This window comes from Bacillus rossius, chromosome 12 (genome assembly GCF_032445375.1).
Source record: "Bacillus rossius redtenbacheri isolate Brsri chromosome 12, Brsri_v3, whole genome shotgun sequence".
In the NCBI taxonomy this organism is placed as follows: domain Eukaryota; kingdom Metazoa; phylum Arthropoda; class Insecta; order Phasmatodea; family Bacillidae; genus Bacillus; species Bacillus rossius.
This window is the reverse complement of record NC_086339.1, coordinates 29,723,633-29,795,721: the sequence shown is the minus strand read 5'-3', so window position 1 is coordinate 29,795,721 and position 72,089 is coordinate 29,723,633. Positions and strand designations below refer to the sequence as shown.

The 72,089-nt window shown below is 36.5% G+C and overlaps 1 protein-coding gene across 1 annotated transcript; it reads left to right on the top strand.

The window, feature by feature from the left end:
* The first annotated feature begins 13,663 nt into the window (after window positions 1-13,663).
* Window positions 13,664-40,873, top strand: LOC134537786 (uncharacterized). Its single transcript, XM_063378587.1, has 6 exons — window positions 13,664-13,919; window positions 16,671-16,892; window positions 23,213-23,366; window positions 26,048-26,148; window positions 28,974-29,103; window positions 30,742-40,873. Exons 1-6 carry the CDS (start codon window positions 13,905-13,907, stop codon window positions 30,849-30,851), a joined length of 732 nt encoding a protein of 243 aa, XP_063234657.1. The 5' UTR covers window positions 13,664-13,904; the 3' UTR covers window positions 30,852-40,873.
* The last annotated feature ends 31,216 nt before the right edge of the window (window positions 40,874-72,089 follow it).

Genomic DNA, 72,089 nt, shown 5'->3' with positions numbered 1-72,089 from the left:
ATCAGAGTGAATGATTAATTTTAAACTTTCAGGGTTGTTAAATTCGATACTATGTTTATAACTTCGTATGTACATGTTGTGGCTATTTAATACGGTCTGCAGTTCGTTAATCAAATCTATTTTTAGCATAGGGGCCATGTTTTATCGCAATGATAGTTGGTCAGCTTCTGAAATAAAATATATTTGCAGAAATTGAGGGCTTTGTCCTGCTGGTGGTAAGAGGCTACCTATAAGATGATAGACTTGCCCTTCTACCTTAAAGGTGGGCATAAAATTTCCCTCTCTAATTTCTTTCGCCCCAAACGAAGTCATCTGAAAAAGGCTATTGTATCTACGTGCATTATTTAAAAAAATGCGCGGAATATGTGTGATTATTAGTCAAAAGGCTTTTTATTGGTTCTGGTGGCTCTTTAATATTAGAAAGAATAACTTTCCCAGACGCGCAGCATATACCGCTCGCTTAATCATTCCATTTTTTAGAAAAACATTTAGGACAAACCTTATTCATTGCTCCGATTTGGATGCTGTTCTGAGAGCATAATCAATATGTGGATCGTAACTGAATGCTGATATATTAGTATGAGCTAAAATTATATTACGCATTCTAGTTGTTAACGATTGTTGTCTTTCTCACTGTGCAATAAGTCGCTGCGAGTGTTCGGCACTCGATTGTCGTTCGTATAGTTGGAACGATCTGGCATTTTGTGCTGTAAGACGAAGCGAACGTTCGGTGCTAGATTCCCTCGCGCGTGCTTGTGACATTCTGTCACTATTTTGAGCAAGGCGTTGCGAACTTTCGGCGCTAGATTCCCTTGTACGTGCTTGTGACATTCTGTCACTATTTTGAACAAGGCGTAGCGAACGTTTGGCGCTAGATTCTGTGGCCCGCGATTGCGAAGCATACGCTCTCTGATTTGCGAGACGATCTGAATTTTCAGAAGATGATTCTCCAATACGTCTTATTTTTGCTAATCTCGTTTGGGAGCAACTTTTAGATAGTTAAGACTTTTTTTCCTAGGCATTACGTTGAATTTTTTTAATCAGATAAAATAAGAATATAACTTTTGATAAATACTTACTATTGAAAAAGTGAGAGAATACTATATAAAATAAACAATAAAGCGTGAATAAACTATTTATAATTAGTTCTGAGAAAAACTTTTTAACTTGGAAAAAAATTTGCAATTAAAATAGTCAAAAAGTGTTGAATGTCGGTTACGTCCGCTGCGTAGCGAGCCGACCGCGCGACTGAGCCGCGCGGCTACCTATTTCATAGATGTGCCCGCCCCTCTCCCGCACCCCTGCGGTGCCTGGCTAGCCGCGCCTTTTCTGTATCTGTGACTTTTTAAATTCGTAATATATTTTGAATGGAATACACGATTTGAATAATTCAAAAAGTAATCTACAGGTATTGAAACAATTTTGAATACAAAATAATTTATTTGGATAAGGAATAATAAATAGGTATCAATAACATGCACAGTGCGACAGCGTTTATTTTTTCTATTTCTATGATTTATTAATTTCGCAACATCTATTGATTGGAATAGCCGATTTTAACAATTAAAAAAGTAATTTACAGGAATTGAAACAGTCTTGAAAACAATATGATTTATTTGGATAAGGAATTTAACAGAAGTATGAATAACATGGTCTAATTTTGGTCGGCATTTATATCAACTTTTAAAATGTAATAAGTGGTTATTGTGTCATAACTATAATAGTTGGACATATAGTATCGCAAAGTTTTTTTGTGGTTATTGATATGTTCTTTAATATTGTATAGGACATACTTTTGTTCTATCATCAATAGTTTCCGCAGCGCATGCGATATAAGATGTTTTATGGCATTTTTTTTACACATTGGATTACGTTACTAAAGTTTTAGTAAAGATTCCTTCCTTATCTTTTCTAGCAATAAATATAGCCTATGTTACTCAGGGTGATTGTAGCTTTCTAATAGTGAAAAAATTTTAGAAATCGGCACAGTAGTTTTTGAGTTTATTCATTACAAACCTACACACACAAAAAAATACAAATCTTTCCTGTTTATAATATTAGTGTAGATATGTAATGATGATGTAGAGAAATGTAAATGTTTAGGCGTATTCCCTTAACTTTGCCATCAACAAAGTCGATAAATAAAATAAATAAATAGCAGCTCCTTGCAGTGCTCCACAAACATGAATCCTACAAACTTGTTTTTGTTGTATCATTTAAGTTAACAAATAAAAAAATTTCACAACACATTTTCTACATGTGATAGTATAGAAGTAATATATATATATATATACTATGAAAAATAAGCAAGATGAAACAACACAAATTTCGAAATAATGTTTTTACCGAATTTCTGGAATAAAATAAAAATTATATAAACTACAGAAACTTAAAAGACCATAGGTAAAAGTCTTTTAAATTTAGTTTCTGCATATTGATTAATCTTTTTAATTGTATATATTTAGGAGTCTACAGTAATCGATTTGATAGCTAGAGCATTCGGAGTGTCGCAATGTGTACTGCTCTGGGATCCATGGCAAGTCGTTTGGGTAGGAGCATTTTAATCACAGGTAACAAAGATATAAATAATCAGGTCAAATTCGCTAGTAAAAAGCTTTAATTAACTAATGTAAGTACATAGATGCAAAAGTTTAGTTTATTTTATAATATTACCTCAGAATAAAAATATTTACTTATAAGAAATACAAACCTTAATTGGCGCTCTGAAAACTATTGTATTTGTTTCTAATAGAACAAGTAGCCTGGATAAAATATAAATAGAATACTTTTTAAAGTGATATACATAGTTTTATTTCTGTCACTTGCGTCGTAGCTTGGCGTTGTTTAGACATTTCAATTTCTGTTATCTTTGTTTCCATGTTCCATGTATCACAATTGTGTGCATATTGAGTGTATTATTCATGGACAAAACACATTAAAATTACATTTTAAATCATACATGAAGTGTACTTTAAAGCGGAACCTTAAACATTTGCACAATGTATGTTTTTAAGTGAATATCTTACATGATATTCCAAGAATTTAAATTTTATACAATAGTGCATTTAATGACAATCAATCAAACATGCAACCTTTTATTTTCAGTGCTTAATTGTGTCGATGATTCTATAAAATTTACGGAGTGTTAAACAGCGCATTGAAAATAAACATTTGAGTTAGCTCAACAAATTATAACATCCAAAAAAATTCAAATATAAGAACCTTATATTTATATGTTGTGTGTTTATTAAGCAACTGATCTGAGCCACTTCACCGCCTTGCGTTCGAATATGTGCCGGAAATAGGCTATTCGTCACATGCCCTAATTGTCATCGACAATATAGAAAAATAATGCCAACACTGTAATGCATTTAAATACAAAGGTGAATCGGCCAGTCGTTGCTGCGCATCACCATTCGCCACCAGAACCATCGATAACTTTATTGGCTGGAGCCACATCTCAATGAAAATTGTTTTCGCGTAAAATTCGTTAATTCAATTCTTGCTTCCAAATGACATCATTTAGAGCAACATAAATCGTTCAGAATGAGGATGGTCGTAATTTTGAATCGACATTTAAGATTAAGGACTAAGTGTATCAAAAAATTGGTTATTTGTTCTCAATGCCTGATGGCCATCCAAAGGTTTCGCAAATCTACTTCAGGGCGATGAGGAGGAACAAATAAACACACGCTGTCAATACAACCACATCGAGCAGATGGACGAGCGAGAAATAGTGGCGAATTTGGAAATGTTGCGTGTTCAAGGGTTGGCAACCATCAGGTTTGTTCGTTCCTCAGAGATATACTAAAAATATTGTTCATCAAATCGCATTAAGATACAAAAAACTTTATTCCTGTTAATATTATGACTTTAACACAAATTTAAATTTTTTTGGTCATTAACAAAAAAAATAAATGCCATAAAATTTATTTGAGTTTTTCTATCTTGCTATTATTTAAGACAGATTTAAGTTTGTTCTCAACTAGGGGCGTAGCCAGGGGGGTGGGGTTAAGGGGTTATAACCCCCCCCCCCCTTAGCCCCAATTATTTTTTTCTTAACTGAAAGCAGGTTAGCTAAAAGCCTGGGTGTCTTACTGCTATCACCGGCCACTGCACTGGAGGGGAAGAGTAAGCTAGCCCTACCGATTCTCCTTCCCTTCCCCTACCCCTGGCACAGGCAGAAGCTATAAGGTTGTGACGCCGTGACGGGTCCCAAGTGTTCAAATATCTTACACCTACTGTATTTAACCAGCGCGGTAATTATAAGCAGGTGTTGACTGGGCTTCTAAAAGTGTAAGGATCGCTGTGTGTGTATAGAATTGAGACGACGACATGGTGTCATGTAACTCTTCAAGCTAAAGCTAATTGTTTCCAGGAATAGATCAGTTCTGCCGAAACCCAATCCTTTTGACGTGACGTCTAATAAATCGATGAACGCCGGCTGCACGCACGAAAGTGTCCCGTTACACTGTGTCCCGTTACGCTCATTGTACGCTTGCGCCGCATCTATCTCTCTTCCACTCGATTGGAACAACCATCGATTTGACTTTTTCGAGGCACATTTAACTTGAAACACTCTCATTCGTTTCTTACTTTTCCTATCATCGTCCTATCATTAACAGAATAACACAGATTGGAAGAAGTTAAATAGCAAATATGTATAAAAATAGTTAAAATAATCTCTTCGTTAAAGTAATAAACATATTTGAATTAATGAGTGCAAATAAAAGTACATTTATCAATTAAATTGTAGATTTAATTTCACTCCTTCTTTGTATCCATACAAAATAGTGATAATTCAATAAAAATGATTCAATTTTATTCATAAAAGTATGCAATCATTTCATCAATGTTTTGTTATGACGTTGTCACGTTAATTTATCGTCCGTAAACCGACATTACAGACAACCAATTTTTTTATTCACTTTTTTTTTGTACTGTTGAGCTTCGAGCATGATTTATGATTTTAAGTAGACGTAAACAAGACACTGGGATTGATAAAAAATAACTTTAATTAATTTCTTACTTCATCACTAAAAAAAATTTTTATAAAAAAATTAATAATATTTTTACTATTTCAATATTTTATGTTAAGTACCGAAAACTGCTAAAATAGCACTATTTTACACCTTAAAATCCACATTTTTTCCGGGGGTGGGTGGACCCCCGGACTCCCTCGTTTTAATAGGGGGGGGGGGACCATGCTTCTCAACCCCCCCCCCCCAAACACAAATCCTGGCTACGCCACTGTACTCAACACATTTATGTTTATAGTATACACGTAATTGATAGGTCAAGTTGCAATATCTGTACGCGTGGTGGTGTCAGGTATTACATTTGTGTTTACATTTTTTTCCACTAAAATACTACAAAACGATTTGTTTGTGTGTGTGTGCGCGTGTTTGTGTGTGTGTATATATATATATATACACACACACTACTATTGCTTTGAGGCGCAGGTTGGTTACGGGAACAGAAGGATGGTTCAGGAAGAAGAGTTGGACAGAGTAGAAAAGCTCTTCTAAGCAAAGGTGAGGAGCTTGGACTCTTTGGTCCGCATTTATTTTGGATGGCACTGATTTTTAGGGGGCGGTTTGCGCCGTTTCCCGCCATGCTGCCAGCCAGCACACATACTTAAACTAGAAATATCAGTAAGAATTGTAAATGTGTAGGAGATTATTCTTGGGCGCTTCGCCAGTTAGGGTCTCGGGGCCCCAAAAAGGGAAAAAAATCAGACTATAATTAGAGCCCCGCTGGGCCAAAGCACGACAGTATTTTTAGATGGCTGCGTCGGTGTTGGGCATTGTATGAGTCACTTAAAACTACGATTATACTTAATTAAACTTAATAGTATGAACTGCCAGCATACAACTGCAAGGACTGTGTTTTTGCGCTCCGCGTGCACGCGCGCGACTAGGCGGCTGGTGGGCAAGGAACGATTTCGGTCGCTTGTGTTTTTGTCACTCTACCATTCGGGTAATAAAACATGCGGGGAAGGTCGCAACAGTGTTGTTGGAAGGTTTGTCAGCAGGGGGCGGGGAAAGGACAAGCAAACCCGCTACTTCCGGGCAGCTGTCAAGGCAACTGACGGGCGGGTTAGATTTATTGCTCTAGGAGCAAAGAGGCTCTTGCCATAAAATCACTGTAAATTAAGAACGGCCAGTTAACAATTTTGAGCACCATAAACTTACTTCCCAAATCTTTCTCCCATTTACAAAAGAACAGCTTTTCTGCTGCTTTTGTCCTTGTAGCAGCCTGACGTGACGCCATGTCAAAAGCAGGCCAGTTTGTAAAGAAATGTTTAAACGAAAAGGTTTATTTTTACCAATAGGCCATATCTGAAAAATTGCCGATCATTACGATAACCGATAACGGGCCATCATTAGTTAGTATTTGGTGGAAATTCTATCAGAGAGGTCCTTACCAAAGTAAAGTCTTTGATGGCGATGTATTTTATTTTGTTTGTCGACTTTGTTGGTGGCGAATTTTCGGCGATGCGTCTTTTCTTACACATTAAACAACACTTAACCACATAGATGGCTACCAATAATAGCTCGTATCCATTAGGGTTCGAATCTTGTCAAACTGTTATTTTCTTTATTAATTAATGATTTATATTAATTCCAATACTACAATCAAGCTGATGTACATGTATATTTTAATACTTAATCAATTCATATTGATTACTCAATTAGTAATGTTAAAGTCTTGCTTCCATTACTAAACGAACAAATGAAAAAAAAAACTTATGCTGTAAACAGAGAAACCCTAGGCTATATGAATTGGTTCCGCTTATATGATAAACAAAGGCTATCGCTTGAATGAGTTAAAATTAATTTCTCTACAGCGTTGAGAAAAACATTAAGTTCTGATAAAAACAGTCTTCACCTGGAAGGAGCAGATATTGCAAATTAGCATAATTACATTTCTCCCTTTATGGAAATGCAGCCCGGATCACCTTATTGTGTGTCGACAATATAAATTACCTACACAGTTATCATAGTAATTTCACACGAGCCACGAGTAACTCTATGCTAGCAATCCCCGTGTATTCTTCCAAACATATTGCAGCGACGAGAATCAGGCTCTGGTCCAGACTTCAATGCATTCGGAAAACTTAGCTATTCGCCTTAAATATATATTGTATGTATTTGTTCCCGGAAATCATATCACAAGTGCCGTCCGAACATGAAACGAAGTATGCAAAAAATGTATTATTATTTTGTGGGCTGCTTACAACGTGAATCTGTGTATGAATGTGCGTGTGATAACTAACTCTTATTAGCTTATTTAGGCAACGAGTGATTTCATACCCTTTGTTACATTTCAGTAGGTGTATGCATAACTATGATTTATTTTTTGATACATGTAAATTTGCTTCTTTAGTTAGATTTGTACATTGTCATCCATTCCATTTAAGACCGTATCCAAATTCAAGTGGGCAGTGGTGTAATTGTGTCCTCGCGTACAAAATTTGCCCATATGGAGTACTTGAATGATAAGGAAGGGATTAATTTTAAGCCTCTACACTACTAGCCAGCTACAAAGGAAATAAATTTCTATATTTTCAAAACTTAATTTTTTATGTTAGCACATATATGTGTAAAGATGGTAAAATGGTACACTCAATTGCAAACACATGAATGTATAAGAAAATTCTAAGTTTCTACAATCATTTCAAAAATTACATTTTAGGCCATGCATAAAATAGTTTTCACTCAATAATATATATGATAAATTAATCATTAAGAACTTTATGCTTGTTGAAAAAAGAAGCTGCTAGTGATTAAACGTGTATTATATTGCCTTAAATCTACAGTCAGATATCGTCGTCTAGGAGCGTATGACTGCGACACATGAAATATCAATATAAATTGAGACCGTGTCAGTCATTCGGCGTACATTATTGTTGGTAAAAGTATATATAGAAGATCTCACGGCCTAGCTAAAAATTAAGGATGGTACAAATTGTAAAGATAGCCTTGGGATAGCGATAGAATAAAGAGTTATGTGTGGAAAATACTTCGTTTGATCCATACAAATTAAAATTTAAAATAAAAATTTCGCTGCAGAGGTCCTTGTTAAGATAGTGTTTATTTTTTGTACTTATATTTGAAAACCAAATATTTTCTGGTTAAATGCTGAGTATAACCTTCACTTTTGTATGCTTATTGAAAAACAATTTTTTTCTCGATTGAGAATGAAGAAAAAATTATTCAATTGAAGCACTTTTCGCATCAGCTACTTCAGTCATTTGGCGCACTTTTTTGTTGGTAAAAGTATATACAGAAGATCTCACGACCCAGCTTAAAATTGTGGATGGTACAAAATGGAAAAAAAGCCTTGCGCTAACGCTGTAATAATAAGTAATGTGTGGACAATCCTTAGTTTGATCCCTATGAAATAAAATATATAATAAAAATCTGACTGCTGTGGTTGATGTTTACTTAGTTTTTTTATAAAGTACTTATTTTTCAAACTTAAATAATCTCTAGTTTTTTGCTGAGTAGAACATTCACTTTTGTATGCTTAATGAAAATAAACTGTTTACTTGACTGACAATAAAGAAAAAAAAAATTAAATTCAAGCATATTTTGTGCAGGCTACTTCAGTCATTCGGCGCACTTTTTTGTTGGTAAAAGTATATACAGAAGATCTCACGGCCCAGCTTAAAATTGTGGATGGAACAAATTGTAAAGGATACCATTAACTAACATTGGAATCATGTGTTATGTTCGGACAATCCTTAGTTTGATCCCTATGAATTAAAATTTATAATAAAAATCTCGCTGCAATGGTCCATGTTCAATAAGTGTTTTTTTAAGTACTTATTTTTAAAACTAAAATTTTATCTTGTTTATTGTTGAGTAGAACTTTAAAATTTGTATACGTATTGTAAAACATTTCTTTCTCGGTTGAGAATGAAGAAAATAATTATTTTATTCAAACACAATTCGCGCAGGCTACTTCAGTCATTCGGCACACTTTTTTGTTGGTAAAAGTATATACAGAAGATCTCACGGCCCAGCTTAAAATTGTGGATGGTACAAATTGTAAAGGATACCTTTAGATTTCATTGGAATAATGTGTTATGTTCGGAAAATCCTTAGTTTGATCCCTATGAATTAAAATTATTAATAAAAATCTCGCTGCAATGGTCCATGTTCAATAAGTGTTTTTTTTAAGTACTTATTTTTAAAACTAAAATATTATCTTGTGTATTGTTGAGTAGAACTTTCAAATTTGTATACGTATTGTAAAACATTGCTTTTTCGGTTGAGAATGAAGTAAAAAAATTATTTTATTCAAACACTATTCGCGCAGGCTACTTCAGTCATTCGGCACACTTTTTTGTTGGTAAAATTATATACAGAATATCTCACGGCCCAGCTTAAAATTGTGGATGGTACAAATTGTAAAGGATACATTTAGCTAACATTGGAATATTGTGTTATGTTCGGACAATCCTTAGTTTGATCCCTATGAATTAAAATTTATCATAAACATTTGGAATGCAATGGTCGAGGTTTAGCTAGAGTTTTTTTAAGTACTTAATTTACAAACTTAAATATTTTCTGGTTTGTTGCTGAGTAGAACCTTCACTTTCGTATGCTTATTAAAAATATATTTTTTTAGATTGAGAATGAATGGAAAAAATATTTAATCCGAGCACATTTCGCGCAGTCTACTTCAGTCATTCGGCGCACTTTTTTGTTGGTAAAAGTATATACAGAAGATCTCACGGCCCAGCTTAAAATTGTGTTTGGTACAAATTGTAAATAATAGCTTTAGCTAACATTGGAATCATGTGTTATGTTCGGACAATCCTTAGTTTCATCCCTATGAATTAAAATTTATCATAAATATTTGGCTGTCGTGGTCCATGTTCAGCTAGTGTTTTTTTAAGAACTTATTTTTCAAAAAATAATATTTTCCGGTTTATTGCTGAGTAGAACTTTCAATTTCGTATACTTATTGTAAAACATTTCTTTCTCTATTGAGAATGAAGAAAAAAATTATTTTATTCAAACCCATTTCGCGCAGGTTACTTCAGTTTTTCGGCACACTTTTTTGTTGGTAAAAGTATATACAGAAGATCTCACGGCCCAGCTTAAAATTGTGGATGGTAAAAATTGTAAAGAATACCTTTAGCTAACATTGGAATTATGTGTTATGTTCGGACAATCCTTAGTTTCATCCCTATGAATTAAAATTTATCATAAATATTTGGCTGTCGTGGTCCATGTTCAGCTAGTGTTTTTTTAAGAACTTATTTTTCAAACATAAATATTTTCTGGTTTATTGCTGAGTAGAACCTATACTTTCGTATGCTTATTTGAAATATTTTTTTTTATATTGAGAATGAAGGAAAAAAATATTTAATTCGAGCACATTTCGCGCAGTCTACTTCAGTCATTCGGCGCACTTTTTTGTTGGTAAAAGTATATACAGAAGATCTCACGGCCCAGCTTAAAATTGTGGATTGTACAAATTGTAAAGGATACCTTTAGCTAACATTTGAATCATGTGTTATGTTCGGACAATCCTTAGTTTGATCCCTATGAATTAAAATTTATAATAAAAATCTCGCTGCAGTGGTCCATGTTCAAAAAGTGTTTTTTTTAAGTACTTATTTTTAAAACTGAAATATTATCTTGTTTATTGTTGAGTAGAACTTTCAAATTGGTAAACGTATTGTAAAACATTTCTTTCTCGGTTGAGAATGAAGAAAAAAAATATTTTTTTGGAACACATTTCGCGCAGGCTACTTGTCATTCGGCACACTTTTTTGTTGGTAAAAGTATATACAGAATATCTCACGGCCCAGCTTAAAATTGTGGATGGTAAAAATTGTATAGGATACCTTTAGCTAACATTGGAATCATGTGTTATGTTCGGACAATCCTTAGTTTGTACCCTAAGAATTAAAATTTTAATAAAAAACTCGCTGCAATGGTCCATGTTCAATAAGTGTTTTTTTAAGTACTTATTTTTAAAACTAAAATATTATCTTGTTTATTGTTGAGTAGAACTTTTAAATTTTTATACGTATTGTAAAACATTTCTTTCTCGGTTGAGAATGAAGAAAAAAATTATTTTATTCAAACACAATTCGCGCAGGCTACTTCAGTCATTCGGCACACTTTTTTGTTGGTAAAAGTATATACAGAATATCTCACGGCCCAGCTTAAAATTGTGGATGGTACAAATTGTAAAGGATACATTTAGCTAACATTGGAATAATGTGTTATGTTCGGACAATCCTTAGTTTGATCCCTATGAATTAAAATTTATCATAAAAATTTGGAATGCAATGGTCGTTGTTTAGCTAGAGTTTTTTTAAGTACTTATTTTTCAAACTTAAATATTTTCTGGTTTATTGCTGAGTAGAACCTTCACTTTCGTATGCTTAATTGAAATATTTTTTTTTTTAGATTGAGAATGAAGGAAAAAAATCTTATATTCGAGCACATTTCGCGCAGTCTACTTCAGTCATTCGGCGCACTTTTTTGTTGGTAAAAGTATATACAGAAGATCTCACGGCCCAGCTTAAAATTGTGGATGCTACAAATTGTAAAGGATACCTTTAGCTTTCATTGGAATAATGTGTTATGTTCGGACAATCCTTAGTTTGATCCCTATGAATTAAAATTTTAATAAAAAACTCGCTGCAATGGTCCATGTTCAATAAGTGTTTTTTTTAAGTACTTATTTTTAAAACTAAAATATTATCTTGTTTATTGTTGAGTAGAACTTTTAAATTTTTATACGTATTGTAAAACATTTCTTTCTCGGTTGAGAATGAAGAAAAAAATTATTTTATTCAAACACAATTCGCGCAGGCTACTTCAGTCATTCGGCACACTTTTTTGTTGGTAAAAGTATATACAGAATATCTCACGGCCCAGCTTAAAATTGTGGATGGTACAAATTGTAAAGGATACATTTAGCTAACATTGGAATAATGTGTTATGTTCGGATAATCCTTAGTTTGATCCCTATGAATTAAAATTTATCATAAAAATTTGGAATGCAATGGTCGATGTTTAGCTAGAGTTTTTTTAAGTACTTATTTTTCAAACAGAAATATTTTCTGGTTTATTGCTGAGTAGAACCTTCACTTTCGTATGCTTAATTGAAATATTTTTTTTTTAGATTGAGAATGAAGGAAAAAAATCTTTAATTCGAGCACATTTCGCGCAGTCTACTTCAGTCATTCGGCGCACTTTTTTGTTGGTAAAAGTATATACAGAAGATCTCACGGCCCAGCTTAAAATTGTGGATGGTACAAATTGTAAAGGATACCTTTAGCTTTCATTGGAATAATGTGTTATGTTCGTACAATCCTTAGTTTGATCCCTATGAATTAAAATTTTAATAAAAAACTCGCTGCAATGGTCCATGTTCAATAAGTGTTTTTTTTAAGTACTTATTTTTAAAACTAAAATATTATCTTGTTTATTGTTGTGTAGAACTTTTAAATTTTTATACGTATTGTAAAACATTTCTTTCTCGGTTGAGAATGAAGAAAAAAATTATTTTATTCAAACACAATTCGCGCAGGCTACTTCAGTCATTCGGCACACTTTTTTGTTGGTAAAAGTATATACAGAATATCTCACGACCCAGCTTAAAACTGTGGATGGTACAAATTGTAAAGGATACATTTAGCTAACATTGGAATAATGTGTTATGTTCGGACAATCCTTAGTTTGATCCCTATGAATTAAAATTTATCATAAAAATTTGGAATGCAATGGTCGATGTTTAGCTATAGTTTTTTTAAGTACTTATTTTTCAAACTTAAATATTTTCTGGTTTATTGCTGAGTAGAACCTTCACTTTCGTATGCTTAATTGAAATATTTTTTTTTTTTTAGATTGAGAATGAAGGAAAAAAATCTTTAATTCGAGCACATTTCGCGCAGTCTACTTCAGTCATTCGGCGCACTTTTTTGTTGGTAAAAGTATATACAGAAGATCTCACGGCCCAGCTTAAAATTGTGGATGGTACAAATTGTAAAGGATACCTTTAGCTTTCATTGGAATAATGTGTTATGTTCGGACAATCCTTAGTTTGATCCCTAGGAATTAAAATTTTTAATAAAAATCTCGCTGCAATGGTCCATGTTCAATAAGTGTTTTTTTTAAGTACTTATTTTTAAAACTGAAATATTATCTTGTTTATTGTTGAGTAGAACTTTCAAATTGGTAAACGTATTGTAAAACATTTCTTTCTCGGTTGAGAATGAAGAAAAAAAAATATTTTTTTGGAACACATTTCGCGCAGGCTACTTGTCATTCGGCACACTTTTTTGTTGGTAAAAGTATATACATAAGATCTTACGGCCTAGCTAAAAAATTATGGATTGTACTTATTGTAAATAAAACAATTAGTTAACGCTGGAATTATTTTTTAATTTCGGAAAATCCTCTTTTTTATCCCTATGAAATAATAAATACTTATTGTTTTTGTGAGGTTAATATTTAGTATATTTTTCAAGTTCGTTTATTTAAAACAAAATTATTTTCCGGTTAAACTATTTTTTGAACTTTTTTTTTTACATATTTAAGTTATTTTTATTCATTTCTGATTTTTTTAATTAAAAAAAGTGTGTCTATTATCTTGGGTTGATGTTTTTAATTATAGGTTTTTAGTGTAAAACCATCATGGAATCCTACAGTATGTATTTTGTTGGTGTTGGTCATATACATATGGAACTTGACCAAGGTTATGTCATTATTGTACTGCGGTTTTTGTGCGTTTTTGTTGTAACTTATAAAATGTAATTTTGTTCGGATTAAAACGTGACACATTTTCAAATTAATATATTCCGTTGCTTTGATCATACGGAATTGTGTTTATCTACATATATTATATTTATTTGATATTTGTTAAAAATGGATACAAACGAGGTAAGTTAATTAAAATATATTTATCGTGTTTTTTTTTAAAGAGCAGAATACTTTATAGCAAATAGTATACGCCAAGAATTTTAATTATCCGAAAAGTATATAATTTCCATTTAAAGGTTTTATTAAAGTTAAGGTTAGGTTTTCCTGATGAAGGAAGGTTTACGTCAGGGGTGCCGCAAGGCAGTCTGCTCGGTCCACTGCTCTTCACTATAATGATGAATTATATAGGTGAGGAGATAAAAGGACATATCAGGCTTCTTGCAGACGACTGTGTATTATACATGGATCCTGAGAGGAATGGGCTACAGGATGATCTGAAAAGGCTGGAAGAGTGGGTGGAAAATAATGGCATGAAAATAAATGTGGGTAAGACAAAAGTGGTCAGGTTTACTGGGAAGAGGAAGATTGACAGGAGGGAATATCGCTGGAGGGGAGTCGTGATAAGAGAGGCCACAAGCTATAAATGTCTAGGGGTGGTGCTGCAAGGCAACCTGGTGGTGGGGGGAGCAGGTAGACAAGGTAGTCAAGAAGAGCAGACAGGCCCTGGGCATGCTGGGACGAGTGCTCAGGGGTGGAAGCAGCATCTTGCGTGATAAGGCCTATAAAACTAGGGTCCGCCCCATGCTGGAGTATGCCGCAGCAGTCTGGGACCCATACACGGCAGTACTTTGGAGGAGGAGTGTGTGTCGGCTGGGAGTAGGGAGAATGCTTGCCACCGGGCACTTCTTTACCCAATTGCAGCTCTCTCTATCTCTATCTCTCTCTATCTCTCTCTATCTCTCTCTCTCTCTCTCTCTCTCTCTCTATATATATATATATATATATATATATATAATTGTACTTTATGTAATCTCCAGAAGGTGGTTTTTTTTTAAGTCCCTAGTAATACTTGGATATCGCTCCTTTTTAGAACGAAAAGCAAAAATCGGAAAACATTGTTTTGACAAACTACACACGTTCCTAAATTTATTCCGCAGGGATGGGTTCATAATTCCTACTAGTTTGTGTAAAAAGTTGAAATTTTATATCTTACATTAAAATACCTGTGGTTTTACGATGTTACCCTCATTCATTGTTTACCCCCAATAAATAGGGATAGGCCTATGTGTTTTCTATATACTAGAGACGTTCCTGAATTCACCCTGAAATAAGGTTTCTTAATTCCTACTGGTTTGTTAGAAAATAACAGTTACAGCTTACATTACAATACCTATGTATTCATGCAATCACCAACATTCATTGTTTACCCGTTTCAGTTTTTTTAATTTTTTTTTGGAGCACTTTAGTCTATGTAGGTGTTGTAATAATGAAATTTGTTTAAATAACGACTGTATTGCAATTTTAAGGAAATTTTTAATGCTTATATTTCATGTGCATTGTTTGATTGGAATAAATAATTGTATTACAAAATGTTGTTTTGTTACATTCCATTTAAACATACTATTGTGAGTGACATAATGAACAAGTTTATTGGGAGCCAAAAATCTGAATTGAATTGTTAACGTCGTTCATTTTCTGTGAGGAATACATGCTGTGCACTAAAGTAGTTGACACATTGAATTTTGCAGTCTTTCCAGGAAATTCATTGATTACAGCCGTCGTATATTCTGTGTTTGATATGGCTGTTGTTTCACGTATCCAAGTTTATCCCTGGATCCTGAAGGCATGATCCTGATGGGATGATCCAGTTGCTTGATCCTGTGGTATATGATGCTTGCTGTTTTGATTACCTATTTTTCTTTCCTTTCAAAAATCTGTGATGTCTGATAATTACAGTTACAGTAATTGTTAATGATGTTACTGACCTAACAAAACCTACCTTTTACATCTTTTGACAGTATATGCAGCTATTCTAATTCAAGCAACCATCTACACATATTTTATATTAGCTATTTTAATGTACCTAACCAATCATTCATAAATACTTAAGGTATTTTTAATGTAGCTAACCATACCTAACCAACCATTCTCACATTTTATGTTACCTACATGTAATGTACATAATCTCACATCACAAACAGTTAAAACTGTAAACTAGTTGGAAGTTTAGCAATGTTCCTTTAGAGTATGATTGTAAACCTTGTCTTGATGAAGGAAACATATGTTTAATTTTTTTTATTTCATAAAAAAAGAGCTGAAAGTTTTGTATCACGTATCCAAGTTCATCCCTTGATCATGATGGCATTATCCTGTGATACATGATGCTTGTTTTAAAAAAAAAAAAAAACATCTTAGTGTACAAAAAGGAAAAAAATATTTTTTATTGATTAATTATTGATACAGAAAAGTAGTTGAAAACCATGAAGTAAACAACATAAGCTTTAGTAATTAATTCTGGACAATGTATATTTTTGCTTTAAATGTTGTGGACAATATAATGAAAATTTGTAAACAGTGGTTGTTTTTGCTGAACGACCATATTTCAGAGCCTTGAATGATATTGGCTATGGTTGTTTTTGCTTTAACAATTGGTTCTATGCATGCCTACCAGGAATCACCACAGGATGGACAAAAAAACGCAATATTGAATATTTGTGACTATGTTTGTTTTTGCCAAAAGCTCTTCATATTATTTATGTAGCTGAACTGTCACTGCTTTCCAACCTTTCACTTAAGTTATTATTCACCTTTTTTTCCCTTCGTAAGCAGCTTTTACGCACGATTGTCTTTAATAGTTTTATTTAGAAAGCAAGCATTTTGTCGTAGAAATAATTTTGTGTATCGATAAGAAGATCCAATAACGTGTTCCAGGAGGCCCCAACAGTGGAAGATCTGAAAGCGAAAGGCAATGAATGTGTCAAAAATGGGAAGTTTGTGGAGTCGATACTGCACTACTCCCATGCTATCAAACTTGACCAGTCCAACTATGTGCTCTACAGCAACCGTTCCCTTTCCTTCTTCAAGATGGAGCAGTACTATCTGGCACTGGAAGATGCAAAGGAAACAGTAAGGCTTAAGCCAGACTGGGCAAAGGTATGATGCACACTAATTTTTATGCAGTGAGAGGATTTTTTATGTTATATTTTGGTAATGTTTAAAATATTTGGTTAAAAAATATTTTTTTTTGTAAAGTTATAGTTATTTTGATTTTAATATATTGAATTATTCATGTAAAAAATATGTAGGTATGTTTATTTTAATTTAAAATACTTGGTAAATATGTATACATTATGTAGCTAAATAATGTTTTATGCTTATTAGGCTACATCTTCATTTGGGCAATTTAATCAGGAGTAGTCGAGATACCAATACCATAACAATATTGATGATGTCCTCTACACGGGACAAGCACAGAAATATGGGGGTTTTGGTTGGAGAACATTCGTACAATTGTTCTGCGCAAATTGTTTCTTTATGAAATGAACCTCCGGGGATTTTATTATACAGTATGTCCATAAAAGAATGTCCCAGTTAGAATTTTAATATCATCAACTGTAAGCATTGTATAGTGTTGGTTTGAGGTCACAATTAAAGAGTAACTCAATCAGTTTTAGATAAGCGCATGTGCGAGTACTGCTTTGTTGTTTTCTCGCTTGCAGCACCACCTATGCAAAATGGCGGCACCTGAGCATAAAGCGTTTCGTATTTTGCAATTTGCTAACAGTGAATCTATTAGTTCAGTGCAACATGTGTTTAATTTAAAGTTTATTTTGTGATCTCCCATGTGGCAAAAACATCCCCCGCTGGTATAGGCAACTCAAAACGACCGGATGTGTTTGTAAAGGGAAAAGCTTGCCTCCACGTTCACCTGACGTAACGCCATGCAATGTTTTTCCTTTGGGGCTTTATAAAAGATTGTGACTATGTTCCGCCGCTACCTAATGATTTGCTAGAGTTGAGACACAGAATTGAAGAGGCTATTGCTTCCGTTACTCTGGACTTGTTAATAAAGTGTGGGTAGATTTCGACTTCAGGTTGGATGTGTGCCATATAACTAAAGGTGCAAATAATGAACCTTTGTAAAAAAAACTAGATAAGTTTACCTTCAATTATACTTATGATTTGTTGTAAATAGTCTAAATTAAACTGTCATAATATACCATTTAAACTGGGATATTAATTTATGAACATTCTGTATACTACGGCCCTACCTATTCTATTATAAAACACAATACCGAAGATAAATTTACCACTTTATAGTATTGCATTCTATAATCCCGCCTGTTTAGGATACCACTTTTCATAATTTAATTATTAATTTTAACGTCCCAGGAACCGTAAAGTATACTGTAGCCCCACCTTTTCTTGTGTATAATACTGTACCATTAATATAATGTGTAGTAATGTTAAAAATAAATTTTCAAATTGATTTTATCGTCCTGGATATCGTATACGATTGTATTCTAGTACGGTGTATAACACAATACTGTTCATATAATGTCTACAGTATCATATTCTATACAAACAATCCCACCTGGTTTAGTGTATTTTGCAGTGCAAAATTAGTATAATTTATTTGTCTATTATTTTTTACTAAAATTTAAACTTCTCAGGTACCTATCGTAAAGTATACTTCAGCCCTACCTATTCTAGTATAGAATACAGTACCGAAAATATATTCTGTACTCCAATGTAATTTCCTCAATAACAATGTGTTGCGCAAAACAAGCATGTGAATCTTACCCATGAAAAACACGCTATTCCCGCGCGTATACAGTAAGAATGTACGTGTCGTAATTAATTCAGCACTGCCTTGTTGACAACTTTCTCAATATCCCTACCATATCGCAATGCAACTGTATAAATTTTTTTTTTAATTAGCAGACATACCCTCACCAAAACTTTCCCTTTGTTTTTATCACTTTGATTACAAAACTAGTCTGCCTTAGGAAAACAGTGATTTTTACATTACCTAATAAATTTTATGATTCACCTAACCAAAGAAAGCCAGTAGTTCACCTAACTTAGCAAATGGAAAACACAACAAACCTCTCACCTAACATATCAAACTAAAACTAACATAAAACAATGCTACAAATCACAAATATAAAAAAAAAAAACCTTTCTTGCCTTTGTGACAGTTATCATTTACTGTCAGTATTACACTTGTATATATTAAATTTACATTTAAAAAAAGTTACCATTCCACCATTTAATTCATTCAATATCGTGAAATGCAAACCGTTGCTTTCCTGGTCACTACTACAATCACCACCACACATCCTTTCTCTGAACTGTACCATTGCATAAATAGAATATAAATAAACACAATCTTGTATTTCACTTGTGACTACAGGAGCACAATCCTTTATCCGAAATGGTCGGGACCAGCAGCATTCCGAATTTCGGAATTTTTCGGATTTCGGAATTTTAATACAGGTGGCCTAGTAAAGCCAAGTTAGGTTATGTCAGATGTAGTAAGTATTTCAAGCAACATAGTACAAAAAACAACACAGTACATAACGTAAATAAACACTGCAGCATAAATAAATACCTGAAACAATCGCCATAATAATTTGTTTTTAACAACTGATACTGTAAAACATCTGGAGAATGTTTATGGTGCGTCGTCATCGCCGCCGATGTCGCCGCCAACTCGTACGTCTCGTGATTGGCCGGGAGCAGGATTTTCCTTCTCCTGAGATAAAGCAGCACGAATTATGGCATTTTTAAATGCCTCTTGAAGTGTCACTTGTTTTGGTTTAGGCTTCTGACTAAGCAATTTTTCTTTAATCGCATACACAGACATTACTTCTTGCACACTTACAAATGAACGTTGCTCGAGTCCTGCAATTAACTTATCGCACAGTGTAACCATGTCGTCAGTTGAGATCTTTTCACATTTTTCTTCTACGTCGTCGTCACTGTCATCTGCATTCTTGTCAGGGTTTAAAACCATTCCTGCAATTTCGGAGTCGCTCAATGAATGCACAACAGGTACATCCTCGTCAACATTTAACATTTCTTCAATGTCTGCTGCCTCAAGTTGACTGATGCTACTGTCTGGTACGTTTTTTGCATAGGAAACGAGGCTTGTCACAATAAATCGCTCATCAGTACAGGTTGAAAATCCAACAAAGTCATCGTCATCGTCTTCTTCGCAGTCAAAAACCATTTTAGGCCAAAGTCTATTCCAAGCATTTGTTAATGTTGATTTTTCAATTAGATTCCACGCATTCGCGATAGCATACAGCGTGTCTTTGATACTGAAATGCTTCAGGAATTCTTTAATTCCCTCTCCTCTATTTACAGCAGCTATCATGCACGTCATGAAGTTGTTTTTATACTTGCATTTCATGGAGTGCAAAATTCCTTGATCACAAGGCTGTGATAAAGACGTCACATTGGGCGGTAGGTACACACAAGAAACATTGTTTTTAACTAGAAGTTCTGCCGGTGGATGTGCAGAGCAGTTGTCTAGGAACAACACAACAGGACAGTTACCATCCAATCCTACTTCACTGCAATGAGCTCGTGCTGATGGGACAAAATGGTTGTTAAACCAGTCAGTGAACATCTCACGAGTGACCCACGCTTTTTTGTTCGCGTAGTAATTCACTGGTAAATTATGCACACCTTTTAAGCACCTAGGATGCTGGCTTTTTCCTATAACTGCCAACTTCACCTTGTGTGTACCTGCTGCATTAGCACAAGCAAGAATAGTTAATCTATCCTTAGCATCTTTATATCCAGATGGCGCATTCTCATCAGCCGGCGCCAGTGTTTTCCTGGGTACATAGCGCCAGTACAAAGCCGTTTCATCAGCATTGTAGATCTGTTCAGGGCTGAGGTTTCCATCTGCAACAATCCTGGCAAATTCATCTATGTAATTTTCGGCTGCCTCGTGGTCTGCTGAAGCTTTTTCGCCACATATTTTCAAATATTTGATGCCGTGACGTTTCTTGAATTTTTTCAGCCAGCCTTCTGAGTACTGACACATGCCTTGAATTTCTAGTTCTTCGTGAAATTTTTTCGCTTGCGTCATTATCATTAGGCCATTAATGGCACGCCTTCACTTCGCAGTTGCTGAATCCATTCCATCAACATACGGTCAACATCTTCATTTTGTGCCCTATGCATTGTTTTCCTACACTCCATTGCTTTTCTGTCGTCACTTTCACTAAAAAACGTAAACAATTTGTCTTTTTGTTTCTTCAAATCGTACACAGTTGTAGTTCCAACACCGTATTCTTCTGTTAGTTGTCGTACAGGCATGCCGCGATCAAGTTTCCGCAATAATTCCACCTTCTGAGTTATTGATAATGTTGTTTTAGTTTTTTTTCGCTACCACCCATCTTCATATCGGAATGCCGTTTTACCATTGCCGTCTTCAAATATGGCAACACGTTCGCGTAACAACACGGTTAACTACTAAACGCGATAAAACAACTCCTTTCGTAGCCAAGCAGCAAGCTGTAACTGGCGCTAGTTTGCCTGACAAACGTTAAACACAGCGCCTCGGCGTTGCCAAATTGCATGCTGCCTTGCTGACGCAGTGCTGCCAAGTCACTCGCTTGCACTAGTCACGCGATCGCGACCTGAGTTTGCCACACAACTGCGAAAAATAGCGCGGACGTTGAAGTTTCGAAAAAAATTTTGGATTTTAGAGCTGTTCAGGTTTTGGAATTTCGGATAAAGGATGGTGCACCTGTACTACACTCATTACAACACAATTCTAATAAATTTCTTGCTGCATAGTAAATACTTTTTATGTACTATTTGTTCACTTCATAAAGATATTTCATAACACATTACTTCACTCCTACTTTACCACAACTTCTGCTATTGCTCCTAAACTCACACTATGCTGTTTAGTCTTTCATCGTTATCAATTTTACGCACTATATTTTTCTTCTTCATACATCATACATTCAAGTTTTTTTTTATCATTGGCCAACTTCGAATACATCATACAGTTCCCTTTCTTCTTTTTCCACCAATATAATTTATCAGCAATGCACAGTTTCATGTAGTGAACTTGACCAGTTTAATCAAATACATTAGAGACTTTTACCAGACAGCTCTTAAGATTTTTGTGTCAAAACCTAGTGTTGTTACGCAAGTCCGTATCTGTTTAATACATATGGTACCAACATTATGGTAACAAAAATAACTTTATTTTACCTTAGAAAAACATTTTTTAAACCTTTATACAAATTTATGGTGAAAAATTTAACCTCCAGTGCTTCAAATTTCTTAAAAAAGATTGCTTGACACCGTATAATAAAATATATTGTTTATGTATAAAAGATTTTGTGGGTTACGCTTCTTGCCGCTAGGTTATTTCTCACACTCCCCTGTGTTAGTATAGAGCTGTCCGGTGTTAGTCTCGCCTGTGTTAGTGATGTTAATCTTGCTTGTTTTAGTATAGAGCGGTCCGGTGTTAGTCTCGCCTGTGTTAGTATAGAGCTGTCCAGTGTTAATCTCGCTTGTGTTAGTATAGAGTTGTTTGGTTGTGGTGATACCACAATGCGGCAATTCAAATTTGGCACGGCACGGACGTCTTCCCCCTCACCCTTAGAGGCACCTCTCCCTTCTCCTTCTGGTTTTAATTCCCCCTCTGGACAGTGTGTATGCACACCCGTCTCAGGGCCTAACTATATAAGGTCTCCAGACCTTTGCCTCAGTCTTATAATCTACTTTTAATTTCAGGTTCACTTCAGTAACACACTCAAATCATGTAGATTTTCTCTATATTTTTAATTTTGTAGTTGTAAATGTCAACACTGATGACCTTTCAAGTTTACAAGTTCCATATTTTTCTTCATACTTATCCTGTTACCATTCCTCAAGATACTGTACTTTTTAACATGCATTATATAAATAAAATTACTGTATGTATTGATTCCGGAAACTTATTTTATGAATAAACAATTTAAAGGTTTCAGTGTTTCAACACCATAGTTAATATTTCACATTTCTTTTACATTATTTTATTTTGGATCTTGAGACCTATATTCAGATTCAAGGGGTATATTGGAAGTACTTTTTGGAATTCAAATTCGAGATTCGAATTAGAGAGAATTGGGATTCAACCCATCACTCTGTAAAAACTTTGATAAAATTTGTGTTTTTTCTGTGAAAGTGTAACCCATTGGAAAATTTTCTGTTTTGGCAGATATTTTTTTAATAAATCACTGAAAAACTTCCTCAACAATACTTTTCTGGAAAATTTACATCTCTACGTTACATCCTTAAAAAACACTTTTCCTCTTTTTACTCCAGTGAGTACTATTCTGTGATTTATTTTATTTGATTTAGTTTCCCACCAGTTGTGCTTGTCTTGCAAGCACCCTCCCAGATTAGTTCAGTGTGTTGTACCAAGTGTTGTGAAGTGTTTGTGATGATGTCAGGGATACTTTCGCATGGCAGAAGTTCAGTACGCTGCGGGCCATTATGAGGAAGCCCTTCAGTCATACACCTCGGCCCTGAGGTTGCAATCGGATGATACTGTTATCAGAAATGCCATACTACGGACAACCCAGGAAATGAAGCATAATCACAGAGGTGAGTTTCTACATTTTGAATTTGTAACATTCGTTGAATGAACATGTTAATCAGGGTGAAGTTGGTGTCATTATTTTGAGAAAAGTTGTGAGACAAGGTAGAGCAGAAGTACCATGAGAAAACACATCTGTGGCCTTCATCAATATCCATATGTGTTTTCTGCTGCGAAAAATCCAAGTTTGACCCTGCTGGAAATTGAAAATGTCCCTTGTGGTAGGGAAGTGATAACCACTATGGCACCAAATTTATAGCCTTGTTATTGAACTATGGGTAGTATGTACAGCTCAAGTGGAAGTATTTTTGATCTAACCAGTGAACAAAGAGTAAGTATATCCTGGGGAACCAGTCCAGCAATATGCTTCCTTTGCACCAACAATAAACGTGTGTGTAAAATAAATTAATCTGTTGTTAAAGACTGGCTTGTAAAAACATTGTCTTTATATCACAACAAACGTCTTCAAGATCCTTAATACGCGAACTGGATTGTTGAAAAGCAGTGAAAAATGTAAACTTTGTAATGTTGCAGAACCCTGCCCTCCTAATTAAATAATTTTCTTTTAAACTTCTTTTTGTATAGGTAAATATAAATAAGTCAATGTTTTTAGAGTGGTGTGTATATTATGAGACAGTATAATCAGACGTTATGGCTTTTAATATATGTTATTTTCACTTGCTATGTGTTTTAAGAATGTACCTTGTATTTTAACAGACATTTTCTATCAGTACTATTTTTTATGTAATTATTCACAAATGAGCAGCTGTTCTAGATTTTTACCTATTTAGGCCTACTTTTTCATGATTTTCTCAATAAGTTTAATTTTGTAAAGTAATTCGTATTATAATTATTGTTCTTAAATTTTATTAACGGGTTGTAATATAATTATAAATCACGGGACTGTGTCTGGGCTTGTGTGATGGTTAGAAAGAGAGGCATGAGAGGCCTGTAAGTGGGAGTGAGAAAGGAACAGTGCTTCCCCGCCAACCGAGATAAAGACGGTAATTCCCCCCCTGTATGGGAACTGAGTGATAACTGCTCTCTCACGGTGTGGGAGAGAGAGCGAGAATGGAAATCCCCGATTTCGATGTGAAATTGAAAAGAGACAGATCAGGGGAAGCCCAGAGTTCTGTGTGTAAAAGGTTTTTTCATGTGTTATAACTTGTTCTGTGATTGGCTGATATCTGTAGAGTGAATGAAGCGTGCGTGTGATTGGTCGGTGAGGTCATGTGACGTCTACTCCCTGCGTGGAGGAGACGAGTTCATGAGATCACCAGTCGTCTGTCGAACGCTGGACGAGTAGGTCGCGTTCGATGGCTTCTCGCTAAATTATCATGTAATTTACGAAGAGATCATTTCACGTTGGTGGTCGGAGCCAGGCCTATATTTAAATCAACCTAATTGTTTTTTTTTTTTTTGTTTTGGATATAACTTAATTAGAAATTGCGGCCACCTTCGTAGGCATGTTGGCTCGGGGCGGAATTCGTTTTCGCTGGGTGCGGTTCTCTTCGAGGTCGTCCCATTTTTTTGTACTTGCAGTAAAACATTACTGAAGGACTCAATCTACGCGATTATTTTCTGGTAATTTCTCGTCATGCGAGCTACCAGCAGTTGTTCGACGGGCAGATGTATGTGGACTGAATGAGTAACTTCTTTTGAAAGTGTTTGGAATCGTCTGTGCAACATTCTATTAAAATAAAATAAAAACATCAAAATTTGCAATCGGCGTTAAACTGTTTATTTTGTATATAACGAACCGTTATAACTTGTCCCTCAGCAGGTCTAGGCCATGTGGGGGAACCGAGGACTGGCTTAGCTTCCTCCTGCCATCCAAGCAGTGGAGGGATAGTCAGGAGCGAACATGGTGGGGGTAACAAGGGCAACGGTGCGTGCAGGCAATTGAGAGAGAGAGAGATTCACTTCTGTAGACAAAAATTGACATTCGGCCAGTACACTGTGGCTTAGAAAAATTGTTCTCTAAACTATATATGTTTACTAATGCACAAGCTAAAATCACAGATTTAAAAAAAATATGTTTTCAAATAAAATTTTTACAGTTATCACAAATTTTTTACGTGTTGGGAAAAAAATTATTTTATTTTGGGGGCAATATTTATTGTCATTTTAAATTGTAAAGAAAGATAATAGTTTAACAAACAGTTTTAAGTTAAGTATTTTAAAACTTTAACAGCATTGACCATTGAGATAATTCCTGATACTTAAAATGTTGGGTCCCCTTCTTTGAAAACCAACCTTCCTCCCTGCTTCTTGTGTTGGTTTTTATGTTGTGTCACACTAAGTAGTGATTTTACATGTACATATCTGCATGAACTTGCTCCCAACACTGCAACGATCCACGTGTGTAGAAGCTCTGTGTGCAGTGTCTGTGCTAACCGTATCATTAAACATGTAGATGACTTAAACTGTGTCCGCCCACATTATTCTTAGTCCTGCCACCCTGAGTTGGAGACCATCCCCGCAGGCTTTGCTGTCCAGCTACGTGGGTTGACCCTGTTCACTCTCCCTCTTGCACAGCCTCCTAACAACGCAGATTGGCACCTTTTCCAACCAGTGTGTGTGTCCAGTAACCTGGTTTCAAAATCTTGGCGGCGAGCCAGACGGCAACAAATGTTATTTCGGTTGTGAATCAACAGTGCAGTATGCCACGTGTGTCTCCTTGTTGCAGTGGACGAAAAAGTATCCTGGCTGGGAGCTGGTGTGGGAATAATTGTGAGTGTGGCCCTCGTTTTCGCTGACCGCATGCTGACGTCTGCTCCCACCATTACGGTGTGTGCCTTTCAATCATGTAACAGTTATAGCTTACTTTGGAACGATGCATTAGTTGTTCTGTCGCCAATTTTGGATTTCCTCTGCCCCTTGAAGTGAATTTAAAATTTTATTTTTTGATTTTGAATTTGAAAATAAATGTTTTTGTAGAACAGCTTACGTATTACATTTTCACTAAAAGTCACTTAATTTTTTTAAAAGTCACTTTTGGTCACTATTTTGATTAAAGTAATTTTTGTCACTTTTTGTCAGTTACATAATGCTGCATGCACCACATTAATATAAAATTGTTTTTTTAATATTTGTTAAATTAATTATCTTCAATAAACCATCCATTTGGCAACAAATGGTAAGCGGAGACGATAACCATGTGTCTACTATCTAAACAACTGGCATAATTTTTTTTATCTGACTGTGAATTTTCGTAATCACCGTGCTATTTATTATAAAAATGTGAAGTTGTTCTCTCGTGTAGTTATAATCTTGATTTTGAATTTAAAGAGTGTTTTATTATGATTATTGTAATAATACTCATGCAGATACTTGATACACACTTGCTTTGTTTTAATAATTGCTTGGTTTTGAGATATGTACTTAATGAATAAGGTGAAAAAATTAATTGGAAAAGAAAAAAGAAGAAAAACTTTATGAAATAAAGAGAATAATTTTTCAACTGATGAAGAAGAACTTAAATTTGAGAAAAGAGGCAAGTGTAAGATTAAAAAGGGCTATTGCACAGCAGAACAGGGAAGAAAAAGATGTGTAGTGCATGCTATGCTTGAGGCTGTGCATAATGTAAGATAAAAAGTTGAAAAGAAACTTTCTGTAGACAATATTCCGATCTCCACTGAAAAAAAGAAAATAAAAAATTAGAGAAGATAAATTTTCTAAAAGACTAAGATAAATTAAAATACAACTGTTTGGTTACGAGTACTTCTGTTTTATTGGAACTACAATCATTTATCCATCTGGGATCAATCTAACAGTGCTTTGAAATGTCATTAGAATAGAAAATAGACCGTTTCATTCAGACATATTTTATTCTTTTATTCAAACTTGTGAGGTAATTTTTTTTTAATTAGAATATTTGTGACCTAAGGTTTCTTTTTTTTTCCTTTGAACTTTGATTATAATAGTGAAGGGTACTTGTTGCAGATCAGCAAATAACCTCCAACCCACGCATGGATAAACTATAAAAAATTACCCTCACAAAATATGTACCTTAAAACATTTGACAAAGTCCTAAGCTGGATTAGGAATGGCTACTAGAGGTGTGTTATTGTAGGTACAAGCAAGTTAAATTTTATCTTTACGTCTCCTTTAATTACTATCCTTTCAATTGTAAATAGGTACATTATAAATAGATACAAATAGTTTCTTTCACAAAATACATAGTTGAATAATTCACATATAATACTGATAATACTGTAACTGTAACATTCAATACTTGTACAAAAATTATAAGCATAACATGAAACTATTATTATTATTATTATCATCATCATCATCATCATCATCATCATCATCATCATCATCATCAAGTCCCGCAATCGGACTCTCGCAAAGCAAAGCTAGCCAGCTGTGAATGTCAAAAAGAGAAAGAGTCAAATAGATACAGCACATCATGCCACAGACGGCTTAACTTGTTAACGTAGACCAGACAACAATACAGAACTGACAAAGCAAGATACAGTTACAACCAAAAAAAAAAGAGAAAAGAGAATTGAAAAATTATTTAACCACAAAACTGTACGTACCACGAGACTACTTGACATGGTTACCCTACTGCAGAATTCCAAACGTAATTTCCAAGTGGCAAGCCGAAACAAATAATTTAGAAAAAATTTCAAAAAGCTACATAACGATCACATGGCATTTAAGAACAGGGCCACAACCTGTTGGTGCCCAAGCACACAAACCCAAGTTCCTCGAAGAAGCTTACCATGTCGAGAGCTCGCCAGCACCGTACCCCTAACTGACTTAAAGAGTTACAAAAGGAACTACATGCTGCTCAAATGCAAAGTGACCCGACACTGTCGGTGGCTACACCTAAAAAGGCCTCGAGACCCAGCGCTGAAAATCCTCGAAAGCCGCGCCCCAGAAGGGGAACCGCCCGCGCAAGTGCAGTAAACCTGAAGGGTGGGGAATCAAGTACCAGTTGGAAGGAGAAGGAATCGTGACGTATCTAAAGGGGAGAGGAGGGGGAATGGGTAGGAGGGGTGACAACTATGCCGCGCCGAAGTCAAAGTTCATGACGTCATTACAATAGTAACATCAAATATTATATATATATATATATATAGTTTTTATCAATAAAAAAACTTGTAATTATACCTTCAGTATTGTAGTATTTCCCAGAAAAATAAATTTTATCCAAATTATTTTTCCAGATTTTTTTTTTACTTAATTTTAATCTTTATTAAAACTACATGGAAATTTCATCTTTACTAAAAAAAATATACCAATTTTGGTTCAACAGGTCTTAGAACGTTACCTCTTATAAAAGTAGATTTACCTAATGCTATGACAACTTCTATCCCTCTTTCAAGCAAGTGGTCTATATGTAGTTGTGGTTATGCCTGCAGGAAAGGATATTTTAGCCCAACAATTGGTTTAACAGAAAATAAAGATATGGACGTATGAATATACTTGTGTTCAACTCGTGCAGTGCACTGACATGCTTTGTCTGTGTTGCTTAGGTTCTATTGCAATTCACCTTGAAAATTCTCCCCATTGTAAATATATTCCAATTCACCATACAAATTGTCCCTGGTGTAGGTATATAGATTGCAATGTAATTGAAATGTGTGTGTGATGCATTCCAGCATCCCATTGTGACTGCACTTCTCATAATCTGCGTTGCCATGCTGGGATACGCGGCGGCGCGAGCATACCGCTTCTACATGAAGACACTGCGACGGTCGCTGCTGGATCCGCCAGTTGATTTGCTACCCGGTGAGTTTTACATTCACCCAGGCAACCATGAGTGGTCAGTGGGGTTTTTAGTAACGAGCAGCGTGACTTGTCTAAGATCAACCACTATGCAATATGTAACTATCTGATGCGGGGTGTCCACATTCTGGAAAGTCAAGGAAAATCAGGGGGAAAGTCAGGAAAGTTGGAGTCGGTGAGGGAAAGTCAGTGAATTGACTTGAAATCGTAGAAACGTCATGTGAATTCCCCAGTGATAGAAATATGAAGGGGAAATGTCATGCTCCAGTATGACATTGCCCAGACTTGAAAGAATATTTTTTCACAGTGTGCATAGTCACACACTGTGAAATGGCATATGCAAGGTTCTGTTGGAACTAGTACAGCTATAGGGATGGTGGAGGCTGGATTGTCTTTATTTATTCAGGAAATTGCAAAATAGGTTAAGTATTTTTAAAATAAGTAGTCCGTGGAATTTGTAATTTTGGTCATGGAGTCTAAGAAAAATCAGAGAAATTTTATTACAGTTTTTGGTGGACACCCTACGGTACTGCTCCTTGTACTTTGTTCACCAATGAGTTTGTAGTATAGAAGTAGAGGGCTTTCTGGTTGGGCTTTCCTTTGCAAATTCATCATTCAATGAATGACAGAAAATTTTATCAGGATGCAGTTTACCATTGAAAGGATTTATAACTTATAAGGCATCTGTTAGGTCAAAAATTGTGTTATTAATCCTGTTGAAATCATTTTCCAAAGCTGAAATATGAAATGAAAGTTATGCATTATATTCAGTACGAAGTTTGACTACTTGTACTTGAGAGAGATTGAGTTCATATTTTATATAATCGACGACCTCCTGTTCTTGGATCGACGAGTCAAAACGAGTAACAAAGAGTGCTTTAGTTTTCTTATAGATTGGTTTTGTGACAGTTTTCAAAGTGGAAATGTTTCGAACACCAGTCATTTGGATAAGTTTTAGTATCTGTAGTTAGGCTTACACGAGTGTTGCACCACCGTAAAACATTGCTTGTCGATAAGTTGCTTGTTTTTGAGTACTTTTGATGTCACGTGATTTGTGCTGCGTTGAAAGTAGGTCACTGTTCGATCTTTTGTCACGTGACGTGCGGTCAGGGGAATCTTGCTGTTCAACTCTCGTACTGCCTGGGGGCTGTTTAAGCACTTGACTAAAAAGTTTTTTCGTAGTCATTTTGCTCGCGGAGGTCCTGTTGTAGTTGATTTAGTTTACTTTTTATTTCAGATGTTTCCGTGCTGGAATCCATTATCAATGTTATGGGAATCAAATTTTCACTTTCGAGTTCATCAACTTTCACACACAATGTTTGAATAAGATTAACTGGTTTTTGTAGGATTATATTACAGGTTTCAACTCTTTTTCATACAACTAAAAACATATTCATATATTAAGACCACTACCTAAAAACCTTAGCTTTTTTCTGTTGCTTTATGTAGTAGCTCAGCTTACTATTGCAAATAGAAATAGTACCCTTTTCTCCACCTTTTTATGTCATTGAGAGTAATATTAAAATATTACTACAATATTACAGTTTATGTGTTTTAAACCTTCATTATAACTACTATGATACGTAATATAAGTTCATAAGTTACTGCAGTTTAGGCTAAAAAAAATGTTATTTGTTACAGGGGAGAAGACCTCTTCAAAGGAGGAACTAAACGAGACAGACAAGGAAGAGAAACATCATCGATACACAAAAGCACAGGCTCGGCAGAGATTCAAGAAAGGAAAGAGTTAGAACCGGTGAAATATTTCTGAACACATCACTCTTGTCTGTGATTCATATTATCTCTCCTTTTTCATATTTGATACAAACAAACTGTTGGGTATTATCAAAGTCCATTTTGTGAACTAACTTCCTGTACTATTGTACTTCAAGTACGACACTCACACAAACATTTATAGAATTATAGATTGACATTCCATTTTATTGTTTCTCTGAAAACTTGATGTAAAAAAAATAGAATTTCACTGCCCTTTATAAGATGAATAGACATTATTTATTTATGAAGTTACCATTACTATTGTTGTTTTGAGAATGTTTATATTACGAAGATGTTACAAACATTTTTTTATTTTAATCCAGTGACTGAAATATTGTAATGGAACTATATTTATTGAATTATTTGGCAAGTAGAACTTCTACCATTTTTGTAGTTGCATGGATTGTAATTTTTTTTATCGTTAGTTCATATATGAAACACTATTTTGTTCTGTGCAGTTTGTATGTGGTAGATAGAGTGAAAAAATTCCTTACCCTTTCATTATACAGAATTAAACAACATTTCTAATAATCATGTACGCATGTTCAAAGTACTATTTTTTTTATTTGGTCAGATTGTTGATACCTAAAATAAAATTAACGAGTTGACTGTTTTAAAGTTAACTTATTTATTTAACTTGGTATGTGGTGAAAGTGCTGCTCATAGATTGTGTTCATTCGCTGAGCTGCCACAAAGTTTCTGCTCCTCAGTTGTCCATATCTATATTTTTGTACATTAGTTTTGAACATACATAACACTGATAGACTTAATTGGGAGTTTTTTTACAGCTACATTAACCAGTACTACAGCTGTTAACATCACACAATGCAAAATTATTGTAATTTGATACAGGTTATCGTGCAGTGTTACGGAATAGAGATTTAATTTATCACACAGCTGGAATCACTGAAATTAGGCATATAGAGTAGTGGTGCACCGATATGGCTTTACCGATTACCGATTCGATTACCGATTATGAGAGCAATAATCGGCAGATACCGATTCAGTTACCGATTATAATGAAATAATTTTTTTAAGTGTAATAATGCACACAAAATTTTTTATTCACATGTGAATTTAATTACAAGAGTAGGTAGAATTGAGAATACAGTTATAATAACAGTATAAAAATATATAAAATACACTATTAAGTCATTGCAAAGAGTAAATTAAATTAACTTCTATCTATATTTGTTATTGTAAACAACTTGAACTACAGTCTAATAATTGTAATTTACAATGGGTAAGTTTTTGTAGCGGAAAACTAGCATTATTATTGACTATCACATAAGGTTGCATCGAGAAATTACCGTTTAACAATGTAAACATGTTGCTATATTTTGTTCACTTGAGTTTATATAAAAATGTTTCTGCACTTCACTATTTTTCTCCCTAGTCGCCATCTCACTATAATTATATAAAAATGACTCAAAACCAATTCTAGCACATGTGATTTTATTAATGTTGACTGAATGTATAAGATTATAAATACTTTTTCACTTTTCACGTCACATACAAATAACACAACAACGGATAATGTTACCAAAGACGCCCATAACGAGTTTGTAAAACGCAGTGATAAACTCTGAAAGGTATCGGGACCACGATTTTGAACCGCTACTACGACTCGAAAAGATCGATTCTCATAGAATACACTGCAACTGCTTGTGGTATTTTGATTGTGTGCCACCTATTTTACGTCTCTGGCTATAGGTAATGTACAAGGCCACTAAACAAAAGACAGAACAAAAGACGAAACGTAAATAAACGTGTAGGAAAAATGTATTTTTTATTGTTAGAGGCAATGAGATTAATTAAACTTAACGAAATATCTGTAATCTTGATATGATGGAGTTAGATGAATTTTGTAATATTTACAAATATTACCGTATTTCGTCTTAAAACGTGTAACAAAATATTACACGGTAAAAACCTACTTAATTACACCGGGACGTAGATAATCGGCAAAGTAATCGTTACGATAATCGCCGATTACAATTTCATCGGTATCCGCATCAGTGCACCACTAATACTATAGAGTTAGTTATTGTATGACATACTGTGAACCTGGTTAAGAATACAGATATTGAACCATGCCAGATGAGTGCATTTTGCCATTAACATTACATAAATTTAAGAAAGTTATTCATGTTAAATAGATAGTGAAAGTTGCAGGCTTTTAAATCTTTATTTTGTGCAATTCTTGCTGATTTTCAGTTCTAGAAATTAGCAACTGAGTGAGTTATAATCTTGTTTTTTTCCTTGTTTATATATGACTTGTAAATTCATTGATGCAGAAATTGTGTAGAAATTATTTAAGTGAATATTTTATTTACACTAATGATTTCATTATTATGATTAGGACAAAACATAACTTGGAGTCCATCCTCATTTAAAAAAATTAAAATAATTATTCCTAATTTTTTAAAATGTGATTTCACTTTTGAGGTGGTCAGAGATTATTCTTATTCCTTCATAAAACTTAAAAAAATTGGTTTTCTCTTTATGGAATTTTGATACTTTAAATCTCTTTATATTGATAAGTTGTTGGAATAACTTAGAATGCTGTAGACAATTTGCCACTGACTAAATATTTTAGACAAGTTTTCTTTAAAATAGTTATGCCTGTATTGTAAGTGGTTAAACCTGTGCATCATTTCAAATTGTTAAGATGCTGTATGTAAGACTGTTTTCCCTTGGTACTTAAAATTAAAATATTCATTCTTTATTTTGTTTATATTTAATGTGTTTTATGTTTGTGATTTATGTAATACATAATTTTATATTCATATAGCTACAACGTGATTTGAATTTAGGTCAATTTGTGTTGAGTTCTAATATTTCAAAAACTATTGTCTGCACCAAGCGTCATGGCACTCTGCCCATAGTTGTCAGCTGGCTGATTACCAGAACTACTCGGCTGGAGTAGCTGGATTCACCAACATTTTGGCTGTGTACGGATAGTTACAGAAACATTAACTCTTGATCGTCACAAATCTTTGCTGCAGTGATACGTGTATAATTCTGTAGTATTGGCAGATATGTAGGGATGGTGATTTTTTTTTTTCGCGAAATAGATGCGAAAATATGCTAAATTATATTTTTTCCGCTATAAAATGCGAAATCTAGACTATTCCGAGATAAATGCGAAATCAAGGTAAAAAACTTAGATTCATCTTCACTCTACACAATTTATTTACCGATTGTATTTCGTTTAAGTTCAGTATCAAAAGAAACCATCATTTTATGGCGTTTTCAGCACAAGCATCTTATTATCACGTCATTCACAACACTATTGTTCGTAAATATTGAATGAAGAATGGCCTACTAATCTCCGTTTTCTATGAGAATGGCCATCTGTGCCTCGCGAATGTAAACAAAGCAAAGAACAACTAGCTGGAAGAGTGTCTGTCATCTTGCAGAGTACAAGTTTTGAGGCCACCATATTGCGACATCTCTGCTTCGCCGCGCCCATTTTCTGTCTTTATTTCATGTGAAAGCCGCATTCTTGTGTAGTCTGTGGAAGATGGTGTGTTTACAAATACGTGCATACTCGTGAATGTGTTGTATACTGTTATTTCTCGTGGTAAAAATGGGACGAAACGTAATTTCCATTCGCGATGGCATAAATGAATACAAAAATGAACAGTTCTACGAAAGTGATACGAATATTTTAATGTGCAATTTATGTAATTGCCGCCTGGAATGGGGAAAAAAAAAAAGATGTATTTGAAAAGCACATTAAATCTGAGGGACGTGAGGCTGCAAAAAAAAAAAAAAAAAAGATTCACTGAGAAATCGGATGAAGAAAAAAAGTCGGTAAAACGGCAAGCAACGGTTTCTGGCATGATTGAAAACCAAAAGAGGGCGAAAATTGAAAAAAACGAGTTTCAATAACAATATTTGTGCACTCTACATCAACTATGGCCATGAACATGGCTAAAAAATATTTATTGTAATTTTAAGTATTTAATTTATTGCACTCATAAGTGTTCAAAAGTTGTTAGGAAACCTGCCAAGATCGGCTATCTTTGTAGTTGTGTTAGATCTTTATTTCTGTGGTTGTTAATAGTTAATATGTGTATTATTTAATGCTTTTTAAAAATATACTTTTCTTCAGTAATATAAAATGAGAGAATTGGCTAAATCTTGTTTTTAAAAATGCTACAAAATGCTAAATTTCAAATTCAAAATGCTAAATGTTATTATTTTAAATGCTATAAATCACCATCTCTACAGATATGATTGCCTAAGGTTGTAACACATTGATGAGTGTTGCAAAAGTGCATTAATTTTCATATGAGTGTTACAATGACACATTATGACAATTTTAATTTTTAGTACATATTAATATATATGTATATATAAATTAGGAATGGGCCAATCAAAACCTTAAATACCATGAACTCTATAGTATTCGAAAGATTCAATATTCGAGAAAAAAGATTTGATGGAAAATATGTATGGTAATTTAAAAAATTCACCACTGATAACCTTCGAAGTTTACTAGGTAATTTTTTTTCTTCATACCTATTCTGTTACCATTCCCCAAGATAGTGTACTTTTGAAATGTAACTATATAAATAAAACTAACATTATGTATTTATTCTGGAAACTTAATTGGTGAAACAACCTTTTAAGGGTGGAATGTTTCAACACCATAGTTATTATTTTTCACCCATTGTACATTATATTATTTTTGACCCTTAGTTGATACCTACATTTGGATTTGAGGGGTATATTTGAGGTACTCTCTGAGATTCAAATTTGATTCAATATAATTAGTATTCAACCAATCACTAATAAATATAAAATTAACATAGCAAGTACAAGGAGATTACTTAGTATCCTGGTTGAAAGTAGTATAATAAAGGAGCCTCTTAACACAGTTAAAAAAATTACTAATGTTCTACAAAGCCATTGCAGCCATTGCAGTCATTTTAAGTAGGTTCCAAAATAGTACTATGTGTTGTGATGCAATACATGCTTCAGCCAATCAGTGCTTTGTCGTGTGAGACATGCGTTGCACTAACGTAGGATGTTGGGTACATTGCATGCATCGGTTTGGCAGCTATCCTACTTTTTGTGAAAAGTAGGATAGGATTCATGAATGGTTGTGGTTGGTTATAAATGAAGGTACGTATTTTATCAGCTTTCATATATCTGATTGTAATAAAATTAATAACTTTTTGTGATGTAATCTTTTTAAATGGTGTAGTTTTTTAATTTTTGTCACAATGTTAAAAGTTTATGCAATAGAATAGGTTGCAGCATTGAATTTCTTGCCATCTGTGATACTTAATGGCACTATTTCACATTGTGATGCATAATTGTTAAACACACTTTACCAAGTACCGTAGTTAAGTACCATAAACCCGACTATGTGACGATTGTTACTGAAACTGCTGAAACAAAAAGTGATTTTATAATCGTAATTGGAAATTAATAGCGATGGGAACAGCTTAGTTGAAAAACCCTTTTTCTGCCTCATAACTGCATCCTTTAAGCCACTTTAGACTGCCGTTGATTTCTGTCTTTGGAAACTCCACTTAGTTGAAAAACCAAATGATCTGCGTGTAAACTTCATCTGGTAGGACACTTTAGTCGCTCTTGTTTATGGCTTCCTGGAGAAGGGGTGTCAACAGGCGTGACAGACAAGTGACAGATAACTCTTGGAATGATGAGAAGGGGAGAGGGAGTTTGTTTACTGTGGCTGTTAGCCAAGGCTTCCCTCCCCCCTTCCATTTTCCACCTCCCAGGCGGCCAATACATCACAGTATTCTTTTTTTTTCTGACTGATGTGCTTTTGAACTTCTAATTGCCGCTTGCTGTTTCAAAAAAGGCCTGGTAAATCACTCTGCTGATGAAAGTGGCACCAGAAAAGCTGTAGTGATATGGTAAAAAATTCCAAATTTAAATAATTTTTTAATTGTTTGAGTTGTGTATTCCATAGGCCTGTGCAAATATTAGTTTTTTTTATGCATAGCGAAAATCAAAAGCATGTTTAAAATATTCGCGATGTCGTATAGAATTGCGAGTATGTTCTTGGCAAAGCTGTATTACACTTATTTTATAAAGTACAGGATTGAAGTAAAATAAAGTAATCATTTAATATTGGTAATTTTTGAATGGATTTAAGTGATGGACCAATCAGGCCCTATGTACAACATCCATTCAATAAAATTTTTAAAATAAACATTCATAATATTAATATAGAGCATTCATTAAAGCAAACATTGTGCCACCTTATTGATTCTTTTTAAGTATCAACTTTATTCAAGCAAAACATATACAACACAAAAAAATTAAGTATTTTCATGAGTGAATCTTAAGTGTTCTAATGTTTAAAAGCTTTACAACTAATGCGAAGCCTCACATCAGACGTGAAGCTTTGCATCACAACTGAAGTATCAAATAAAACAAATAGCAAATTTTCTGGCAATGTCATATGGAATATTAAAAAGAGCTTTGATTGATTTTCTTAGTTAAAGCTTTGCACAGGCCTAGATTTCAACCCATAAAAGTATTTTCTAAGAACTTATAATCAAAAAGTTTGGAGTTGCATTTTATTTGGAGTTATATTTTCGGGTAATACGTTGCTACGATTGGCCAGAACAACGTCAACATGCAAATATTATTGGCTTGTGGGCACTTTTAAAAAAAAGAACATTACCCCTGATAAAAAAAGAGAAGATATTATTATTGTTCTATAATATTATCTATATTTTTTTATTTCACTGTATTCATTTTTGTCAAAGCAAAGATCATTCAGGAGAATATGTCGTTATTTGATTGACAAAAATACAAAACAAAAAGGTAAATTTACACCAAAATTTGAAGTCAAACATTCTGTTCTAATAATAAATGTTTTGAACTTTTGGGAGCATACTATGATGAAATAATTACCTGGAAACAAACGTTTGAATTGTAAATAGTAACAGAGTCAATACAGATATGAATTTAAATGCCTTAAGAATCTTCCAATTCATTTTAAGTAGCAGTTGTCAACTAAATAGAGCAGAGGAACCTGTATTGAGTGTTTTTCGTGAGGGATTATACTGAATGGTGTAACCGAAAACTTTTAACATGGTCCTCCCGTAATATTTCCAAAAAGTTTGCAAGAATCACATTAAGCCCTGCATAAAATTACTTGAATATTTTAAAATTAAGCATGTGTGGAATAATATTATTTTTACCATGAAAACTTAAACATTTAAACTAACAAAATTCAGTAAAACAATCAAAACATCCTTAAAATTTAACAATATATTTTTTTTAGTTGGGTTTTGTGTATGTTTGGCTGCAAGGTCGTTGGAGATGTACACACTCAACATCGCAGTTCAAGGAAGCTGGCATGGCCTGTTGCAAGGAATTGCCCCATCATTTGTCTTGAGTGACATCGGGGAGAAAACTATAGATAGACAATTACATCGGACCAAGATTCAAAGCAGTTCCTCTAAGAATGTGAGTGGAGTGCCTTACCACTGCGCCACTTTGCGTATTAACCGACAATGAATAAAAATTGCCTACGCTCGCTACGTTGTCAAGCTGCTTGTTGTGTTCTTCAGATTAACACAAACTGTGTCTCAAAACATAAAAGAATAAACACTTATCTGACATGTACAATCTATTATGCTTGCAGTCAAGCTTGACGACTTAATTAAAAATGAAGATTTAAGGTATACTTCAGTTTTAATAAATAATAATATTGACGGTGAAACATACAAAGTAAAATTATTAATGTGGGCCTTTTTAAATTACACAGTATAGCAACACGTTTAACGTAAGTTTTCGCAAGTTTGTGGATGGATCCCACCTTAATATCGTCTTGTTCCAGGCGCACTTTGCGTAGGTAAAGTTGCCGCCTGAATTTCTGCTGATGTCACTCGTCTCTTTTTTGGCATGTCAATGTCACTGCATAATGGCAGCTTCTTCGCTGCAGTCCCAGATGTCGTCCTCACGATGATGTGAAACAAGTACACGTTCATGGTAGCCACACAGTCCTCCCTTGAAGTAGTGGACATGATGACTTAACTGCCGCCCCAGGATCGTTGGAGGTGAATAGTTCAGTAACTTGTTTCCTGCCGGCACGAGCTTGGTCCTGGCAAACTCCAAGTCTCTTCCTTGCATTCCGGCTCGCCTAAACTGTTTCTCTCGTCCACTATGACCGTCCCAGACCTCCCAATGACTCCCTCTGCACGCTCTGTCTATCGTGTCCATCTGCGACCACTCAGCAATTGTCAGTTCGTGCTCACTTGCACAGCACTCGTGCGCTATGTCCATCGGCTACTGCCGCTTGCAGCGCCTGAAGTCACCGAGTTGGCGCACCATTCAAACGGAAGGAGTCGGTTTCACTATAACTAAATTATAAGCCCTGAATAAAAATCAAGCTTTTAAGACATCCTTGATTCTTGATCACAACGATAAAATTTACATTGGTTGATATTGTTACAAGTAAACATTTGTTTTTTTGTTTCCTCGTCACAGTACTGCTATGTGCTAAACATTTTTTTCTTACTGCCATGCAAACCACTGCATGCTAGAATTTTATCTCCATGTCTGGCTGTCAACTGAGCGTGTGTAAACAATGTTTTTGCAGCGGCATTAAGAGCTGCCTTCTCTCTTTCCCCCTTCTTTCTTCCACTATTCCCCATCCAATCTCTGCATTTTCACTCGCCATGACGTTTAGCGCTTGCAGTAGATGTGGAGTCAAATAATTTTGTAGTGATTGGCTTCTTTCTTTTTTACTTTACTGCCAGAGTGCTTTTTGGTTTTGGTTTGACAATATAATATAATGTTGAACTATTTAAATTTTTTTGGAGGGACCAAGTTTATAAATGTTGACTCATTTAGTGCTGTATGAGAATGCAAAATATTTTGCTGCTTATTAGGCCTATGCAAATATCAGTTTTTTAGTTTGTTATTCCCAAATACAAATATTGAATTAGAATAAAGTAAAGAAATTTTTTCCATCTTTTGATTATATTTTAAAGACAGTAGTAAAAAAATTATTGCACATGTTATTTCACGTTAATAGTTATAAAAACTTTAAAGAAAGTCTTTTTTAAAAAATTTCATGTTTTTTTTTTTTGCAGTGGTTGCAAGCAAATTATTGTTTGATTGCCTTGTTCTCAACTTATTAAAAATATTTTCGGATCACAGATTGTCTCATAATAGTCTGAACTATGGCAGTTATGCTGTTAACTGCGGCCATGTAGAAATAATTGTGGTATTTACATCAAACCCATTAATATATTGAAACTGGGATGTACACATTGTTACTGTTATTGTAGAATAAAGACACTTTTCTCGTTAAGCAAGGTGATATGAACATCTACACTACACTTTGCATACAAGCAAATATTTATTATTTCAAATTGTAATTATTTGAAATATAATTGAGTAATAATAATATTAAAAAAATATTTGATTTTATAACCGAAATTTGGAACTTGAGCACGTACTTGCTGCTTTATAATGCAAGGAAACTTATTTATTGAGTTTGAGTAAATGTTTTATCATACTCTCGTGGGCCAGCTTTTATACTAATTTTTTTTTTTATGTATTGATACAATTTTTTTACCAAGTTAAAGTGTTTTTGCTCTGCATGAACTGGCGGTGGTGAATTGGGCTGGTTCGTAGGGAAACTTAATTACTGAGGATTTAGCAGGTGGGATACACTGGATTCTGTGCACTCTTTTTACAAGCCTTTAACCTCTGTTTTTTTGTATTATAATAATTTTTTTTTTATTAGTTGTATGAAAGTTTTTGTTTTAAATGGAAATGTGTTTCAGTGTGTGCACTACGAATATATATTTCTGGATTCCTTGCCCAAATAATATTGTTAAGTTATTTTTTTTTTTGTGTACTATTGAGTGATTGGTATGCTATAACTTAAGGTGTCTGAAATTATTTGTTATATTTCCATAAGCTTTAATTATTAATTCATAGTTTTACTATGGTAATGAGTTTTGTTGAGATTGTTCGTGAGTTTGAAGAGGTGTTAATGTAATAAACAAAAATTCAAAAGTATAACAGAATTTATTTTATAACAGTTCATTTATTACATCAAAGGGAGTGTTTTTATACTGCTGTTATGATTTAGCATTAGTCTGTGAGAGTGACATTGATACCAATTTGCAACTTTCAAACAAATGTGTTTCTGCTTTGTCAAATACCTACCATAATTTTTTTTAATGCATCTCACATTATTACGTAATTATAGAAGTGTTTCCCCCTAAGTTAAGTTTTGACAATGATGCTTTAAAATCAAGTTTATTAGAAAGAAATTGAAATATTAGTGAACTGGTAAAGGAATCTCAGGACAACATTATTGATTTAATGATAATGTTTGTTTATTATCATTCCAAGAAGAATAATATTTCTGAGTTTGCAATATGGAATGAATCTGAATGACAGACACAACTTTAAATAAAAATAATTTGTCTGATTTTTTATTATTTTCAAAAAGCTCTTTTGCAGTGTGATAGTGAATATAATCATTTTTTTTGCATGATTTCAGCACTGAAATATATATGTAAACAATAGTTGTTTTTTTACTAATTCCGTGATTAAAGATATAATTTGCATCGTAACTTCCTTACCAAACTTATTAGGTGATCAAGCAGAGAATAATTTCTTGTGTGTACCTGGCTTTAAATGAGGTGATTCACACAAGTTGAGACATGGGGAGATAAATAAAAGGAGACCACGATTCTTCCGAGAAAATCACCCACCCTTTTTTTCTTTCCAATATTTGTCATATTTATGATGGATTATACATAATCTTGGTTGAGATTGTAGCCATGGAGAAGCTAGCATGCTAGCCAAGGGTTTATCCTGCTGAAAACTGAGGGGGGGAGGGATTTTCCAGAATTCAACCTCATTCATGGTGGAGGAGGGTACATGGGGGGCCATGCAATACTAAATAAGAACAAATAAAAAAAATATTTATTGAAAAACATTTTTTGAACAGTTAATCTATGAGTATTATTTAAAAATTATCTGAATCTACAAGACCTTGGCCCCTCTGTGTTATTCAATGTACAACTCTTTAAAACCCATAATTTAAAAAGAAATGTAGTCTGTAAACATAACCATGGCCATACTGTAATCATGATCTACATATTAATAACCTATGTGAATATTTAGTTTGTGGAGGGCGTTTCTTTGTATTGCTTGCAGCTAAATTTGCTTATTTTTTTAAAACTTTGTTTGGGCTTTAAATCTCTTTGATAACGCAACACAGGTTGGGGTGTGTTGGGAAAAAAAATGAATTCTTCATGATGAAATGTATAAGGAACCATCTCAGTATTAAGCTGTAGTATTTAGGAAACCCACAGGATGGGTGGACCGCAATTTGAACCTAGGGCCTTACAGATGCGAATCCAAAATTTCACCAACAAGCCATATCGTTCAGTGGGAATAAGGTGGTTTTGGTGCGGTGCAAGCGAATGCTAGATATTTATACAGCTCTGTATTATATATGGCTGATGAGGGATTTGTGGTGGCTTATCGGTGGTGACTGCTGCATAGCTGCTAAGCTTAAAATGCGCTGCAACATTCATGCAGTCGCGCCCGACTGATGCGTCGGAGCTGATGGTGCTGATGTGGTTATGGCATTTGATTGGTTCACGTGACCAATGGTCAGGTACTGATGGTAATGTCACGTGGAGTGGAACGCGTCTCAAGGTAAGTAAAAAAGATGGTATGCCATTCCGGGCTCGCACACTTTTATTTGCTCCTCCAATACACAGCATGCCGTGACGTCACATAGGGATCACGTGGCTCGACACTAGCAACCAAAATCACACACATACACACCCACCTATGTGTGTGTGTATATAAATCACGGCAGTTTATAGCAAGTTATGACTCCTTGTCAGTGGAATGTACGTTATTAGATTGTGAATGGTTTTCCATACTGGAATCCAAAACACTTAACATTTAATTTATTTAATTTTGTTCATGTGCATGACTAACCTGCTTCAATTAAGGCGGGGCACAAAGAATTCAGAAACAGAGATAACGAGGGGTACATATGCTCACAATTTATGCAACAAATTAGAGCACTTTATAATGGCAAAGTATTGTGCAACAAAACCATGTACTATGGTTCAAAGCGATCTGGAAGGGGAGCTTGTACTTTCCTACTTTGCTACTCATTATAAAAAAACAATTATGTTGCAAAACACAGTTTCAAAATATAGCGGGTTTGCCATTCATATGTAATGAACATTATCATTAATAAAATCTAAATATTTATATGAGAGTTTATTTCAGGATAACGTTAAAACAATAATGCAAGAAACATAAAACTTGGAACAATTAATACTGATTTGACTTGGCTCCATAAAACAATGTTCAAGATAAACTTGAAATAAAATATTAAAAACATTTGCAATGACAATCCAATAAAGCCCTTAATAAAACGGAGACTATAATTAATCATAGCAAACATGCTAAGCTAAGCCTCGGTTAAGGTATAATTATAAACAAAGTGTTAGGCTGCAACAACGGGAAATGTAAAAGCGTATGAGCCTTAATCTTCGAAGACAGCCTTGTTCAAAATATAATTACGAGCGAAATAATTAGAAATATTGAGTGAGTCCACCGCCTAACATTGCGGTCGTGTCAAATGCAATTACTCGCCTCCGAGAACAATCAGTTGGCGATGCTGGGCGAGTAGACCAACACGCCGCACGAGTAGAGAGAACTCGCTCCCTGGTCTGGCGCACCGCCCTCTTCTCTTCGGCGTCGTTCCTTCGGGAACTACGACCAAGGCGAGACTGTAATGTAAATACGGCTGATGCCACTTGCACTCGAAACAATTGCAGACAGAATAGTTCCACGACAGAACTAGACAAGACGGGTTACTTCGAGGAAAAAATAAATCGTGGCGATTAATTCAACACATTCCTGACCACGGGTTATAAAAGTCCCCTCACCGCATTACCAGCTTCGCCGGGCTCACCCTTACGCTCAAACGCAATACCTCCAACTCGCTGGGCGAGTTACTTATGCACTCGATTAACGAGTTCTCAGTTCCGCATATGTGGATTTATTTCATTTCCATTTGTATCGTTCAGATTATTTCGGATATTGCACATTAATATGTTGAAGAACATAACATTTCCACACATTTCAGTCCTTTCCTTTGATTTATTTCGTTACAATTCAAGTCTCTAGACTAGACTTTACAGATACGTCCACTACTGGCGACTAATAGTCGAAGTTCAATTTTAACATTTGAGACTTGATGGGCTTACCACTTCAAAGTCCAAGTCCGTGGAGTGTGGTGCCGGCAGAGTTACGTCAGAAGGTGAGGTAGCAGTGTGTCTCGTTCGGTGACTCTCTGCTGGCTTTCTGGGCTGAGGGGGTAGGTATATATGCTACGGGTAATGCTAGAATAAGAAGTAAACCTAGGTTTACCAGGGTTAACTTTGCATTATCTTGCGTTTTTTTCGAAAAGCACTGTTTACACTCTCATCACTCAACAGCCTATCAGAGGCTTATGCAAAGAGATGTTCTGAACTAGGTACTTTGCCAGTTTGTTCGGGATGATTGAAAAAAATGGCCTCGAACGAAACATGTTTAGACTGAGTGAAACCGCGCGCAAAAGTTTGAACATATTTACACTGTCTCCCTCGTGGCCCCCACATTCGATTACGGTCCCTGGACCCAGGATCAATGTGGGGGGGGGGGAGGTGAATTTTACAGTCACGTGCTACATTATAATTGCATGGCATGGTTTTTTTCTTACCTACACTCTTTTTAGAATGTTATTTAACCTAAAAATACAGGGTATTATTATGGTCACTATTTAATAAGTCCAAACTAAGGTTTTTTTATAAAATTATTTTAACTTTAAAATAACCACAGATAGTTTTTTTAATATTTATTCCACACACTGAGATAAAAATGAAGATAGTTACAGAAAAATAAAATTAGGTTTGGCCCGGGCCCCGGACCCAGGGGTTTACCCAGCCCCATCATTGCGTGGGGCCATGGTCTCCCTGCGTGACCGCGCCCTCACAGCAAACCCTGCGTGGGTATTGTCTCACTGAGCAACATTCCGAGCAGGCCGCCTGGACGGACGGCAGGAAATGGGGGCAGCGCGTGGCGGAAATGCGCTCCCGGCCGAAACGCGATTCGGTTCCCGACGCGACGGGGAGAAACTGTTGCGGTAGGTACGCGGTCATCCGTCCCCCGCCCCCCTCCCCCACACCACGCGTGGTTCATTTCCGCAGCTGCAGCTGGCCCCGCGCGCATCACTGCGTGCATGCACGCACTGCGTGAAGCCGTGTTTTGCGGTACGCCCACAACCCTGGCTGAAACGTAGTGTTCGCTTTGTGGAAGCAAGTTCAGAGGACTGTATTTCATAGGAGAGACTATTTTAACGACGGAAATTATAATTCGTACTACCCAGGGGTGCAAGGGTATTCCCCCCCCCTCTGAAACCAGGAAGTGGGGGCAAAGAAAGTGCTGTGTAATCAATTTTTAGATAATAAAACTGCTTAAATAGCACCATTTTCCACCTTGAAATACAAATTTTCAATAGGGGGGGATCGATGATTCTTTATAAAAAAGTATATTCCCCCCCCCCTCCCGGTGGAAATTTAGTTGTTGCGCCCCTCGACTACCAATGGTGCACACAATGAGCAAGGATATATCCCGATGTTATGAAAACATACGCGAGATCTTGGTGAAGGCAGTATGTTATTTTGGGTGATCCAAGGTGAACCGTTACAACATCTGGAATCACAAATCAAAAAAGGCAGTGATGCATGTTGAATATATATATGTATATATATATATATATATATTAATACAATTTGTTCCAAAAACTTTCCCGAAATAAATTCCCGTATGCGCCACTGCATACTACCTACTTATTAACCAACATCTGGCAGTGTCAGAGAACAGTTATTTCCGGCGTAGTTAAGTTATTTTGTTGTTCGGGCAGATCTAAGGAAGCGCTAAGGGCGACGTTGGCTCGCGCATCAAGTGTTCAATCGCCTCTAAGCCCGAGGCGGTGAGAGGGCGCGCGGTCTTCTCGTCGCGTTATTCGCACCTGAAAGGCAGCGGCAGACCTGCAACAGAACCTCATAATCGCGTCCAGAAACTGATCGTCAACATATCCAACGCTGTCGCCAATCAAAATTCCGCACGCCATAATTCATTACAATCTATCAGTTGTCCATAACTATTCAATCAGTCATCCATTCTTCAGATGACTGAACGGAGTTCAGCAATACTGAACCGAGTGCCAACACCACTTCGTGAGATGATAAGTAGTTTGCTAACAGGGGTGGGTCTGGAGTCGGACCAAGACCCCGCGCCTAGCAATGTCCGGCCTTTTCATTACCGACGCACCTGTTATGCAGGTAAAATGTTTATTTAGTTGTCGAATCAATTTCATTACATAAAGCAAACGTACAATGCTAAATTCATCTTTATTCTTCATATATATATATATATATATATATATATATATATATATATATATATATATATATAGTTACGAACGTTAGCAAGGCCACGTCACGCGCAGGTGCAGAGCTGGCTGAGCTGCATCACATGCCGTCGTAACATGAGATGTGCTGTGCGCACCTGGGTCGCCGCTTTATCTCCCTCCAGCCCTCCGCTCCCCCCGCGCGGCACTGTTAGTTTGACATTGGAAACCTGCCAGCTGCGGAGTTACGCGAGCCGCCGACACGTGTTTTCGAGAGATTTCTGCCGTCGGGACGGCTCGCGATGACGCGACAGGCCCCGACCGCTCTCGTGAGTTCTGGAATTGCTCCGGGGCATATATATATCTATATATATATGTGTGTGTATATATGTATGTGTATATATATATATATATATATATGCCCGAGGACTTCAGGGCAGAGAGTCAGTTCGGAGTGTTCAGTCGGGAGTTCTCCCGCGGCGGAGATTCCGGGCGATAGTGCCGCGGGTGCAGCAGAGTGGCGAAGTCCTTGGAACGAATGTTCCAGGGCTGGGAGTGAGTGAGTTCAGTGGAGTCGGGAGTTTTCCCGCGGCGGAGTTTCCGGGCGATAGAGTCGCGGGTGCGGCGGAGTCCCGAGCGAAGTTCCGAGCGAGGCGTCGAGTAAGATCTCGGCGAAGGGGAAGTGCGTCGGCGGCGGCGGAGTGTGGCGACGGAGTCCCGCGGCGGAGACCCACGAGGGGTGCTGCGGCGAGAGTTGCGCCAGAGGTGCGGCCCAGCGAGGTGTGTGGAACGAGTGACTGGGAAATAGACCTTTCTTTAAGTGTAATTAATTATTTGCCATTTTAGACGATTTTTGTAAGTGACATAAGTAGTGGCAATAAATAAAACTGTGTAGTGTATTAAAATCTTTAATTGGGCTATCCTTTACGAACCCGCGGTAAATCGTAACTACATATATATATATCTTTATATATATATATATATTTCTTGTGTACGTGTGTATATCACTGAACTCCTCCTAGACGACTGGACCGATTTTGATGAAATTTTTTGTGTGAGTTCACGGGGATTCGAGGATGGTTTAGATTCACAATTGGATATTTTATCTCGATTCTGAGTTAAGAAAAAACTAAAAAAAAAAACATGCTTTAAAAGCAAAAAAGCTAAGCATTGTTGATAATTAGCCTCCATGGCAACGGGCTTTTGCATTGTTGTTGCCTTCTGCGTAACCATGGGAAAGGTTTTTGGTAACGGCAGTGGCGTGCCCAAGAGGAGGGGTATGTATAATGAGAAGATACAAAATGTCCAGCGTAGAAATACTTACCGCCATATCCATATCTCACAAAAAGTACATTTGGGCAGGACAATGTCTGTCGGGTCCGCTAGTATATATATATATATATAACCCGGACCCCTCCCAATACACTTAGTTTTAAACTTAGGTTAGGAAAAAAAAAAAAAAAAAAAAAAAAAATTGAAGGCAAAAAGTTATTTCGGGTGATGCAAGGTGAGCTGATACCAAACGTGCTATTTCAAATGTGTGAGAAGTCGCTATTACTGTAGCACCATATGTCAGTGCCAATAGTAATGTTAGGTTTTTTTTTTTAAATAGTTCAAATTAAAAAATTTTCTCTATTGTTTTTAATCCCTCCTCCTCAAAAAAAAATCTGAGTCAGCCACTGTCCTGGTTGGCTTAGAAACGCTGATTAAAAAATATTTTTCAAATTTTCTATTGGGAAGGAGGGGGGGATCTCAAGCCCCTCAATCCCATGCCATCGACAAGGCCACTCTCTAAAACAACATGGCCCCGCCAAAGTAAATAGCCCAGTGCTCCTCAAAGTGCAGGATCGCCACTGTTTGCAAACCCTTTCAACGTTAAATCTGTGTCGCTTCCAAGGACTGTAGAAATTAATGTGTACATTTACACTTTGCGAAACACTATAACACGCCTCTGCTTTTAGTACAGAAGATGAGATTATAATATCTGTTTATTTGTTTTGGCGTTTGGACTACTATTGCTAATCGAATTATTCGTGGATCAGTAATCAATCTGTCACTCAACGTAAATCAAAAATCCAGCAATCATTCATTCATCATAAATAAATCGTCAATCATTCATCACCGATCGGATGTGCGTCCCTTAGCTTGGAATTTTTGCGAAAACAGGTGTTTTGCCCAGATTCGCCGCATTCTTCCATCCTGCACGAGGTGTTTACACAAGTAATCATTAGGGTTAAAATGATTTGCTTATAAAGTCACTGGGCCTAAAATCTTTAGCTTCAAGTTACTTGACCTATAACCTTTGTCTATAATTGTAGCATTTATCAAGGACGCTTTCACAACAGAAATGTATCGTGCATGAAGATATTCTCACTTCTACCTGGAACTGGGTGATTCATACCAATAATATTATGCACACCAACGGCTAGTTGCTAGCGCGCATGTTCCAATACCCAAATTGCTTATTTTGGCATTCTCAACCACCAATTAATTTCACGCCCCGCAATCTGCAAACGATCACTTGACCTAAAATAATTAAATACAAAGGTTTTGAGGTCAAGTGACAGGTAGGTACCCCACCAATAAGGCATCCATTACCTGATCATCTTAATCATTCATAAACGACTCGCAGTCTGAGAAGCCGTATAATCACTATCGCACGACCACTTCAGTGACGGTCGAATAAAAAAAAACAGCTAGCGAGTCTTTAGGAATTCGACAGTGATGTGTAAACATCTAACATGTGTTCTCACGTTGCAAATAAACTCATAATACGAAACTCGCACAACAAACGTAGAATTCTTAAAAATAACGCCGAGCATGATACATATACTAAAAATGTATTATCTTTGAAATATTTGTGCAATGTATTTTCGTTTTGTCGTGTTTTTGTCTCGTTTCAACTGTTGTGCTGAATTTTTTTGGGTTCAATATTTTTGTGCTGTCATCATTTGTGGGGGTTTTTTCGTTCTCTTAGTCCATTTTTCTTTGTTTTTCTTTGTTTGTTGACCACAGGGCCGCAACTAGAGTCTCTCGCACCCGGGGCATGAATGGATTCATGCGCCCCCCCCCCCCCTCCCTCTTTTTTTTGCACATACCACACCAATAAAGCGGGGCGTCCGGGGGCCCTCCCCTCGCAAAAATGGTGCTATTTAAGCATCTTCCATACCTACATGTAACAGTTTCTGTGCTACTGTAACTTCCATGCATGAACCCACTATGTCCATAAAGTAGTCCGTATAATCACTAGACTTGTTCATTAAATTGTCGTCATAAATGATTTTTAAAGATTCAAATTCAATTTTCGAGACCTTTATGCAGCAAAGATTTTGATGAGATCATCATAGCAAATAGATGATGCTCTTCCTCACTGCTAGTGGTACCACCCTCTCTGACAACATTGTACTGTATTCGTATAGAGAACGCATTAAAACTTTCTAACTTCTTCCTTTACATTTTTTTATGTTAATGATGAACTCAACATTTTTCTCAGAGTATTTTAAAATAAATATGTTGAGACGTTATATTGTAAATCAGATTAGACATTACTGGCATGCAAGTTAAAAAACTTTCTACCAGTTATCAGTTGTAGTAGGAATTACAATGCAAGCGATTTCGGCGCCCCCACAGCTTTGCGCCCGGGGCGTATGCCCCGCTTGCTCCCCCCTAGTTGCGGCCCTGGTTGACCATATTCCTGTTATGGAATATTATGTGGTGTTTATATCCTGTTGACAACAGCAATTTTTTGCTTAATTTTTGTTTTTGTGTTTTGTGGGTTTTTGTAGTTTTCTTCTACAGACATAGGTACATGTGCTTTGGCTATGGCGTATGTCCAAAAGCTTACATCAAGTTATACTAAAAATGTGTTTTCAACTACATTTATTGACGCGAACCACACGCAGTTTCCAAAACCGCCGCTAGAATTCGCCACCAGAGCAGCTACGTCGACTGCTGAATCGTTCGATCAGCAGACCTAAATTTAGAACTGTGTAATAAAACGGCTCCGATAAAAGCGAAAAAAGGAATTTTGATTAAAATCCACTAACGAGTTTATGCTATGAAGTTTCCCCTTTTGTGTTTTGTGAATGTTTGGTTCGCGCCACCCGCCACAGATGGCAGCACCGCGTGGTTCCGTCCGCGGAACTGACCCCACCAAGTGCCGTGCACCGAGAGCTAAGGCGGCTTCATGCACGTGTGGTGACGTGATCACACACAACACCCCCCTTCCTCCCCCCCCCCCCTTCCCAGAGCGCGCCCGGCCTCACGGAGCGGTCGGAGCGAGTAGGCGCGCTATTTCTGTGCGCGGGGATCAATAGCCGACCCCCCTCTCTTCACTCCTGCCCCGTGCCACAGACACCTGCTGGCTTTGGCGACGAGGCAGGCACCCGAATTGGCGGAGGGGAGGGCGAGTATTACCTGAGGGTTTCAGGTGATGAGGGAAGCCTCACAGTTCAATGTAGAGTCCGGGATTTTTTTAAAGAAAAAAAATTTTTTTTAGATAAATTAATAATAGCGTCTTAAATAGATATTATAATTATTTTTTTCCCGAAGTCTTGAAACGTCTTTGTCAACACTATGGTTCCTCCTAATTTTAGAGTTTGATATGTGACTTGATGTAAGCTTTTGGACATACGCCATTGCTGAAGCACACGTATGTCTGTAGAAGAAAACTACAAAAAACACAAAAGACAAAAACACAAATTAAGCAAAACATTGCTGTTGTCAACAGGATATAAACACCACATAATATTCCATAACAGGAATATGGTCAACAAACAAAGAAAAACAAAGAAAATGGATTAACAGAACGAAAAAAAAAAACACATAATGATGACAGCACAAAAAAAAAACAACAGCAATTTTTTGCTTAATTTGTATTTTTGTCTTTTGTGTGTTTTTTTTTTTTTTTTAGTTTTCTTCTACAGACATACATGTGCTTTAGCAATGGCGTATGTCCAAAAGCTTACATCGTCATGCACTACCAGTGCACAAATCTTTCAACGATAATAGTTTGATATGTATGTTATTTTTTATATACCTTATTTAATTCTCGGTCTGGCAAATTTTGTCGATGACCGTGCGCTAAAAGGCGTATGTATTCCAATCCAGAGGTCAGAGATATCAAAGTTCGAAAATTACTTCTAGTATACCAATTATAATCCACTCTTAGACACTATCGGCCCAGTAGTCGATTGGTTAAAGCACTAAGTTGACAACCAGAAGGTGTAAAAATAAACACACATAGAGTAACACTAAAAAAAAAAAAAAAAAAAAAACCTTCAAAAGACGTGTCCATACTGGAGTAGTTTTTTTTTAAAACACTCCAGTATGTTTAGTTCAAAGGGTTGGATATAAGAAAAAAACACCTTTGGGGGGGGGGGGGGTGGGGGAAGGATATATTGTCTAAAACCATTTCAGGACCGTCGCCTAACAATTTCAACTTTATGTCATCACTAGCTGTGCTGCCTGGCTTCACATTGGTAAATAAAGTTTTTCTTTTTTACCAGAGCAAGTTTTCTATTGATAATCACTATAAGAACTGATATATAAAATTTGGAAAGCAAAACCAAGTACTGTGCGAGAAAAAAAAATCACTCACCCCAGATACTTTTTTCGGGCACTTTGCTCCTAGTGCAATAATTTAATTCGCACAATAGGATGGACCAACTTGCAGTATTGTGTAAAATGGCGAAGATCTGGCTTTACGCCACTTAGGCTTTCAGGCTAAAGACAGTGGATCTTCCAAGGTTGTAGTTGGGCAACACTTGGGTACCAAATAACACTCGCCATTCATGAGCTGTACGTGGAGAGAACACAGAGTTGCAATAATATCTATCTGTGACCGAGACTGTATATCTTCGATTCATTTCAGCTTCTTTATTTTTCACTGTGTAAATTTGCAAATTTTAAAATCACTTAGTATTCCATGGAAGTCTTCTATAAAGTTCACTTGAATATGGCGAAAATATTGATCTCGACTTAAAACTTAAAAAAAAAACTTAGTTATGATTTTATATTACTAATATATAAGCTTTCCCTATAGTAAAAAAAAAGTTCGTTTTGGCGTTATGAAGATAATGTAAAAACTATTGTTTTATATATGTTATTTTATACCCCTGGATTTTGATAACAGGTTAGTTGGGAATCAAAGATGTGAAAAATGTTTTTGAAATTCTAATTATAGTTTTCATATTCGTAAAACACATTCACAAATCTTTATTAAATAGCCTGACATGTAAAAAATTAAAAGCTTATAAACATAAAATTATAATAATAAAAAAAGAACCCCCCTCCCAATTAAGTTTTAATGTGGAGTATCTATATGCTGAACTCAGGTTATTTTAAAGGTTACTATCTGAAGTTATTCCAATGTACTCGAGTGAGCGCCACAGGGAAAGACGGCGCTGCCTGCTATGTCTCCTCTAGCTCCTCTGTGCTCGATGAGAGACAGCCCCTGGCCGGTAGACCACACTCCTCACACGCCCGGCTGACTCATTGCTTCTTGGAAGAGTCCACTGAGCAGGTTATGTAAGGCCTTTGAATATATATATATATACTGTATAGAAGTCGCGAGTGGATAGGATTTACTCTACGTTTTTCAGAAGCGTATGATGAGCAGCTTGGGAACTTCACCGCTGCAGTGCGCTGCCGTAACGCCCTGTATCGTCTTAGTTGTTATTTAGACGTTAGAGCGCAGAACTGTCGCCCGCTGTCATTCCCCGCAAACCCCCACCTATCATTCACTGCAGCTCATGGTCGTTCAACTGGAGGGGGAAGGGGTGTTTGAATAGTTCGACACTTGTCCGCTAGGGACCACCACAAGTCGATGCCCTAGAGACGGTGGCGATTGCGGCGGTGAATTAACCAACTACCTCAAAACCGTATTACGAATTTTAACCTGGGCTGGCGACTTCTATACAGTATATATATTCAAAGGTAAGGCAGGTGAAGGACAGCCTGTCCCAACAGCGGACCCCTGATAACGAGACGGACTTGCACCAACTGAAGTCCCTGCACCGGAAGATGCAGTGCAAGCAGCAAGGGCGGCGACAGAGTCTAAAGAGAGGGCTCCCGAGAGAAGATACTGTTGAGACACCTTAAAACATGTCTTGTTGAAGGTATACCACTAAAGCGTGTTTTTTTTTTTAAAATTGTAAACATGGATGATTAGGTCTCTCGGGGAAACTCATCATGTATAAAAATAAGAGTTAACGAATCGAGCGCTGTATACCTCCTGAGGACATCATATATGTTGAGCAAATTACAAGATACACAGAATAGGAGGAAGGGCCGATGACATTGTTACGATTTACTTACAAATTACAAGACTCTTCGAATCCAGGTTGAGCGAGATTACTAAATTGTTTTTACAAAGTACGCGAGTACTTTAACATAATTGGGTTTTTAGGTAATTATAATATATCTGCGTTTAACTCTGTTAAATTTGTATACTTTTTGAGAGACTTACATTTGAAAAATTTAATTTATAAATATAAATTTTATACTTTTTACATAATAAGCAGCCAAAGTTAAGTTATTAAAGTTTTGGGCTCGTACAAATGAGAATTAAATGAAATACAAAAATAAAACTAAATAAGATTTAAAGCAATTGATTTTGGTGACTTAACTATATGGCTTTAATATATTGCAGAATAAGTTATTTTATTTTGTTTAGCTGTCAAAATCCTTACAACTTATGAAATGTTGAATGATTTTACAAAAATAAGTATGTCTTCTCTGAAGGAAGTTAAACCACATCATAAAGTATCCAGTATGACTGCTTTAAAAACTTAAAAAAAAAAAAAAGCTTATGTTCTGTAATCATTTCAATTAACCTTTGCAATTACAGAAGACGTAAAATTCGACAAACGATGTTGTAGAAAATTGATTTAGAATTTGAGGCAATTGTGGCCTATGTACTTGTAATTTCATCTAATTAAGTATGTACACTGAACGTTAGGATTATTAATTGTATTCAAATGTTTTCGCAAAATAATATCTCCAATACTGTAATAAATCATAAGGCAGGATCAAGGGTGTACTCATGGGGGGAGGGGATGTGGGATATATCCCACAAACTCATCCGAAACCCTAAAAAGATCTATCGTTCCCACCAACAAATGTAAATAATTTGAAAACAAACAACAGATAAAGAGGTTTTGTATCCCCTCCGAAATGTAATTCTGCGTACGCCAGAAGCAGGACGCAGGAATGATCGAGTCTTTCCGAGCTTCAGCTCCTGCCCAAAACAGTCACGAACGAGAAGTGAGCCCCGGACGCAAATGCGTCCCCTCCCCCCTCCTCCCCCCCGAACGAGAGCCAGCCGCTCCGCGCGCGGCGACACACTAGCGCATCCTAGCGGCTGCTCCCAGCAACTAGCTCGCCCGGCGGCAGTCGCGCCCGTGTCCGCGAACCGCGCGCGAAAGAGAGATTGTCGAGTTGTGTGGTTTGCTCGCGCCGATTATAAAACGACAAATTTTGTTGTTTATCATTTGCGTTTTTGTAAACCGTAACGAAATACAAATAAACTCGGGGGAGAAAGGAAGGAAATAAGTGACTAGGACTGAGCCTGGGCCGTTTGCACGAAGAACCGGGTTTCGATTTTCGGAGCGAGTAACAAGTTGCAGGACGGTTATATTATTATTGTTGTTTTGTTGACGGGTTGAACGGCCGCTAGCGCGCGCGCGCGTGAGCGGTTGTTTTCGGAAGAGGTTGGCAACACCTGCGGGCCCAGCCGGGTGCAGGACTCGGGCGACGGCGATGGCGAAGCCGCCGCGCGAGGAGGCCGACGCCGCCCCCGGACCCGGAGGCGGCACGCACGACGGCCTCCGCGACCCGCAGCTGGTGGAGGCGGCTGCCCGGTTCGTCAGCGAGGTGCTGGAGCAGGCCAAGGAGGAAGCAGTCAGGCGGATGAGGGAGAAGGCGATGGTGAGTTGTTCGCAGCCTGGACTCTCGGGAAGCCTACACACAACTCACGTAGTTTCGGTTCCCTGCAAGAATTTCCCAAGATTTCCGAAGTTTTGCGTTTTGGTATTAACGCCACTTCAGCCGCTAAATCATAAGTTTCCAATGAAAACAAGCATGTTGTGACTAACCTAACCTAACCCTTCGATTTTTTTAAATTTAAATTTTTGAGAGAAATCCGAAGTGCACGAACTTGGTAGGGAACCGAAACTATGTGAGTTGTAGGCTTCCCCTGGTTTTTAAGGTGGACTCTCAGTGATCCGTCGCATCCGTTCGTCAACAATGATCCACAAGTCCATCATAATATTTTCCCAATTGGATGCTGCCAACTGACTAAAAAGCTTAAATTAAAAAAAAAAAAATATATATATATATATATATATATATATATATATAGTAAAAGTTTAATAGTTTCACAATCGTGTACGCCAAGCACTTAAAAATCATTCAACTATTTGGTAAATATGTATTGTACGGATTAGCGCCAAAAAAAATCGTACAAATATGAAATAACTTTCATTATATGCTATCTTACGTCCTCTTTTCAGAACCGCCTGCGGAGATAAAAAATTCCAAATACTTTTGGAGATATGGCCGTTCTTATTTTGCTATACCAGACGTGTAATAATTTGACCGTCGCCATTTTATATTTTGCCGTGTGCGCGTGAATGTCTAAATAACAGAAATTGTCCATTAAGTAAGGTTAGTTACATTATAAATACTTCAAAATAAACGGAAATTAAAAATAATATCAATTTATTTTACATGTTGTATAGTTTTAAGTATTTATAATGTAACTGACCTGACCTAACAAAATGGGACAAAGGTAGATTAGGTCAGGTCAGCTACATTATAAATATTTTGAAACTGAACGGACATTAAAAATAATAAAATTAATTTTATTGGATGTTTAGTTTTAAAGTATTTATAATGTAGCTGACCTGACCTAACAAACCGGGACAAAGGATGAACAGAATAAACTCACGTAAGTTTCTTTTTACATGATGTATTCGTTCACGTGAGAGTCCTAAGATCAACATAAAGTTCTGCCATTCCCGATTACACCCGAATATTCACCTTCGGCCAACCTCGGGATTTATTTATTTTTGCGCAGGAAAAATGAATTGAAATATTAAAAGTGGTCGGATAGGTTAGCTACATTAAAACACTTTAAAACCCTTTGGATGGTTAGTTAGGTTAGTATAGCTACATTAAAATAAACAGAGAAATATAAATATTAATAAATAAACCCGAGGTTGGCCGAAGGTGAATTGTTCGGGTGTAATCGGTAATGGCAGAACTTTATGTGCAACTTAGGTTTCTCCGTTCGGGAACATCGCAAAAAAAAATCATACTTGTAAACAAGCAACAGTTATTGCTGCATGAGTGCACAGGATGAAAATTAAAAAATTCGATATCTCCAAAAGTATTTGGAATTTCTTATCTCAGCCGGGTTTAATGAAAAGAGGAAGTTTAAGAGCACAGAATAAAGGTATTTTCGGATTTTTAAAATTTTTTTAAAAAAAATCGCCAAAAAATGAAGATTAAAAAATTCGATATCTCCTAAAGTAATTGGAATTTTTTATCTCCGCAGGCGGTTCTGAAAAGAGGACGTAAGATAGCATATAATGAAAGTTATTTCATATTTGTACGATTTTTTTTGGCGCTAATCCGTACAATACATATTTACCCTCTTGTCAATTTTTGTTTCAAATATCAAACTTTAAAAAAACGTATTCAAACGCAAGTTGTGAACATGATATGGAAGCAGCTGAATAAATAAACAAAAAGAAAAAAAAAACTTTTAAAATGATGCCTTTCAGACATTTTTTGAGGTTATAATTTTATCATTTCCGTCCGCCGAAAGTTAAAAGCTTGGACAGGTTTTGACTGATGGACGGATGGATGAAATGTTTTCCTGTACACCTGATTGGCTGGATGTCAAGCGATTGACGGGCGTACGGGTGACGGAACGGATGTGATGGATCATTTTGAGTCCAGCTTTTCACGAGCACGTTTGCGTCTCGACTACAACGTGTGGTCGCTAAAGACGGACGCACCCGAAACGACCTTGGTTAGTTGGGGAAGGAGTAGACCATGAACTATAAATAGGAAAGAGCTATCCATGAATTTTCTTGGAGAGATTAAAATTATGAAGAAAAAACAAAGGAAGACTGAAAACAGAATTACTGAACCGGGATTCAACCCCAAAAGCCTAACGTTTTTCCTTCGCGCCACATAGCTCGGTTATTTTTTTTTCCTAACGTGATATTTATTCATTGTTGGAGCTACGGGGTTGAGTAGTCTGCTCACTGGCTTCCCCCCCCCCCCCCTCCTCGATTCCCGGTGCAGGTAAACATTTCTTTTTTGTTTTTTATTTCTCGTTCAGGAAAGTTGTAAACGTGATAAGTTACCGCGAGCCGATGTATTTTCCCAGAATACATCATCCAGTTTCCCCATAAACCCCGTCAATGTATTCAGCCAATGATTTGGTCTCATCTGTTCACCCCACATTGTTTCTAATAAACTCGATGAGGCTTAAGTAATAGGTCATTATTCATCCAACGATTATCACCATTGGCCTCTACTTAGGGTGTTCTAGAGGTTACTATGGCCATACGTATAATCTTCCTGCATATCAGCCACTGTTGAAGTTGGTCACTGTCTTGGCAAAAATGATTTTATTTAGATGCACTTGTCAATAAACGTAATTTGTTGTTAAATTGTGTATGCTTCTAGTATAGTTGCGTTTGGAGTAGTTGAGTGGTTTATTTTATATGAAAAATAAATTAAGTGATTTCAACAATAAAACTCATTAAATAAATAGGCCTACTCTACATTTTAACTGTCTAATATAGCTCCATCGCAGTGGTGTTGTGAATATGAGACAGTTTGAATGCGTCCGAATAAAAATTGCCAAATCTTAAATTATGAATGTAACATTTCTAAAACGGCTTTAGCTAAGAAGTTCAATTTGCAGTTTTTATACTAAACTGGTATTTGAACAGCCTGGATGCCAGCTCGCGACGTGTGTGGATCTCGACTGAGAGCAGGTGCTTTTCTTGGACTGAAGTGGGTCGCAGCGTCACTTTCTATCCTCGTGCCAGAGTGACGCGCTTAGAAGCTACACTGCTGAAAATGTTCACCTTTGATTTACAAAGAACGCCGGTTACATATTATCCAGGCATCTTCGTAAATTTACGGCCAATCTTCCTGAATCCACAGACATTGAGTTCAATTGCTTTGAACACGAATCCAAAAGAATATTCGTGGTATATTAAAAAGACACCCAAAAACTGGTAAAACTCTCATCTTTCTTCCAGACGTGTGTTTACCTTTGTTCAGAATGAAACATGCAAATCGAAAATAGGCTTAAATTTGTTTTAATTAAATTTTTTTTGAAAAGTCTGTAAATTTACTGTAATTTCTAACAGTGTAGCTCCTCCATACGCTTTAAATGTAATTCGTAGTTTATACCGGCAAACAGTGATATATATATATATATATATAAAAAAGAAACAAAATAAAGACATTTGTGCACATTTACGTTCTTAAGGCTCGGGTCTCACATGCCATGTTTTTTCGTCATTACTTTATGGTATTAGAAATACTGCACTCCACTGGTTTACATCTTATTTGTCAAATAGGTATCAACTAGTAAAAATTTCTGATAATAGACATAGTACAGTTCACTCAAATAAAGGGTTAATTAATCTTGGTGTGCCTCAGGGGTCGATCCTGGGACCATTATTATTTTTGATTTATATAAATGATCTTCCTTCTTTTATAACTGATCAGTCTGAAGTAATTTTATTTGCAGATGACACTAGCATATTGTGTCATAACATTAAAAATCAAGAATTAATTCAAACATTAAATAGTGTATGTGATAAATTAAAACAATGATTTAATGCTAATAATCTTACTCTAAATATTGATAAAACAAGTATCTTAAAATTTCACTTACATAAACAGTCTAACCCTGTAGTTCAATTGAATTATAGTGATACTAAAATTACAGAAGCAAATAGTGTTAAATTTTTAGGCTTGCATGTAAACAATACCTTGTGTGGCAAGGAACATATATTTAAAATGATACCTAAACTATGTTCAGCTTGTTTCGCACTTCAATCGTTATCAGCAACTGTATCTGTTTTTTATTTAAAACAAATATATTTTTCGTTTTTTCATTCTGTAATGTCATATGGGATCATTTTTTGGGCATCATCACCCTATGCTAATGATGTTTTTTGACTACAAAAAAAATTATTAGAATAATGTCTAATGTTAATCACTATGATTCTTGTAGACCATTGTTTAAGAATCTAAGGATACTTACTATGATGTGTCAGTATATATACTCATTAATTAATTTTGTAGTTAAAAATAATGATAGTTTTGATAATAACAGTGCAATACACACTTATGACACCAGAAATAAATCCGACTTGCATGTGCCAAGTAATAATACATCAAGGTATCAAAAAGGTGCACTGTACTCTGGCATAAAACTTTTCAATGCACTCCCTCATAAACTAAAAGCAATCTCCCATTGCAACCCAAGACTATTTAAAGTTCTACTCAAAAACTATTTATTAGAAAATTCATTTTATACATTAAATGAATATTATAATAATGTTTAGAATAACTTATGATGATTTGTTTGTATATTGGTGTATTTAATATTTTTGTTTTAATTAGTACTAATTTGATGTGATATTATGATTTAATTAATTTGATTGTTTGTATTGTTCATTTTTTGTTGACTTTATTGACATGTTCTATATTCTTTTAAGAATCTGTTGAACGAATTTTGGAAATAAAAATAAATAAAATTTAAGAGGGCTACTTCCAAAATTTTAACTCGATAACTACCTTGCAATTGTTTTTCTGTCGCAAATATTTTCAACGGAAATTCACTGAGTGTAATATCGTGAATGTAAAAAAAAAAAGGTGCGAAAGTCTTCGTAATTATCATCACTTGCGCAAATCTTTACACCCATCATATTCTCCCACTAACAAGAGGAGGGTCGGTTTTGCTTTAACTGTGTGAGTAGAAGCAGGTGGGTGCCGCTTTCAACGTCATGAAGTATCTCACCTGAGTGGGCCCTAGGAGGCGAGAAAAAGGCTCTTTAAAGACTTTAAAGTACAGTTTGAGGGATATTGTTCATGGATTGTCAAGTCCGCCGCATGGGGCAGTGGTCAAGCGCATTGTGGATTGTTCGATACCAACTGGTACAGCTTTTTTTTTTATTTCTCGAAGTATTAAACTATCAGTTTCAGAATTAAAATACATTTAAACATTTGTCTCGAGTTAAAATTTTATAAATAGCCTTCAGATAATAGAAATGACTAAAAAAAGTAGGTTGTCTGTAAAGTCGGTTTACGGACAATAGTTTAACGTGACGTCATAACAAAACATTGATGAAATGATTGCATACTTTTATGAATAAAATTGAATCATTTTTATTGAATTATCACTATTTTGTATGGATACAAAGAAGGAGTGAAATGAAATATACAATTTAATTGATAAATTTACTTTTATTTGCACTCATTTATTCAAATATGTTTATTACTTTAACGAATGTTTGCTATTTAACTTCTTCTAATCTGTGTTATTCTTTTAAGGATAGGACGATGATAGGAAAAGTAGGAAACGAATGGGAGTGTTTCAAGTTTAATGTGCCTCGAGAAAGTCAAATCGATGGTTGTTCCAATCGAGTGGAAGAGAGATAGATGCGGCGCAAGCGTACAATGAGCGTAACGGGACACAGCGTACCGGGACAATGTGTGTTACGGGACACTTTTTCGTGCGTGCAGTCGGCGTTCATCGATTTATTAGACGTTGTCACATAAAAAAAAAAAATCAATATTGTGTGTGAGACCGAGACTTGAATAAGTTTTATTATTCATAATTAACGTCCGTTGTACCCGGCTTACAAACAACGCAAACTTGCTTATAATGACTATAATAACAGTGCATTTGTCGAGAGGGTGAACCTCGGTCATGGACTTTCAGCTGGGGCCCTTGGGAATCAGCCGGCAGCCTGAAGGGTGGCAATCGCCAGACGGGCCGCGTGGGTGTGGGATGACTGCCACCACCCTCGGGCCAGTTCCGCAATCACGCGGGAACTGATCACGGACCCACAAGATACCTGAGTTTCACTGTCCGTCTGCCGCTTCTGCAATGCGCGGAAACGTAACACACGGCAACCATTGAGATTGCATTTCAAGGTTACAAAAAAAAAATTAATTGAAAATTATTTAAACACGGTTGCGATTGACATGTATAATAAAGGTAAACCACAAAAGTAACCACGGAACACTAGATATTCTCGTATTTTGAATAATATTTTACTGTATATAAAACGTAAACAAACATGGTTTTCTTTGGGACGCTTGCAGAGTCAGGTACGTAAAATCTTAGAAAAAACTTTGCAGGGTAGTCAAACTTTACTTTGTCTCAAGTCACGATTCTGCAAGCCGGCCTTAAAATTGTGGAGTTATTGTTCAGAGTGAGATCTATTTCTATTAAATTGTCAATGATTGGGCTAATATCAACACCACCATGATAAAGAAGAATAAATAGGCTAATAGATATAAATAGGGTTTCATAAAATAACGAATTATATTAAATAATTATATTAAATAACAAATTAAAAATACTAAATTTTATAAAAGATAAAGGAACTAATTTAGTTTCCATTTCATTACTTACGTTATTTATCATCAATAATATCAGACATTTACCAATAACGCTATAGTTTTACCGTTATGATTATTATTTTTCTATTCGGATGCCTTTAATTTTTACATAAAGTTCAACATACGAATGAAATATTCTCAAGACCCGATTTATTTCTCTGCTTGTGAAAATCCATAGGCGTTAAAATTCACAAGAAATAGTCTAGACGTTCCACGGCATCTCTTCTAATGGGTTCTTTAAAGCCAGACCCGTGACTAATTAGGTACCGCCTTATCATTGGTATACGTCTGCGTCCTGTTTAGCTACGGTTTTATCAACACGCACACGTCCTTGAAGCAGCTGTTTCATTGTCTAAGGCAGTCTTGAAAAAAAATAATAAAGCTCACACCGAATGCAACTGAAATTCATCAACAATTTTAATGCTCCAATTTTGTTTTGATGTAAAATTACTGAATGTGACCTCGCATGTTCACTTGGACCAAAAAAAAACTTCTGTGGCACGGTAAGCATTTAAATGTTTTTTATTAATAATTAAAGTCAAGTGGAAACGCAGCAGCAAAAAAAAATATTTAGACAGACATATCGTGTTAATGTTTTCTAATGAGTTATAATGTGAATATTTAGAATATCTATAGAAGAAGAAAGCTGTGGAACAAAAAAGTTCTGACGACATGGTGTTTTTTTTTTCCAAGTGTTCCAGAACTATGGACGTTTGTGAAATATTCGTCACGGTGACTACGCAAACAAAAAAATGCGTGCAGTTGCAATTACTAAATGTAGCGAGGATCTGATTGCATAAAAATTGCAGTAGCAGAGCGTCGTACGAATTTGAGTCGTGCAAATTGAAGTGCGTGGAACGGTTGACTGAACACCCAAGCAGAGGAACAGAGTGTACGTGTCTGAACGTAGCATTGGGGAACTGCTGACGAGCAATCAATCTGAGGACAAGAGAGTGAACGCAGCAATGGGTAATGGTTGACGAGATCACCGCGGCTGTCCGTGACAGGCTGGCAGTATACCTACCCGGGCACACATACAGCGCACACATGGGCCCCGTGTGCCGAACTTATCCCACAAGACACGCACCCCCGCCGTCGATTCAAATGATTCTTCACCAGTGTGGGGTGCACCTGATTTACTATGCACTTGGCGAGTTGTAGAAACTTCTGTTTCTGGCCTCGCCCACGCTTACTGCCCCGGATAACAATATGATGAATCGGCGGCGGGCACACATACGGCGCGCAGAGCTTCAGGAGAAACAACGCGATTTCAAAACCACTCGAGATATCCCAGTGGGGCCTGCTTACGAAAATCATTTAAGAGTTCGCCGAGGGCCTAAAAGTACTTTAGATTTCGGATTTAAGTTTTCAAGTTAAGTTTTTAGAAGCGTTAAAAATTGCTAAAAAAAAAACAAACAAAAAAAACCGCATGTTTTCAGAGTAATTTTTAGTCGTAAAACAACCAGTACAGATTCTTGAAAGCACTTAAGGGACTTGCATGGCACCTTTATCTTCATTTCTCCGCCATATAATGTTACGGTCACCACTCAGATTTCACAGTTTTCCTGTGACGACGAGAAGAATGCGCACCAGTTCAGAGAGGTTATACCACAACGCCGAATTACCACAACGCCGAAATACATTAACGCCGAAAAATGTCATTGCAGGACTGCCACAAAGGTTACGTTAGGTAAGGTTAGCACACATATTCATTCAGTTGTTTTTCATTTTGCTCCTGTGGCTCCTCTTCCCCGCAGAAACATTTTTCGGCGTTGTGGTACACAGCAGTTTTCTAGCTGTGGGCGTTTTGGTCAATTTTGACATTCGGCGTTATGGTATTTCGGCGTTATTGTACGTTCGGCGTTGTGGTAACGACCCCGCTTGAAGCACCAGCGAGCGTCGCGCTTATCATCCCGCCTCACTAACACACTTACACCCCTGACGAGGCGGGGCCCCTTAACTCGTGTACAAGGTTTCCACCGGCAAGTGACCATCTGGCCAGTTCAATTGCCTTCATCACTGGTCTCCCCCCCACTTGCCCAGTTCATCAGCAGGTTTGCGGCCGCGAAACATGCAGTGATTTTCCCCGCGTAGAAAATGACGAAGGGAGGGAGCGTTCTTCCGGCGCCACGCGACTTCTGACGACCTTCAGCTGTCAATAAACAAAAGGCGCGCAGCATCGCGCGGAGTAAACAAATGAATTATCTGACGCCAGAACACGGACGGCAGCTCCATCGCCTTGCAAGTAGTCTGTGCTTTCTACCCAGTTCGTCGTTGGTTCTTTTGTTATTGCAAATCTTAGTTTTATTGTTCTAAGTGTAGTGTTAAAAATTATTTGTTTAGGCATTCATTTACTTTCATAAAGAAAAAAAATAAATTCAATTTGAACAGAATGCCGTGTATATCCAAGCAATGACAGAGAAACAATATGATATTACTACTATATAATTATTTAATATCACCAACGCGACTTTTTACACAAATTATATTAGACTTAATAAACATCCGTTGAAAATATTTATTGCAGAACAACATGTGTAAGAGAGACAGGGGCGGCTTTAGGGCCGAACCCTTATAATACCCTAGATATTCCTGTTACTTGAAATGTTTGGCATTAAAGTAAAAACCAATATTCGTTATGTAACGTGAACGTAATTTATCCTTACTGAAATAATAATAGCAAAATCTCTTAAGATAAATTAACCAAACTAGTTTCAAAATTCATGTTCGTATTTGGCTTAAAAACTTTTATTTTTTAAGGGTTCATTCTTCAAATTTTCTAGAGGAGGGTTCCCAAACTCATCCCTCCCATTCTTTGTCACTAGGGGCTATTATTCCGTACCACCGATATCAGGACTCAGCTGAAGTAATGGCCCAGCGCTCCCCAAGGTCTAGGACCGCTGCGGAAGAGAGGTATTATTAAAAAATTTACATAAATAAGCCATAAGGAATAGCAATTAAGATAACATGAAAACAAAACAAAAAATCCCTTTCGGCACGGCCTCTACAGGTGTAGGTAGTATCTATTTATTCTGGAAATATCTTGGAAACTTCTATAGACATATGGAAAATTTCAAGAGCTTAATGTACATAACATATTTATGTTCTCCAATACTAAAAAAAAATTATATCTTTTAAATACTTGCCCATTTTCCATGCAGCGAAAATATTACGAATATTTTTAACTCAGTGCATCCAGCATTTAATAGCATACAACGCAGCATTGAATAGGATAGAACGAAGTTAATTTGATATGCAAACGAGGGTTATTATTTAATTTTTTTGATCTTCAAACACTATTTTTCATCCCTTGCACTAATAATATGGTAGTATAAAATTTTTCTTAGCATCAAGGATTAAGATAATATTAAAATGGTTTCAAATAAATTCTAATAAAATTGATAATAAGAAAGTTTTTATTTTTTTTTAAAATATTTACCCGTGTTTTTAAGGTAGTAATTCGTTTCCATCAAAAACTGTTTCAGCCAAAGTTTTAGATGGTTAGGATTCATACAATAAATTATACATAACGGATATGAAAGCATATCTATTTAAAAAAAAGTAATGATTATTTTTCACTTTGAAACCTTTCTATTTACACCCCTTGCAGTAATGGTTGGGTAAACAAAAATTATTTTAAGAATAGTTGAATGTATGGAAAATTATTTCAGCTGAAAGTTTTAGAATATATTTTTACGCTTTATAAATAATTTGAACGGATTAAAAAGTGTGCATATTGATTTTATTTTGTCTTCACCCCCTGTTATTTTCCACCCCTTGCAGTATATATTTTTGAAACAAGCGCATGCACACACACTCTGTCTTATTCTTTCGTTCATCTATTACTCTCGGTTCTTTATTTCTTTCTTTTTTGGCACGGGACGAATTATTGCCCAAGGAGGAGAACGAAAACCAGCCCAGCAAGATATATAAAATAGCGCTCTCTTTATATATATCTTTGGCCAAGTACCTTTTCTCTGTCACTTGTCCTCTTCGCGTTGGAATCTTTTCACAAAAATGTTTCAAAATTGGTTGCATTATTATTCGGCCATGAGAATTTACTCTCATCGCGCCCAAAGAAGTTTCACTTCAACGGATTCGCATGGCGCTCAACCTCCGTGTGATGTTCGTTCCGTGTTCATCGCGCTGCGGCGGAGGTCTGAAATAACAGCGATGTCGTGGACTGTCCGCCCGTCGATTCACGGGCTCCAATGAATGGATGAATGAATGGACGGGACGATGATTCCCGTTTGTCTGTGCGGCTTGCGTGCTGAGCCGCGCTCAATGGCGCACGAGGTCCTCTTTTGTTTCACGTTCGTCACAGCCGCGCTCCGCCGGTGAATGGCACGTACGTAAACCCTTCCGTTTCGCATCGACCTGCATTTACGCGGGCGTCTTCCACCGGGTTCTTGCGTGGATATATTCAACTGTTTCCCAACACTGTACAACGTGCATTGTAAACATTTATTTTTAACTCTTAAATTTACTGACTACAAATTGTCCAGGGATTATCGTAAAATTACCTATAGCTAGAGTGACATGCAAAATTCGCGGATTAATTTCGTGATATGCTACGATACAAATAATTATACCTTAGCGCTGCTTCTGCAATTGGTTCACTGTTAATCTGGAGTAATGAGAGCCAATTAGAGACCCTCGCTCAAAGAAGTGTCGAATCACAGACACTCAGTCGAGACGACTCGCAAGTCAGCAGCCAATGAACAGGTGGCATTTGCCCGAGTGTGTAGAGTGTAGTAAAGTCTATCCTGCAGGTAATTGAATCCGCGAATTTTGCAGGTCTCTACCGATAGGTTTCTTGATGAATTTTCAGGTAGGCCTACTAAGTTCACTTCAAATATAAACACAAAATAATAATTTTTACGTCAACAAAACTTTTAAAATCTTAAGTTCACAAAAAATATGAAAATTCTCTTCATTCTACGAGCATGTTAAACGTGTTTACAACAGAATGCGAAGATAGCACTAAAACAACTTAAAAAAATATTCGGGTAGTCTGTGTCGGGAAACGAACGCAAGTTTTTGACGTGAATACGTCGTGTAAATGAAAAGTTACAAATAAGAGAGTAGTTCTAATCAACTGTTTGTATAAGGGCTTATCACTGGAACTCACACACCACTGCCAGTAAAGACCTGCACCTGCACTAGGCTGCACTATATGCGATGCCTGCACTCGTACTAATCCGGACTACGTCCGCCATATTAGTACGATTGTACGAATTCGCCACGTGCCTCGATATTGTAATTTATTTCGCACAAATCTTCGTAATTTCGTCTCGCAGTAGCTACATCTTATAATTTCTTTTTAAAATCTTTTCATACGTGGTTTAAATAGTTTACTATTTCATGCACAAAATGAAATTTATTGGATTCAAATTGGTTATCGCGTGTGTGCAATGTCTGCTCTCAAAGTAGGTCACTCACGCGGAGTGGGAAGTTAAAGAAACTTGCCTTGTTATTAGTGACCTGTAAAAATACAAAATTGGTATACAAACAATGGCGCATGCGTAAACTAATAGTCATCTTGTTTTATACTTTTCATATGCATGCGCAACTCGAATATAATGATCCCGCTTTAAATTTTATAACGTTTCAAAATCCATCCTATTTTCATTACACTCGACTTTTCAAACTGGCATCCCGATTTATAAGACGTATACACGTAGAAAAAACCTTAGCTATTTTATGTGCATTTTTCGTCAAATAGTTCTTTTGATTTCTAATAGTTTTTAAACATACAACCAATTAAAAATAATGGCGATTAGACTCTTAGATCATGGACTCCAAAAATATAATGAATAAAGAACTAGAAAGGCACGTATAAAATAAAGAAGATACATTAGCCAACAACATAGTTGTTGACATAGGTGTGATAAGACTGCGAAATATTTCTTTTAAAAATGAAAATAACAAAAGACGTGAATTAAAGTTTGCAACATAAATATCATTAGGTATAGAATACCCCGCAAACTATGACAATGACCATCTATGGCACTGATACTGTGACTATGGTGTAGTTGCTATTGGTCTAACGTGCTCGGACCAAGCAGGTCTTGTATGTTAATTATCGAAGTCAACACGAGAGCGACTGCCCCACCCACCTTTCCCATCTGGATAGCAAAACCTTTTTTAGTTAGATTCAAAACAAATACTACTTATTGTAGCCGTTACCATGGTGCGACTTTCTGAATTTTTTTATATAGTTTTTCGTTTCATGGTCCATAGACCTCAAAACCATCGTCAACTCAAAAGTGTGTGTGTGTATGTATATATATTTAATATCACTTTCTCGTGGACACACTAACTGACGAAATTTTTCACAAATCACTTCCAAACTGATACATAAAATCTAGCAGTGGAAAATTTTGGTCCCGCGCAGATCAAAATCTTCCAACCTCGCTTATGTTATTATTATTTTTTTTTGTATTCCGGGACGTTTGGAAGTTTCCATTAGACACATTATCCTTAGCTCATATTTTGTATAGAACCTTTTAATGACTGGAAGGGTTATCTATTTTTTTTTTACGTGATGGTAGCAATGAAATTTTAGTGTTTTCAGATAGCCTCAAATGGCTATGCGTCACACTACAACAGCCAACAATAGCTACTGTCATTACGCGCTACTCAGTGTCGTTAAAATGTTTCCCAACTGCACTGAGTACTCATCGTTTCTATTTACGTTTCATATGACGCTGCGTTCCCGAAGGCAAGTCACAACTTCCCATTACTCCGCCGGATCTCAGACATAAAGGAAAGAATCATAGGTATAGAGGTTACATATGCGGGACACGTAGACGAGGCAACAATGTCAACGGACCTAAGTATGAAAACGTTCTGCTTATCGCCAGAGCTGTTACTTTGTTCATTGGGAAGCACTGCGGAGGTATGTAGTGGATACACTGTAGCATGCGCCGTCGGACCATACAAGTCGTCATTCCAGAAGACACCCGGCATTGCTGTACGGAACACTAAACGACTACAGCGTAGGAAGAACTGCTGTGTGTTAATCGCAGACTAGATTACAGAAGAATCTTTAGAATAGGCTTTTACTTTGCCAACATGGCGTTCTACATAAATACTGCCGTGTTTATGGTTGGAATGCATTTGCAAATGATAAAAACAGAAAACGATAAAAGTAAGTCATGGGCGCGTGTCAGTAAGTCTTGAGCAGCATAATTACACAAAGTAGAACCTAAATTAAAAAAAAAATATCGTAGACATAAATATATTGGATGAATTGAGGTTTAAATTGGACTTGCAAGATATTGTATTTTAAATGCACTGCGTGTAAAAAGGAATGGACTTGAGTAGACTTGATAGTTCTCTTAGGGTGGAAGAGGGTGGCGGGGAATTTTTTTTTTTTTTTTTTTTTTTTTTAAGTGAAGAATGAAAATTTTTTACTCCCGCACGAGCTCCGAACGCGCGGAGGCGCTATAAGGGCGAAACTGGCTCTCGCATTACACGCCTTTTAGCCTCTAAGCGCCACACACCACAGTCCTCTCATCGGTAAAGGCTACTTGCACTTCCTTACACCGTTTTAAATACTGTGCGTAGAATTGTTCGTACCTGAAAAATTGACGTGAAAACGTTCGTTATGGTCTTTTTAACTGTCCAAAAAAGTACACGTTATAGACGAAATCATGTAACGAAATTTATGTAGAAAAGTGCAATGCTATTCGTAAAGGGGTACTTTTAATAACTCTTGAACGGTTCTTAAACGGGGCGTTCGGTGACTAAGGGCCGTATTCCAAGACACAAAAATAAGGGTTTAGGTGTTGAATATGCAATACCTGTACACTAACCATATTCCAAGTGCACGATAGGACACGGCCAGTCCCTTATTTTTAGGGCACTGATTTTTGGTGTCCCATCTGTTGCTGATTTGATCCATAACTGTATATATATTTTTTTCCTTTTTAATGAACTTTAACGGAACATTTACGATTACAATTTCCCCCCCTTAATATCTTAAATAACAGCAAACATAAATACGGCCAAAAATTCATCGTTTATTCATGTACAACCAAAATTAAATATTTTATTTCACATTATAATTCCATATTTTTAAAAAATAAGCTAAAATTACGATGGATTCCACGAAGTACAACTGTTTATAGCCTCGCACAAGTCCTCGTTTATAAAAAAGGCTGCCGATCTGATATCTTACAAGGGTTCAGTTAGGACACGTTTTGGAATATGACCCGAGAGTTAGGGTACGGCAGTTGCCCGACAAGGCAGTGCATGTTCGCTACCTTACTCAAACGTCTTGGAACACCGCCCTGAGCCCGGCAGGCGGCCGGACCGGTCGTTCCTTGGGCGTCGCGGCGGACGTGACGCGGGCTCGTTTGGCCGTCGGAGCGCGGCGACGGGGCAACAAACACCCGCTTGTTGGTTTATTCATCGCAGCCGGCGCCGGGACGAGCCGGCTCGTTTCCCCGGGCTGCCGTCAAGGGCGCTCCGCGAGGTCCCCCCCAATCTGCTGCCGCCTCCCGCTGAGACCACGTGCTCTGCAGAAGACACCTCGCATCGTTCCTGGTCGGTTAGGGGTCGTTACCACAAACTACGAACGTACAATAACGCCGAATGCCAAATTGACCGCAACGCCGACAGCTAGAAAACTGCTGTGTGCCACAACGCCGAAATACAGTAACGCCGAAAAATGTTGCTGCGGGAAAGGGGGGGGGGCCACAGGAGCAAAATGAAAAACAACTGAATGAATCTGTGTGCTAACCTTACCTAACCTAACCTTTGTGGCAGTCCTGCAATGACATTTTTTTGGGGTTAATGTATTTCTGCGTTGTGGTACACAGCAAGTTTTCTAGCTGTCGGCGTTGTAGTCAATTTGGCATTCGGCGTTATGGTTTTCGGCGTTATTGTACTTAAGGCGTTGTGGTATTTCGGCGTTGTGGTGCGTCCCCGTCGGTTAGTCGCTCTCAAACACACGAAAGCTTAACCATCATGAGGGGGCTTAGGAACCGAAACACGCCTTATTGGTTTTCAACAGGTTTTCATGCCATAGTATATATATATTTTTTAAATATTTAAATATGAACTGTTTTCTTTAGTTAAGGCAGAGATTACACAAAATAGATTATACAATAATTATTATTTTTTATCTTTTAATTAGTTCCCATACTAAACGTTAATTAATGCACGTGGGAAATTATTCGTTGCAGCCGGCCACTATTGACCTCAGGCATTACACTAAATTACGAAGCCTAATTTTGGAAATTTAAAATATATATTATATTAAATGGTGATGACCAAAAAAAAACTGTTAAAAACCAGCATGGCGTCTTTCGGAACGTATCTCTTCCACTCAATGCTACGGAACCACCAAGTGGATTTCCCGACCGCTTAGTCGCCGACTCGTGCATCGCTCGTAAATAACTCGGGTTTCACGCCAGGGGCGCTGGGATCGAACTCGCGACCCGCGGCCCGCGAGGAGCTCACCGGGGCAGATGCAGATTCGAAGAGGGGGAAGCAAGCTGCATCCAGGTATTTGGACGTGCTAATTACGAGGAGGCGTGTAGGCTGCAGCCTGCGAAGAACGCTGTAGCAGGTGTCCTGACGCACCAATCAAGGCTACGGCTACAGTGGGTTAGTGTTCTGACGTCGGTCAAGATAACTGAAACCGATAGTTCGCGGGTTCAATGACCTGTAGGATGAACTCCATAGTTCTACGTACACTCGGTCAAATGTCACCCACTCATTTGGCTGCTGTGTTTTGAGACGTTACAACGTAGCAGCCTGTGATTCGATAAAGCTATGCTTGGGTGTTTCTCATCGGCCCAGAGTCATCCAGGTGAGTTGTGAGCCAATAGCAGAGGCAGCACTGAGGTATAACTACATGTATTTTAGCCTATCGCGAAATGAATTCGCGAATTTTTCCGGTCTCTACCGATAGAACGTTAGAGATTCTCTTTTAAAAATTCTGCTTAGGACTTTCAGAGAACTTCTGATTATTGAAAATAATTTCACAAATTTTATATATTTTTTTAAGTCGTGGAAATAACCAGCTTAGATATGGAAGTTATTTTGTTTCTATCAATCGTGCCTTGGTACCTTA

What these genes read in the sequence shown, in the direction of transcription:
- LOC134537786 (XM_063378587.1), top strand. An exon ending in TTAAGCCAGACTGGGCAAAG is followed by an intron (nt 16,893 to 23,212) that starts GTATGATGCACA and finishes TGATGATGTCAG; the next exon opens with GGATACTTTCGCATGGCAGA. An exon ending in AATGAAGCATAATCACAGAG is followed by an intron (nt 23,367 to 26,047) that starts GTGAGTTTCTAC and finishes TCCTTGTTGCAG; the next exon opens with TGGACGAAAAAGTATCCTGG.